Genomic DNA, 72,089 nt, shown 5'->3' with positions numbered 1-72,089 from the left:
ATTTATTGTGTAGCTACTGGTTTCGGAGACACTTCAACGCGCCATCTTCAGGCCTGTATGCATAAACAGCAATGATAGCATTATCAACTTATCAATCATGCAACACAAAGACAAATTAAAAAAGAATGGGAATCAAGGACAAGACTCTACAAGTGAATTTATAGTAAACATTCGATAGAATGAACAGATACATCCACTGTCACAAATCTAAAGTATACCATAACGAGTTTCCACTCTATACATTGTACCATTGTATTACTTATTAACAACTTCATTACATAACTATTCCATGATTTTTACTGGCCAGTCAGACTGAAAGACAAAATAACTGCAGAAGATGATAAATGCATGAAGGAGAAAATGCCACAGAAACAAGCAAAGCAAAGAAACATGGCCTATGTGCCATGTCAAAGTATTAAATGCTCAGCTGTAAAATGTATGACTACAACCACAGAAACAACTAAAATGTGAAGAAATGTCATCCATTTGTTGTGTCAAAGTATAAAATGCTGAGATGTACATGGCTGAGCGGCATACCTATATCATATACATAAAATCAATATCCAAGACGTGTCAGAGGACCAAATATAGGACCACCTCAGATCATAATATATGTAGAACATACGAAAAAAAAACCTACAAGAAACTGTTCATGATGAACAACATTCATGTCCAATTGCTTCCATATGAGTATATCATGTGTTAACATGAAACAATCACACACAAGGTCTTTAATTAGCCCACAAGGATGCAGTGCACCATAAAAGATGGCTCAACAATAAATATTTATGAAATATCAGAAAATCTTTCTTACTAGCAAATCACTTAAGAAAGTACTCATATTATTAAATGTAAGTGAACACAAAGAAATAAAATGAAATCTAAAATAACATATACGAGGGTTGCCCAGTAAATAATGCCCCATATTTTTTTCTCCAGAAGTATTTATTCCACAACAATCAAATTTACATATGTGAAAGACTGATGTTTTGTCTACTTGCTTTATTTTTCCACATAATCTCCTTCAAGTTCGACGGCCTTTTTCCAGCGAGACACAAGAGCGTGTATTCCCTGCCGGTAAAAATCTTTACTCTGCCTACGGAGCCAGGTTGTCACTTCGTGAATCACCTCTTCGTCATCGGCAAAACGTCTTCCACGAATGAAATTCTTCATTGGCCCAAACAAGTGAAAGTCTGAAGGAGCCAAATCGGGGCTGTAGGGTGGATGGGGTAACACTATCCAACCCAGTTTCGCGATGTGTTCACAAGTCCTCAAACTTGTGTGAGGACGAGCGTTATCATGCTGAATCAAAACATCCTGTGGGTTAACATGACGCCCAAGGCGCCGGAAGCGCTGCTTAAGTTTGTCTAATGTTTTGACATAAGCCTCTGAATTAATGGTACTGCCTTTTGGCATCACATCAATGAGAATTACGCCCTCGCAATCCCAAAACACAGTCATCATGACTTTTCCGGCTGAAGGAACTGTTTTGAATTTTTTCTTCTGTGGAGAATAAGCATGACGCCATTCCATCGATTGTCTTTTTGTTTCGGGCTCAAAATGATGCACCCAAGTTTCATCACCTGTCACAATCCGTGACAAAAAGGTCTCCCCGTCAACGTGAAAGCGTCGCAACAAATCGAAAGAAATGTCTTTTCTTTGGGATTTGTGATCGACAGTAAGACACCGAGGAACCCAACTTGCACACACTTTTGAGTATCCAAGCTGATTGATAATCACATCCACACTTCCTTTGCTTACTGACAACTCCAGTGCCAATTGTCGAGTCGTAATGCGTCGATCCCGTCGAATGAGAACATCAGCCCGCTGCAACATGTCAGGCGTGACAGCCGTGGGAGGCCTTCCCGACCGCGGCAAATCTCGGAGCTCCGCAGCACCGCCCTCTGATGCTTTCACCCTCTGTGCCCAGCGACCAACAGTACTCCTATCGACTGCAGATGTTCCGTAGACGTTGCACAAGCGTTTATGAATATTGCCCACGGTTTCTTCCTCTGCTACGAGAAATTCAATCACTGCACGTTGTTTCTGACGGATGTCACTTGCAGACGCCATTTTAGAACATTCCTACACCACCGCTCTCTGTCGGAGGAAATTTAAAGTTTGCGTACACACGCGGGAAACTTCAAATAACTCGCACCTAAAGTGTCACATTTCTAATATTTTTTATTTTGGAGAAAAAAAAAATGGGGCATTATTTACTGGGCAACCCTCGTATGTAGTTATGAATAAATATACTGTAACCAGTACACACCTAGGTCTTTTGATGATATTAAAAACAAAAGCCATTACATCCATGCAATTAAAATTTCAAAGGAAAATACCAGCCATACATATCATGTAAAAGGCAAGCGAGTGAGGATATATGTCTATTAAATGTAAGACTGCGAATGCATGGCAATACATACACTATTATAACAAAAACACTGGTAATGCCACAAGTCATATCTAGCAGAACTTAAGCCAGGGTAATGTAAATCCAGGTAAAATTGAAGACAGGTACATAACCACTAAGTGTGTCACATATGACTAAAAAAACAGAAGGAGACATTCAAAGTTATTTAGTTATAAGTCTTGGACTAACATACACAGTTCGACCACCAAGCATCTAATTAGAGGCCAATCGAAGCAATGTTCACATCAACTAGCTTCCTGACCAGCAACCCACTCAAAAAATAGTAATATGTGTTACACACAAGTGAACACACAAAAAGCACAAAGAAATTTAAATTTCATATACTTATGAGTAAATGCACTGTAAACAGTACACATCTTGGTCTTTGAACCATATCGAAACTAAAAACCATTACATCCATGCAATCAAGTTTCAGAAGACCCATACTGGCCATACATATCGTCCAACAGACAAACCAAATTATCACTTGACAGTGAGGAGGCCCCACACATTCAAATAATTAAATCGTAGGTAAATCCTTTACTTGTGTTTGATGTAGGACTATGAAAATGTCACAGCTCTCTGCAAATTGAAAATACATCCACTATTACAACAAAAACCCTGGCAATGCCACAAGTCCTGTCCAGCAGAACCTGAGTGATGGTAAATGCACACTTTTTATTTGTAGTCCACTGTTGCTATTTGGGTCTACATATTGTCATTTTGTCATTTGGAGACAGTGAGTTAAGCTGTGGATGCTAGGAAATGGAGTGTCAAGTGGAGAAATCTGAATATTTCTGACAAGTTCTTCTGTTCGAGTTCAGTGGAAGAGTGACAGCAGCAGAGGCAGCCAGAAACATTTTCTCCGTATGTGGGGATAATGATTTTCTCATTTTAAGAAGAACTGTTTCGACAATAGTGACTCTCCACGTTCAGAAGGACCTCCAGAGTTTGATGAAGGTCGTTTAAACACGTTAATTAACAATAATCCACGTCATTGTACTCGAGAACTGGAAAATGTGATGAAATGCAATCATTTCACAATCTTGCAACACTTACATGCAATGAGGAAGGTTCAAGAATTGGGTATACGAATGCCACATGCTCTATGCCAAAATCACAAAAATCAGTGGTTGACCTTATTTGCATCTTTGCTTGTTTGTCATAAATTGACTCATGAGCAAGTTTAATTCCTTAGTACCATGGGTAGTGACAATCATTATGAGGGTCAAGCCACTGACACCCATCTCATTTCATAATTTTAATCTACCTTGTTACATGTTCTTTATTTCATGAGTTGCATGTCCTCGAAGAAGAAATGGATGAGCCATAGAACAGGCAATCTAGAAAGACAGCTGAAAGTGGATTGCATGTACCTAGGGATGTAATTGTTATTATCATGAACAATGTTAATGATTGCAAGGATTAAGCCAGTGACAACCATCTCACTTAATAATTTGAATCTAACTATCAAGTTACATGTTTCCTTATTTCAAGTGTAGCATGTCTCACAATGAGAACTGGATGAGCCACAAAACAGGCAGCCTGGAAATCCATTAACTGGTGGGACGCATGTACCTAGGAGCCTGTTTGTTAGTATCGTGGGTAATATTACTCTACCTATCTAATTACATGTTTCTTTACTTACTGAGCTGCATGTCTCAGCAGAAGATATGGATGAACCACAGAATAGGTAAGGTAAGACATTTGCATGTGGTATGGATGTACCTTGGGATCTGTTCGTTAGTATCATGGGTAATGATAATGACTAGAGGACCAAGCTACTGACACCCATTTCATTTCATAATTTAAATATGTCTAGTTACATGTTTTTGTTTATTTGAAGCATTGCGTGTCTCTAAAGAATAAATGGATTTGAGATAGAACAGGCAGTCAAGAAAGCCATTTTCTGGTGAAATGCATGTACCTTGTGATTGATTTGTAAGTATCATGGGTAATGACAGTGACTGAGAGGAGCAACCAATAACACTCATTTCACTTCATAGTTTTAATCTAACTACTAGTTACATGTTCCCTTATTTAATGCACTGAATGTATCTGAAGAAGAAAAGGATAGGCCACAGAACAGGCAGTCTGGAAGGTCGCTTTCAGGTGGCAGACATATACCTAGCAATAGGGTGTCTTCCAAAGGGAAGTTTACCGAAGTAGTTGATATGTGGTACCAGCTCCAGCCAAGATAATGATCTTATCTGAATGTCTGTGATACGGCTTCAAATGTAATGTTAAGTAACACACTTGAGGTACTCATATTCATAGTCACTCCCCCCATCGAATTACCGGAAATAGTGGGAGATACATTCAAGTTCACCTAGGGTAACCCTCACTGTACCCTCATACCTAGGGCAATTGTACGTGGTATATTCAAGGTCAAAACTTAGCTCGATACTGGTCACATGGTCGTCACACATTTGTTTGAGTTACAATTGGTGAGAAACCCCTATCTTTCTCAGCCAAATGTGGATGCCGTAAAATGTCAGGAAACTCTTGCCTTCCCCTTACCCAACAGGAATCAAGCTCACCCTCCCATCCTCATCCTTTGTAACTAGTTCAACTGCGTAGGTGCAATCTTTCGAGTTTTGTGGAACATAGGGAGGGCTTCAGGTTTGTTTGAGGTAGGGTGCTGGGTATTTGTTGTAAATAATTATAAATTAAATATATTATTATTAGAATTTTATGAGTTTCTTCAGTTTAGATCATGTATCCATAGGCAGAAGACCTGGGTGTGGTCATTTGTTCTAAATAATAACAAATTTCTTTTATTGTTATTCGAAATACCTCATGTGAATACGCCATTCGAAGTATGAGCTCTGTAGGGAGAGAAGTAGTGCGTGGATAACTGTTATAAATAACAAATTTATTATTATTATTCCAATTACCAAAATTTCGTCATTCAAGGCGCCAGCAGAATTCAGCCACCACCTCCACGCAGAATAAGACGTGTAAGTAATTTCATAATTCACTGCTATTTTGAAATAATTTGTTGCCGATTTTTTCGAAACACGGATCTCTCTGTCTTAGATGCGATGTTAACAAATTATGGCAGCGCATAGGTTAAAAACAAAAACGCTTTTCTGAAGTCTTCAAATGTTAAACTACTACCACAGCGCGATATATAAACAAATATTCTCCTGCTAAGTCCTCCCTACATTACTAGTGTGAGAATGACATCACACAGTAGGCCTACGTATTAAAACGAATGTGTTCTCTTGTTGATAGAAATAATAACGTCACGGCATGTTCCGGTAAATGTTAACAAAATGCATGACGCAAGACACAAGTGTGTGATGTCATAGCAAAATTCTGTAAGCACTACCGTTTTACAGATTTCCAAGCTCATCGCCCTAAGAGACACATAAATACGGTATGCATAAGAATTAGCACAGTGCTACACATACGCACAGGAGCTGCCAGAGATAGCTTTCCATGCTACTAGCCTGTTTGACAACAGAAAAGGCACTGCTACTAAATCAGGGATCAGGCATCGCCAGCGGAAATCTGTGGACAGCTTTTCAGATAAGTGTTGCTAACAGTTTAAGCGGCTAGCACTCCCCTCCCCTCATCCCTATCTCTCTGGACCAACAGGGTACAATCTCTCCCTCCTCCCCCAAGCACACCACTTTTAATACTACAGCTTATGTGGGTGCGACGTTATTTTTGGTCTGCTAGAGCTCCTAGGCGGAATAAAAAGACAAGTAATTACAATTATTGTGCCACAAAAATATATTTCAACAAATAAACTTTCGATACGTATCAAATCAATTTCATTCTTACAAATAACAATAATAATAATAATTATTATTATTATTAATGCTTGATGACGTAGCATGTGTTAAAAACGGCAAATACTATAATTTGACGTTGTCACAATGTTTTCTGTACACACTTCAAACGCTCCAAAACACATTTGAGAAACTTGAATGTTTAATATATTACGTAATGCAGTATTTAATAACAAATACTCATTTACTAAATACCGAGCTTACATTATCTCTGTACTGTGTCGTAGTCCTAAAAAACACAATAGCATAATTCATACATTATGCAAACACGTATCGCTATTTAAATTGTTTTGAAAAATTATCTCCCACTTTTTTTTTCAAGAAAATGCCTGTAAATAGTTGGTTGAACGAGAAACACACTCTGCAGTAAATAAAACAAATGTTATTCACGAAACCCCTGTACTACTACGACAATCTCGCCCCATTAGCTGCTGCTGTTTCGTGCACTGCCCCCTGCTCTCTGTCACAGTGACACACGTGTGTTTTAGAATTACGTACATAAATACCTTCGGCTGCTGACGGACGTTGATGTACCGGTATATCAACGGGGACAGGTGAAAATGTGTGCCCCGACCGGGACTCGAAACCGGGATATCCTTCTTACATGGCAGACGCTCTATCCATGTTTTTTTTTTTTTTTTTTGGAATATCATTTTGCATTTTGTTCGTTACATTTCGTTGCAAATGTTCGTGGCGGACGTCCCCTGACGCCCGTTGAAGTTCGTTATTGATCCACTCACTCCGCTTGTTTTCTTACAGAGGGCAGCTCACCCTCTGACAGAACACGCTGAACTACCGTGACGGCTGTCCATCTGAGACACCGAGGGCACAGAGGATAATGCCACTGCAAGGACTATCTCGCGCACGCCTCCCGCGAGACCCTCATTCCCACCTTGTATGTCCCACACACTACAGTCCTAGTGTCCCACCCCAACACACTCATTATTCGTGGAAGACATTCTTACCAAGTCCGGCAAGAGCTCGGGGAATATGTGGGAATATGTGTGCATCCGCACAGAAGAAGCTCATGGCCGGTATTGCCAGAACGATATTGATATGGTGTCTGTTCTTTCGGAAGCAGTGCCCTCGGTGGCTCAGATGGATAGAGCGTCTCCCATGTAAGTAGGAGATCCGTGGTTCGAGTCCCGGTCGGGGCACACATTTTCACCTGTCCCCGATTATATATACCAACGCCCGTTAGCAGCTGAAGGTATTTATAAAATTCTAATTTCGTTCTAGACGGCTGCAGGTCATCAATGGTATCTGTTCTTTCCGACATGTGCGAACGAACAGATACTATATCCATAACGTGTGTATGTTCATAGCAGAGGTTGGGTAGCGGTGGCGGTGAGAGAGAGAGAGAGAGAAGAGAACCTCCGTTGCCTCAACGCATATACGCAGTGGTCGCCTGATGCAGAATCACTGCAGCCGCTACAGCAAACGGCCCATTATTCTTTTTTCCGTGAGCTGCTGGATTTGCCTATACAGTCTTATTATCAGGAATACGTAGATGTCCTGTGTTTAAAAAATGCGATATTTAGTAACAAATACATACTACACGTCCTCCGCCACGCGGTCTGCGCCGCCTTGCCACGGTTCGTTCGGCTCTCCCCGTCGTCGAAGTTCGAGTCCTCCCTCGGGCATGGGTGTGCGTGTTGTCCTTAGCGTAAGTTAGTTTAAGTGGGATTAGGCACCGATGACCTCAGTGGTTTAGTCCCATAGGAACTTACCACAAATTTCCAAATTTTCCATGTACTCGATACAATAAAATAAGAGTCAGGTTCAGTGCCTGGCGCTAGCAAGAGGAGAAGTCTGTATATACGATATACACTACATATTTTTTGTTCTCTTGTTAGGTGGCAAATGTAGCTGTGCGTTTGGAAGGTGTTCGTTATCCTCGCAGGTTATAGCATCCTCTTACACCTCGAACTCTTCTGCATAATTTTTTTAGGGAACGTATGTCTAAGAGAGATAGTGCGATAATTGAATACCTGCCGGCAAAAACGTTGTAACCCTCACTTTTCTAAGAAACCGGTTTGTCACGTATAAACATTGCATGTGCCAAGAGTAAGGCGTGTATGAAGTTATGTTGGCAAAAATGTACATTAAGCGCCATTTTTCGTTTGTTTCCTATTTGTCGTGAGGCGCTCAGATGCAGAAACGTTGTAAACATGGAGCAGGAACGTTGTGTGACGTTAAGTCAGAGCATGTGCGAAGATATAAATAGGGGCCGGAAACGGAAAATTAAGTATAGTGAATGGAAGAGGAATGCGAAGAAACACAAACGGAATTCGGAACCTGTTGCATAGGTAATGGTTTTTCGCGCCTCCTGTACAATTTGTATTCTGAGGTTTTCAACGTTTTTGCCAGCAGGTATTCAATTGTGTAACATATATAATAATCCAACCTGCCCAGAGTCTAAATCTGACGAGTTAACCCTGTAGCCTGAAGTATTTTTAGGTAACACTCAGTGACTAGTGCACTATCAAATAGGAAAAATTTCCCGATAGGTGGTATGTAAGTGGTAAATAATTATGGATTAGACCGATCATAGAGGGTAATCATGGGTATTTTACTTCATCATATTGATGTTAGCACAGTGCGATGAAGCTGTGAAACACTTCCTGATATATTGTTATCTTTTGTAGTTTGGAGAAACTCCTAACACAATCCGAAAATATCACGAACCAACCAGTCATGTTAAGCTACTTTTATCTTTAGTGTCAATACATACTGTAACTTTTTTTTTTTTCAGGAGCTATGACCGGTAGTGGCATCATAATGTTGCGTTGTAGTGTTAGAGATATCGCAGTATGCACGAGTCTGTAATCTTACAATTCAGTCTCCATCGCGTCTTTAAAACTTCTTGAACTTTGCTCTCCATATGGATTTTTCCACCGTAAGGTGAGAATCAGAAAACTCTTCACTTCCTCTCTTGAGATTAATTATGCGTTTGGTTGGTGAATGCTTATATGTCGCATGTACTTAGTCAAAGCACCTGAAAATCCAAACCAGTTCCCGACACGTAGTAGGCAAGTGATAAATAATTATTGATTAGGTCCATACAGGCGTGGTAAACATCGGGTGTTGCATCACTTCTAGATAGCACTGGATACTGTTATGTGTAGAGACCGGATTATATGCATTTAAATGTTGCATGTGTATTTGCATGTTGCATATGAATTTGCATATTTGGCTCCTTTTCACCGGTTATTGCGTATTTTAACTAAAAACTAATGACGATGCATATTTTCGCTCTATGTTTGCAATATTTTAAAAATTCAGACGAGCGGTCTCTAGCTGATCCAGTTTTGATATCTTACAGATTGACCGCGACCTAGAACTGCGTGCAATTGCTAACCGAGAGGCCACTAACTAGCGAAATCACTACAAAAGAGGAACACTAACAGGCAGACTGAGTCAAAACTCCTGCGCCCGCTCACGCCGTTACTCTACTCCCCTCCGCTGTCACACCGCACGCGTCGGCAACAATTGAACTAAACTACGCAGGCTTTTAGTCGCAGGTCCATTGTTTCAGTTTAGCTCTCTGTTTACTTGTACACAGTTGAACGTGTTTACGACGTGTACTGTGTAACGTGTTGTGCGCCATGCTGCCGGAAAAAAGAAACGTCGTTCCGTGGATAGCTGACCACCCTGGAACATTTACACGTAACGGAATAGTTTTATATTGTCGAGTTTGCGAGAAAAACGTTTCGTCCAAAAAAAAAAGTTTGAAATAGACCAGCATGTCAAGACAAGTCTTCACGTCGCCGGAATGGAGAAGAGAGCACCACGACAACAACTTCTGACAACAGCAAGTTGCAGTAGCAGGAATTTGTCCCGAGGTAACCAAAAACGTCGGTTTAACCTGCATCTTTGTGAAGCATTCATTGCAAGCAATATTCCTCTACACAAACTTACAAGCTCTATCCTCAACGGCTTCCTGCGCAAAATGTTGCTTAAATCAAAATATACCAGATGCATCAACATTGCATAAAAATTACATACCGACAACTTACGTAAATGTTCTCGAAGAAATACGCAATGAACTCAAGGGCAGCATTATCTGGATTTTAGCTGACGAAACTAAAAAGACTTGTGACCGTTACATTGCAAATTTAATTGTGATTCTTCAATTTCTCCAGGCGAATTTTATGGCGAAGTAAATCTCGGGTGAACAGCCTGGTATGAGTGTGTATAGGACACAATATTTCGGCAATCGACCACGTTGCCATCATCAGGTGCGCTTATGTACTGACCAGCGGTGAGCCCTTTTCCTTCCTATGTAGCGGCCTGCAAATAACTTGAAAAAGTAAATCATTCTACGAGCGCCAGATTTTTTATGAGGGTATTAGAGAAATATTACCATAATCTTCTGTGGCTGGAAGGATGTTTATGTTTATTTCAGATGCTGCTCCCTATATAATCAAAGCAGGAAAAGCTCTCCAAGTATTTTATCCCAATTCGATTCATCTGACGTGCTTTGTTCATGGAGTATATCGCCTTGCTAGATAAGTACGTTCCACAGTCGTGAATGTAAATAAACTGATTTCATCCACAAATAAAGTGTTTCTAAAGGCTTCTGCTCGCATCAAGACCTAGAAAGCAAAACTACCAGATGTGCCTTTACCTCAAGGACCACTGGTAACTCGTTGGGGTACGTGGGTCGTGGCTGTGTTGTTTTACAGTGAACATTTCGAGGTCATTAGAGGGACAGAGAACGACTTCGATAGTGCAGAGGCTTCGGCAGTTTGGCAGTGCAAGGAAGCTTTTAATGATTCCTGTATTAAAAAAGACATTGCTGTGGTCAGTACTCATTTTTCTCATATACCTGCAAGTATTAAAAAGCTTGAAACTCAAGATTTGACGTTGAATGAATCTATTCAGTTATTGAAGAAAATTATTCTAGTGAACTCCCCATTGCTGGAGGTATTCCCAAGAAAAATTAAAGAAAAGTTTGAAAACATTTTAAACAATAACCCGGCTTTAATAGTTTTATTAATGGGATGGATGAACCTTTACCAGATACAACAACTGCCAACATATCACCAAAAATCAAATAGTCCCTAGTTACCTTAGTTGATGTAGAACAGTGCTTTTCTGCTTATAAAAATGTTTTGAGTTATCGAAGACACAATCTTAATATCGAACATTTGGAACAATAGTTGGTCGTTTATGTTTACAATAATAGAAAAATATAAAATAATTTGTAAATGATGCTTTGGTCCAATAGGATTAATTAAAAGTTAATGCTGTTCAAAAAAATTCGTGATTGTATGTTGTTTCTTAAATAAAATATTACGAAGTTTTTGAGCGTGCGCCTCCGCGTGAGATGTATCTCGAAGTTAGTTCCGTACATATCAATTGTTTCGCTGCGACTCACTCGCATCGCACCCGGTTGTTACCGACAATAACAGCAAATAAAGAACAATTCTTTAAATACGGTATGCGTCCCCATTTTGCAAATTTTTAGAAAATCGTCCCAGAACGGCCCCCTTCCTAAGCTCTACCAGAAAGTGTTCACAAAATCATATCAGCGTTCTAAATGTACCGATTTTTCGCGTGGCCGGCGCTCACTGATATGCACAGGTTCGACTTTGAGATATAATGCACACAGTAACTACCATTTTTTTCAATTATTTGATCTTGCATATTTCGACACTTTTCATGCATTTTAAACATTTTCATGCATATTTGCATGAATATTTTAAGGTTTTTATGATGCATATAATCCGGTCTCTAGTTTTGTGTATCACACAGGTAGTATGTAACTGTGGCTGACTGTTTTGATACGTAACCGTGCATGTAACATTCCACATCCTTCCATTTACTACACTAAAATCATCAGATTTTACCATGAATCATTCTTCCATCTTTCTCGTGTTTTCATGTTTGTATTGGCAGGGCAGTAGGCAAGCAGCATCTAATATACGAATCAAAAACACCATGAACCAGCCAGTCACACTACACGATTTTTTTTTCTGCAGGGTCAATGCATATTTAAATTCCTTAGGAGTCATCTCTGGAGGTGACGTCATGATGCAGAACTATGTATATACGATGTATTAAGTAATAGTTTAATTCTGCTCGACAGAGTAGTTCCTTTAGATATTAGGAAGATCAAATTCTTTCTGTCTGCCATCAAGACAGTCACGCCTCTCCGTTGTTACAGAGATGTGTAGCTGTTCTTCTCATTCTCAGATTTACGTGCCTGGAATTAACGACTGTCACTAAATTTTTCCATAATCTTAACTCTAGCAAAATCCCCTGAGAAGGTGAAGCTTTCCCACACATAGTCGCTAGTGCATAACCGCAAATACTGAGAAAGTTTCTCAATGCCATCATTTTACCCAATCTTGTTTCAGTAGCAAGAATCCGACGCCAGGAACTTAGCAGATGAATCGATTTCCTAGTAGGCTGACAGTCAGTCATCCACTGTCTGCCGCCATTAACAAATGTTCCTTAAACTAACAGCCTTGTAATGTGTACGCATTCCATACTAATTCTGAAACGTAATTTGCTTATGACGAACAGACGGTCATTTAAATGCACATCATAGATTTCCCCCAGATATAGTCTACAGTAGAACTGTTCGCATCACTGTTTGGTAGTCTGTGTAACTGATGTCCACATTAGACATACGGAGCAAATTTTTCATAAGCTATTATCGGTCCTGACAGACTGGAATGTGTGTACTTCCACACAAGTCGGCCACCAACGTGTGTGTATTTAACTCCAGAAGGTGTTTCAAATCACATGTCAGTCAGTGTTAGTATTTGTACATGTGTATGACATACCCTGTAATGCATTTTTTGGAAATAATTTTACATATTCACCAGATCAATGTTACAGCCTTCAAAATAAATGGTTCAAATGGCTCTGAGCACTATGGGACTTAACTTCTGTGGTCATCAGTCCCCTAGAACTTAGAACTACTTAAACCTAACTAACCTAAGGACATCACACACACCCATGCCCGGGGCAGGATTCGAACCTGCGACCGTAGCGGTCGCGCTGTTCCAGACTATAGCGCCTAGAACCTCTCGGCCACACCGGCAGGCCCTTCAAAATAGTCCCGTTTCATGTCACACACTTAAGCTTGAGCTCCTTCCAATCCCAGAAACAGTTCTGGAACTCGGCCTTTGCAATAGTTTTTAGCTCTCCAGGGATGCATTTTTAATCTCATCTATGCTATCAAAACAACGAACATTTAAGATTTTCTTTATTTTTAGGAACAGAAAAGTCACATGGCACCATATCTGGCGAATATGGAGGATGGGGCATGATTTTAGTATTGTTTATGGCAAGCAATGAAGAATGAGCAGGTGTATTATCGTAATAGAAGAACTGTGAAGTCTTCCGCCACAGAACTGGGCATTTCTATTTTCTTTCTGATTACTGCATACCAACAGTATTGAACTTGTAGTCCGCAGCTCGTGGTCGTGCGGTAGCGTTCTCGCTTCTCACGCCCGGGTTCGATTCCCGGCGGGGTCAGGGATTTTCTCTGTCTCGTGATGACTGGGTTTTGTCTGCTGTCCTTAGGTTAGTTAGGTTTAAGTAGTTCTAAGTTCTAGGGAACTGATGACCATAGATGTTAAGTCCCATAGTGCTCAGAGCCATTTGAACCATTTATTTTTTTTTTTTTTGAACTTGTAAATAACGTGAGGTATTTTTTTAAGCTCCGATCGATCGCGACATTTAAACCATAGTGAAAATCCGATGAACGCAGATGTGTCGCACAATATCTCTAGTAAGACCGTCGATCGTGTCACGTCGCACTTTTCAATTGTGAGCGGGCAGTGAGCGCGCTGAGATGGTTAGAATGATAGTCTCCAGCTAATTGTGAAGTGCTTGCTGAGGGGTTCCGCCTGATTTCAAGTAGCGGAAAAAAAAGAACGGAATAACAATACCGTGGGCGGAGCTTGTGTAGTACGCATTTCTGCCTCAGGCATGTACAGCGCAACTCACTGCCAGTTCAGTGCCGCCAGTGTTGGCGACCTGGCTCTTGTCTTGTTCATTTGTAATGATTGTTTTCTCTAGCCCTGTTTTATTCTTGCTTGGTTTTTTTATGATGACAAGTTTAAGTGAACAACGCGCAGTTGTGAAATTTTGTTTTCTAATCGGTAAAAATTTGCTGAAACTGTTTTAATGTTGAAAACAGCTTATCAAGATGAAGCTATAAGAAAAACTCAAGACGTTTGCCCGATTTAAAAATGGCGATATATCTATTGATGACAAACCTCGTTCTGGAGGCCACCAACTGCCCGAATAGACGAAAATATTGAAATAATTCGAGAGATTGTGCTCACAGACCGTCGATAGGCAATTGATCAACTGTCAGATATTAGTGGGTTATCTTGGATATGTGGCAGACAGGAGACTGGTTGTTCTACCACGACAACTCATCTGCACACACAGCCATCTCTGTTACTTTTTGGCAAAAAAATGGCATGGTTCCACTGCCCCAAGCACCTTACTCGCCTGGCCTGACTCCGTGCAACTTTTTCTTATTTCCACGCATCGAAAGGGGCATGAAAGGACACTAATTTGACAACATTGCAGAAGTCAAGGAAAAAAGCGAGGGAGGAGCTGTCAGCTATTTTTAAAGATGACTACAAAAAATGTGTCGAACCGTGGAAGCACCCGTGGGACAAATGTGTTAGTTTTAATGGAAGGTATTTTGAGGGGGATAAGGTTGTTTCGTAAACAATTCGCAAATATACAGCTTTCAACAAATAATTCCGGTTTTTTTAGTAACTCCTCGTAACTGTCATGCGTTTCCTTCTCCATTACAATGCTCGGCCGCACACTGCATGTGCAACAACAGCGCTCCAGCAGCGTTTCCGACGGGGAATTGTTTAATCGCCCACCATACAGTCGAGACTTCGGTCCCTCTGATTTTCACCTATTTGTCCACATGTACCGCTGGCTATGAGGACAGCATTTTGGTACAGACAACGAATTGCAGTCCAGTGAAGGGAACTGGTGAAAAATAAAGTCCATTTATGACGAGAGTATTGGTAAGTTGGTTCAAATGGCTCTGAGCACTATGTGACTTAACTTCTGAGGTAATCAGTCCCCTAGAATTTAGAACTACTTAAACCTAACTAACCTAACGACATCACACACATCCATGCTCGAAGCAGGATTCGAACCTGCGACCGTAGCGGTCGCGCGGTTCCAGACTGTAGCGCCTAGAACCGCTCGGCCACAACGCCCGGCGGCAAGTTGGTACCACGCTACGACATACGTCGAAGTCGGAAGGGCTACTACGTAGAGAAGCAGCTGGAAGAGTATCTAATTGTTGCAAATAAAACATTTTTAATTTACACAGTGATTTCCATGTTGCGGCCAATCAGCGCTTGAAGAAAACGAGCTCTCGAAGTACTCCTTATTGATCATTCAACTTTGTGGCAAGAACACATGGTACATCAAGCCGTTAAAATTGAAGAACATAGACTTCAAATTTGACCGTACTTGTTGGCCTGTTTTCGATTTTGCCTACCCACAGTGTTTCCACTGGGATGACTGTTTAGCTGTTTAGTATCCAACAGTGATTCACGTTCCCCGCCGAACCCGGGCATCAAGTAGGCAAGGTCAGTGGCATAGAAGTGCTTGTAAACACCGCGGCTTCGCACTTGTGCTGCATTTCTTGCTATTCTCTGAAGCCTTTGATAAGCACCCTTGATAGTAGAGTGATTACCTTGCCTGTGTTTACGGATCGCTCTGTGGACTGTTTGGACACGCTGACGATGACTTTCGCTACACTCTGGCATTTACTTCCAGTTAGCCAATCACTTTGTGAATTCCATCGTCATCAGCGACAAGAACCCTCTGTATGTCCCGCCAGTCTCTGTATCATCTGCAATGCGCTCGATCATAAACTGAGTTCTACTTAGGCAGAGCAGGATTGAAAAAATTGAGCCTGAGATTCAACGTTCATATCTCTAAACCCATGTTTCATCACCTGTTATAAGACGTTTCGGTAGTTTTGCATCGTTGTTGAATTCATGTAGCGACCATTGGACAACTTGCATTCGTCGCTGTTCTTACTTGGAATTAAACAATTTTTGAGCAAATTTTCCCTTAACACGTTTCGTGCCCAAAACTACGAAAATATTCATGGCATGAGCCGGTCAATATGTTAACATAATGAGCGACTTCTCTGACTGTGATCCAGCGATCGTTCATGACCATTTCTTTCACTTTTTCCATGATTTCATCAGCTGATGATGTACTGCGACGTCCAATGCTTTCGTCATCCTCAGCACCTTTATACTACTCGTTTATATTGCTCGTAAATCTTTGTTTGACTCAAAGCAGACTTATCGAAAGCAATATTTAACGTTTCTAAAGCTTTACTACGCTTTAAGCTGATATTACAGCAAAATGTAATACAAATTCCCTGATTCATCTTTATGCAATTATTTATAATCGCCAATACTACGAAAAACATATAATCTTATTCATGGGTGGCAACAGGCTAACATAATACAGACAGTTTTTAGACATTTTTACCAACATAGCAACGAAGAAATCGCTCGAATTTGATTAATCCATTATGGACAATTACAAAATTACAGTTAAATTTCTAACGCACTTCGCATTCACCACATTTGTCAGGAAAGCAAGAAGCGGTACATAATGTAATTTAGATGGTGTCCCAGAGCTATTTCTGAACGAAATCTCATTATGAAATATTTTTAAAAATGTAGTTTATTGTTACTCGTGGTGCTTTACCTTTTACTGGTGTCTTCTTGATCCGTGAGTCCCATCATTTCTTTAGCCCATTGAGGGACCGTCGAAATCTCTTCATCTGATGAACTCTCCTCGTCATAGTCCAGCCCTGAAGGAATCGTCTAGCTCGAGCGTGCCTGCGACACCACAAACACTTCAATTTATATTCGATATATAAAAGATTCTCTTTCTGAGACATTCCTTTCTTCTCTGGCTGCTCAATATCTGTGACTCAACAATCTCCTATTATCTATATTTCTTTCTTCGTTCTAGCCAGGTCTAGAGGAACGGAAACCATTGTGAAACTATGCAATCACCGAAAACCGAAGCTAACGCTAGTCTTAATCTGTAGATGATATACTACTTAAAGAAATTCTTTTTCTCTTCCAGATAAACGTACCAGTACGCTAGTATCTAATTGTTAGGTCTCACTGCGCGATCGTAACGGCAGAAAGACTGGGACAGAATATCCACTTGGTGTAAAGGATGGTAGCTCTCTTTATACATGGATAACTGATAAACAAAAAAAGAGAAAGAAACTCGATAGTATCCGATTTTATGATTAGTGTCGAACATTTGCAGCATCTCACACAGTTTATATATTTACTAATAATACTAAGAAGTGATATGATGTGGGATGAGTTCAAAGTCTGCTTGTGGGAAGAATTATGGAGAAGTATAGTGGACCTATAAAGGAAACCACATGCAAGATGCTAGTACGATCAGTTCTGGAGTAATATTCAACCATTAAGATTCCTTATCAAATAAACATGACAACAGACATCGACTTAATTCTAAGGCGCGCTGCTAGCAACGTAAAAAGTCACAATGATACTCGGCGAACTTAAATGGGACTCTTTCGAAAAAGGCAACATATTCCCACATATCCTTCAGTGCCAAATTTAGATTACTTGTATTGGAGTGTCAGGCATTCTTCTCCCACACCGAATAGGTCGCTTAGGCATTACGAGAGAGAGATTAGGGCATATACAGGGGCACATAAGAAGCCCGTTTTACCTCTCTGGGTAGACGAGTGGAATAGGACAAAAATCGCCATTATCTGTACGAAGCGCTCTCCTTACGCTCTGAATATTAGCTTGCAGAATACGTAATATGAGAACGGGAACATTAAAACGGGGTGACGTTGATGCTGTTACCCAAGTCACTATTCTCTTCTCTCCAGACTTTCAATACGGTGAGTGCCCTCAGATCTGTTATTATACCCTGAAGGTAATGGCAACATTGACGCAATAATACTTGTTCCCCTCCACTATTTTGCCGAAACTGAAGATGGCAGACAAAGTACAAGAGTTCTCACATCGGTAATGGTGCGCGAAAGTTCCCAGATTTTAATCCCAGAGAGTTCATAAAGTTTCGTTATTTTGAAGTAATTATTTTTTACGTGGCCGAGGTGGTGGGTAAAATAGTTGAAATGTCGTCACGACTTCCATTGTGCCCTGATGATTCTGAGTTCGAATATTAGAGAGCGTATATCCTTTGCATGAAACTGAGATTCGTTTTCGGCGAGGATGGTGGGATAGCTCAAGTGTTTTCATATCCAAGTTACCGTCCTGAAGATTCTGAATTGGAGTAACAGAGGGGGTAATTTTTATATTATCTTTGTTTATTAGAAACCTCTTCAACAAGCTATAATATGATGTATGTGTATGAGAACTATAGCTCAGAGTTAGGCCATGTACTCAGTTAATAATAATAATAATAATAATAATAATAATAATAATAATTGTGGTAGTAGTAATAGTAGTATCAGATCCCTTCACCATATGAGCTATAATTACCACATCTTTTCTCCAATAAGTGAGTACAGCGAAGGTGATGGATGATAGAGTCTGCATAAGTTTTTTCTTTACTAAATAAGAGCAAGGAAATATGATAACGAGAACAATTGTATTATTTCTAAAAACAAACGCTTCAGATTTCATATATGAACAGTCCGTGATTATATATATATATATATATATATATATATATATATATATATATATATATATATATTCACCCTGCGCTGGAGGTCGGAACCGTGACATCCAGCGTTCGAGCCATGCAGTTTACTTTCATATATATATATATATATATATATATATATATATATATATATATATATATATATATATATATATAATAACAAGTTACTTATATTCATAATAATTTTGTTGTTCAGGAAGCACAGTCAGCATTAATATGTATTTTATACAAAAAAGATTCAGAATTTAACACAGCATTTTCTTCTCATTTGGCATTTGAGGAAAGAGTTATATAAGTACATTAAATGAAACAAGCGTCCCTCTCTCCTATGTGTCGATCGAGTAGCAGGAAATTCATAAATGAAAAGAATTATTCACCAACAAAACTCTCATAAAAAAAAAGTTTCATCCTTCCTTTATTTTCAATACTACCAGAACTTAAACCAATGTGTCATTCTATGACATAATTTTCATATTATCTGTAGCATCCACACACCAAGTACAAGTTAGAGATAGAACAGGCTGCGCCGTCAAATGTACAGTGATCCTCGTTCCATTTTACGATCAAGAGGACAGCTCCATTCTAACTAGACCAGGTGCACTCCACAGAGTCGTAAGAAGCATTTTATTTGATACTTTGGCAGATTCTTGCGTTATGTAGCTGTAGCCAGCCCAAATTAATACAGCTCATCAAGTCTTACGCGAGGCCCAGTGTCGACCAAACACATAGATTTGTTTCCCAGCACAAACAAAATGATTTTTAAAGCGGAATTTTACATACCCATTCGATAGATTGGTCGGAAATTAGTCTAGTGCTATATTCCTTATCTCAGTCTGTATTAGCAGGGACACTGAAACACGAGGAATAACTAGTAATCCAACAGCGACTGAGCTGTGCTGCTGCATGGCGGTTGCAGCCACCGCGGGCTAGGATGGTGCTGTCGCTGCTGGAGTACTGGTTTTTTTTAGGATCCCTCCGAATGGGCACGTAAAATGCCGTTTAAAACCATTTTATCATAACAGGAAACAAATCGACGTGTTTCCGTTGACACTGGGCGCCACATGAAAGATATGACGTGCAGTATTTGTTTGGGCTGATTCCAGTGAAGCATCGCAAAAATGAAATTTCAGATATCTGTCGAAACACAAGAGAAAATACGCCTGATAACTTTTAGCAGTGATAATCTGTGCAAAAGAGTTACAGAGTCACTTTTTTGAAACACTGTTATTCCCCCCCCCCCCTCCCCCCAATTACGACACAGAAGCGTGAAATATGCCACAAAGATGCCTACAACCTTCCTCTGTAACGGAGGAGAAGCATGGCGCCCTGCGGAGCTATCCACGGGCACGACGAAACTTCGAACACAAAGGTGACAAGACATGAGGAAAACGGGTAGGCGTCAGACGTTCCCATGAAAAGTAAGGTGCGTTAACGATATTACATTGGCACCAAATTTCACTCTGCGCTGGAGGTCGGAACCGTGACATCCAGCGTTCGAGCCATGCAGTTTACTTATTGGTGACTAAGAAAAACGTTTCAGACACACTACCGTTCAGAAGAGACAAGAAAAGACCTCAGGAGGTGGCATAAAGGGCGCCAATGAAACCAGCCTTTCCCTTGGGGCGTTCATTTACACACATTCCGCTGTGGAAAATGACAGTTCGCAGTGAGATTAGCAACGACGTTCTTGGCAACCTTTGCCACTGGCTACACCTTCCAGACGATTCAACGGTTCTCTAAGGATATTGTGGGGCTGGAACCTCACTGAATGTGGTCCGACTCGTTGGAGTATAGTGCGACCGCAATTTTAACTGGGTTGTACAGAGTGGAACCACTACTACGAAAATTGAAAGGATGTTTACACTATATCAGTCCTTATGTTTCGCGCCCTCCTGTGGCGTTGATCTCAGGGGGTGCAATATTCACGCAAGTGTGAATAAAACGACCGTGGGTCCGTCTAAGACACTCTTAGTGGCACCTGCTCAGATTTCTGGAGCACTTTAAGAACGTACCTATACACAGACAACCCATGACCAACTCACAGGTGCCTACAAGGGGGCAGCCCCTTCAAACCTTTATGCTGAATGGCACTACACTGCTGCTCTAGTAACTGCTTACAGGCATCTGAAGGTCGTCAAAGGGCTGTCTTCACACAGGCGCTTAGGAATCGGTTAAGGGTTGTCTCTGTACAGATACAGTTTTGAAGTGGTCAACAAAGGTGTGGAAATGGTACTGAGGATGTTGCTGATCTGAGGGATGTTAGAGGGATCCTTTACCATTTTATTTACGTATGTATCCAGCCATGTAGCACCCCCCCCCCCCCCCCCAACCACCAATGATCACGCCACAAGTGGGCGTGAAACAGGGGAGCTGGAAAAGTATAAAGCCCCGTTGCTGCTTTTGATATCATTCGTACTTCGTCGAATGGTTTGAACGGTACCTAGTGTTTCCACCCTGTACTCTAAAGCAAAAATTGCAGTCACACTACAATCCAAAATAGTTAGATCACCAACAATGGGACTGCATCCCAGTGATGTCGTTTGCAGGGTATCAGCAGTGGCAAAGGTTGTCAAGAACGTCGTTCTGTTACACATCACACTGCAAACTGTCATTTTCGACTGCGAAATGTGTGCGAACGAATCTCCATAGGGAAGGGGTGATTTCATTGACAGCCTTTATGCCACCTTTTGTGGCCTTGTCGTGTCGATCCTGACGAGAAGTGTGTCTGAAATGTTGTCCTCTGCCACCCACAAAAAAATTGCATGATTTTAACGCTCAACCTCGCGGTTTCGACCTCAATTGCGAAAGTGTCAAGACAGTGGGCAAAGTCCATGGTGTCCGCAGCTCTTGGTCGTGCGGTAGCGTTCTCGCTTCCCACGCCCGGGTTCCCAGATTCGATTCCCGGCGGGGTCAGGGATTTTCTCTACCTCGTGATGACTGGGTGTTGTGTGATGTCCTTAGGTTAGTTAGGTTTAGGTAGTTCTAAGTTCTAGGGGACTGATGACCATAGATATTAAGTCCCATAGTGCTCAGAGCCAAAGTCCATGTTGGTGCTGGGCAGAACTGTGGTGGAATTTGGTACCAACGTGACATCATTATCCCGCCTTACACCTTTCGTGGACTTATGACCCCTGGCGCAATTTTTTTTCCCACATGTGTCGATACCCTGCTGTTTAAAGAATCACCGAGCCAGAGAGTGACGTTCAAATGGTTCAAATGGCTCTGAGCACTATGGGACTTAACATCTATGGTCATCAAGTCCCCTAGAACTTAGAACTACTTAAACCTAACTAACCTAAGGACATCACACAACAGCCAGTCATCACGAGGCAGAGAAAATCCCTGACCCCGCTGGGAATCGAACGCCCGCATCTCGTGGTCGTGCGGTAGCGTTCTCGCTTCCCACGCCCAGGTTCCCGGGTTCGATTCCCGGCGGGGTCAGGGATTTTCTCTGCCTCGTGATGGCTGGGTGTTGTGTGCTGTCCTTAGGTTAGTTAGGTTTAAGTAGTTCTAAGTTCTAGGGGACTTATGACCACAGCAGTTGAGTCCCATAGTGCTCAGAGCCATTTGAACCATTTTTTTGGGAATCGAACCCGGGAACCCGGGCGTGGGACGCGAGAACGCTACCGCAGGACCACGAGCTGCGGACAAGAGTGACGTCGTAGGGCGCCAAACTTATGCACCATTACAGTGGAAGGTTGTAGGCACCTGATCAAATTTGAAACTTCTACATCGCATTGGGGAAATGACGGGGTTTCAAAGAAACGACCCTTTAATTCTTTTGCGCAGTGCATCCTATGGGGCCAAACTGCTGAGGTCATCGGTTCCTAGGCTTACACACTACTTAATCTGACTTAAACTAACTTACGCTAAGAACAACATACGCGCCCATGCCCGAGGGAGAAGTCGAACAACCTCCGACGGGGGGAGCCGTGCGAACAGTGGCAACGCGCCTTAAACCGCGCAGTGTATAATCAATGCCCACATACGTAAAACACACACACACACACATTATTTACATAGTAAAAGAGCTGTAGCAAAATAAATATATACACTATATACTACACTACGTGCCATTAAAATTGCTACACCAAGAAGAAATGCAGATGATAACCGGGTATTCATTGGCCAAATATATTATACTAGAACTGACATGTGATTACATTTTCACGCAGTTTGGGTGCATAGATCCTGAGAAATCAGTACCCAGAACAACCACCTCTGGCCGTAATAACGGCCTTGATACGCCTGGTCATTGGGTGAAACAGAGCTTGGATGGCGTGTACAGGTACAGCTGCCCATGCAGCTTCAACACGATACCAGAGTTCATCAAGAGTAGTGACTGGCGTATTGTGACGAGCCAGTTGCTCGGTCACCATTGACTAGACGTTTTCAATTGGTGAGAGATCTGGAGAATGTGCTGGCAAGGGCAGCAGTCGAACTTTTTCTGTATACAGAAAGACCCGTACAGGACCTGAAACAGGCGGTCGTGCATTATCCTGCTGAAATGTAGGGTTTCGCAGGGATCGAATGAAGGGTAGAGCCACGGGTCGTAACACATCTGAAATGTAACGTCCACTGTTCAAAGTGACGTCAATGCGAACAAGAGGTGACCGAGACGTGTAACCAATGGCACCCCATACCATCACGCCGGGTGATACGCCAGTATGGCGATGACGAATACACGCTTCCAATATGCGTTGACCGCGATGTCGCCAAACACGGATGCGACCATCATGATGCTGTAAGCAGAACCTGGATTCATCCGAAAAAATGTCGTTTTGGCATTCGTGCACCCAGGTTCGTCGATGAGTACACCATCACAGGCGCTCCTGTCTGTGACGCAGCGTCAAGGGTAACCGCAGCCATGGTCTCCGAGCTGATAGTTCATGCTGCTGCAAACGTCGTCGAACTGTTCGTGCAGACCGGCTACAGCCATGTAGATAAGATACCTGTCATCTCGACTGCTAGTAATACGAGACCGTTGTGATCTAGCACGGCGTTCCGTGTTACCCTCCTGAACCCACCGATTCCATATTCTGCTAACAGTCATTGGATCTCTACCAACGCGAGCAGCAATGTCGTGATACGATAAACCGCAATCGCAATAGGCTACAATCCGAACTTTATCAAAGTCGGAAACGTGATGGTACGCATTTATCCTCCTTACGCGAGGCACCACAACAACGTTTCACCAGGTAACGCCGGTGAACTGCTGTTTGTGTATGAGAAATCGGTTGAAAACTTTCCTCATGTCAGCACGTTGTAGGTGTCGCCACCGGCGCCAACCTTGTGTGAATGCTCTGAAAACCTAATCATTTGCATATCACAGCATCGTCTTACTGTCGGTTAAATGTCGCATCTGTAGCACGTCATCTTCGTTGTGTAGCAATTTTAATGGTCAGTAGTGTATACATACACAACGTTGTCCTATTTATTTAATGTCTTTTTACTAGTCTTTACTTTTTATTGCGAATATGAAATGTTATGGGGGTATATGGATGGTATGCTGCACCAAAGAATGGAGTTCTGGGTGAACGTAAAATTGTTTAGTGTTTCCCCGGCAAGCACAGAGCCGAGCGAAGACAGCCCTGAATGCATTGTCTCTACTGGAATCTAATCCAGGAAGGAAACCCAATGCTGCAAACAGCGAGGTACACCACTGGGGCATTGCCATACAGCACTCAGCTGGAGAGCCCGGAGTATGACTGCAACAGAGTTATCTCGTTACAACGTCACTCTGACAGTGCTGCAAGGTGAAGTAAGACAAGGTAACGCAAATACGAGAGCGCCTCCAATGTATCCAGACGTTGCACAAAGTGCCAAGCTGAAGATCCGAAAGCAACATCTCAGGCACGGTGGTGGGATATAGAGCGCTGACAAGCCTAGAAAACGGGGCCAAATTAGCTCATTGTCACTGCTTGGTATCGTCATAGGCATCAGTTAATCAGTATAAGTACTTGGATTTATGAAGCACAGGATCAATCGGTATGACAGTCTTGATAAGTTACAGTGAATTCCCACCGAGGTTTCCTCTAATTTTCGGATTTCACTTCCTTGAAAAACGTCACGCTAAAATCGATGTTTTGCAGTATACAGTTGAACTTGGTGGAATTTTGTTCTGCTGGGACCAACTGCAAGTAAGGCAATGCCACAATGTGCACCGATCATGAAGGTGTTACCAACTGAATTGCGAACACGTTCGCTAAAGATTAGTACGCGTTAAAACATACCATCAGATTAGGTTGGGTTACTGTAGGTATCGATTTACCACAAGAAGTATTGCATGTTGTAGAACAACTTGAGGATGCTGAAGAATTGGATAAAATGCGTTGTTTCGCGCGCAGCAGCATACTGCGAGGTAGAAAGATACAGGGTGATTCTTACTAACATTTAACAACCTCCAAAGAGACGTAGATTACGCTGAAATACGTAAGTTAACATACGAGACATGGGGCTGCATATGTCAGGAAATACCCCAAAAGTGGATGAGAAATGCTGAACATGTGACGTCATCAGATGACGTATCTCGCTACACGTGCAGTGGTTGGGCTTGGGCGTGAAGGGATGATTAAATGATGCAATACTTCCATTAGAGCAAACGGCGCAAATTTTGAACATCTTTTGAAAATATAATCTATTGTAAACGTTGATGCTACGAAATTACTATCCTCTCTATAACCAAGGAAAAGCTGTTCGTATTTTGTGTTTTGTTCCTTTTGCCCCCGCTTTTTTTTTTTTTTTATTCAGTAAGGAAAATGTGGGTCATTTATTGGGAACATCGCAATTCTGAACCTTATACTCATATATGGTACTTGTGACGCAATACAATAGGTTTTTGTCGTACTGTACTTTGCAATAAACCATAATGAATCTTACCTCAATGTAAGACATAACTTTCTAATTCACTGATAAAAAAATATTGCCTGCCAGGTAAAACTCGATTCCTGAGCCCCATGTGTTGAAATTGCACACGTAGGTCGGAGCCACACCGATGTCAATAAATGACTGATGTTGGAATGATCAGGTGTTACAGACCGATAGGCTCAACTGCTGCATGTGCGACTGCGACGAGGCACGTCATCTGGTGACGTAATATGTTCATTTCTCATCCACTTTTCGGGTATTTCGCGACGCTACGGCTCCATGCGTCTTACATTAAATTATTTGTCACAGTGACATCTACGTTGCCTCAGATGTTTTTAAACGTTAATAAGTTTCAGCCTGTGTACGGTGAGGAGTTTGTGGTTCCTGTTAGCCTGGATAGTTTTGGCATGGACGAGGTTAGTCTGCCAAATGGTTTAATGATTGCCACTTAAGATGTTTTGGACGAGGAAGATAATGAGAGGTGATGTGATGATCAGTGCCCCAAACAAACGTTTCTTCGTAATCTTTCCTTCGTGGAGGACCACAGTCATGTAGAATTTTTTGAAACAAAGAATCCACCATTTGACCATTGATTGTTCATTTATTTTACACAATCATGATTCGAGCTTTATAGACATTCTCAAGTTCATGTTGAAAGTTTAAAGTATGTCTGACATGTCGATGACCTGTCATCATTGATGAAACACATTTCTGGTCTTACTGACCACTTGTCGTGTTACAGGATATTAGTACATATCGAAGAAAATATGGCTGACATCGGGCACAGTGAAAAACCATATTTAACAGCCAGTATATTCCTGTGATTTACATTTGTCATTTTTGTTTATCAACCGACATTAACGCATCTTAACATATGCTATGTCTGCAACAATTAGTGGAGGAATTAACTGATCAGTAGCTAGCGGAGGGAATAACAGAACATAGTGATAGTCCATGGGGTGCAGCGGGGTCATCATCCTCATAAATCACCAAATGATATTAAAAAATATACATTCTGTTGCAACTACCAAACTGTCACTGATGCATATCCTACCCCGAAAATTACTGAGACGTTGGGAACATAGGCCAATGCAAGTACTTTTCAACGATGGACCTGAGGAGTGGATTTCACCAGCTACAAGTAGTTCCAGAAGACTGATCAAAATCTACGTCCACAACACCATGGGGTCATTATCAGTACTGCAGAATGCCACTTGGACTCAAAAATGGATTTGCTATGTTTCAGAGAATTTAACTCACAATGGGAACTTTGTCGTAAGAAATATAATCTTGGGCCAGACAAGAATTGGAACCCATGTCGCCCACATATTGCAAGCTGTCACTTCTGCTATTCAGGCCATCTATGCAAGCTATCAATTCTCCCAAGGGAGTTTTGGGAATAACACCACTGCAGGAAGAGTACTGATACAGGATTATTGTTCACCCCACCACAGGGATATATGTAACTAGGATGGAACACAGTGAAATGAATCGAAGCGTTCGGGATGAATTCAATGAGTAGCAATGATATGAAGTCATGTAAGAAACTTTCTATGCAGTGAAATGGCGTGAAAAATGAAAATTTCTGTTACATATTAATCGTTCTCATTGGGATCTCCTACGAGACACAAGAAGTCGCCTTAAACGTTTAACATATCCGAACAAATCCCCCAAACTTTTCATGTCACTGAAGTTTCTTCCTACGACTTCTGGATGTCGGTTCGAATCCTTGTCCGGCCTTCCATATTTAGATTTTACCTGATTTCCCTAACTCTCTTAATGCAAATGCCAGGGTAGTTTCTGTGAAAAACGTCTATCCGCATCATTCACTAATCCGTGCACTTGTGCTGTGTCTCTAATGACCTCGTTGTCGATGGGACGTCAGACGCTATTCTTACTTCCCTTTATAACTTCCGGTCACTGCATCCTGAGATTCGCTTGTGAACAGAATGGTCCCTTCGCGAAATCCTTATCCCGCGGGAAGACCTTTGCTTAAGTGCTGGGAAATAATAAAAACCAGACAAAAGTCTGTGACGAAGAAAATTCGAAGCTGTCGCGTAGGCATGCTCGAATGACCCAAGTGGTTAAAGTGACTGCTCGTGATAATCAAAGGATCTGTTTTCGAATCCTGGACAGTTTACAGTTTTCATTTCTCACGACAATCTTATTAAATTGTAGATCCATCAGCATTTATAAATGAACTTCTCTTCTATCATTTCAGAACATTGTATTTCATTGATATCATACTCAGTGATTCCAGTCATGTCCTTTCAGTACCTTTCATTCGGCTGATATGAATTAGATTCATACCACTTTGGAAACCAGTGATCCTTAGTCGCCTGTTTGGTAAACATAACAGAAGGAATCAAAAAATATTATAAGTTCATTCTGTGAATACTAAAAATTCAGAAATTTGTTTATATAAATATTTTCAGCACTGAAACACCCAAGGCGAACAGAATCGAAGAGTGTCTATGCTCGTGTAACTTATTGAAATACTCTTAATAAACACAAAAAACTAACAAAAACGCATCTTTTCTTGTGCAGACTGAGAAATAACTTACCCTTTTTCCGTTTGTTTCACGTCGTATTCATCCGACTGTCCTTCAGAAGTGTCGCGCAACCTCGACGTGGCTGTTGAAGCGGTTGCTTTTGATGATATCGATGTTCCTTCCGCTGTACCTCTTCCTTCGGCAATCCTAGAAGCATGAACTAGACTGAGACGACCTAGCCGTGAGAGTGCGATACAGATAGTCACTATTTGTATTTAAATAGATGACTATGTTGCAGAGCAATGAACTGTGTAATGTTCTAGACTTTCTTAAACCTAGTAGCAGTTTAAATGAAATGTGTTGGCAGTTGCGAATATGGACAACCATCAGGTGTATAATGGAATGACGAAAATGACAAATTGACAGGACTGGCACTCAAACCGGATTTCCCGTTTATCGCGAGCGGTTACCTTACCATTTGGCTATCCGCGCACGACTGAAGGCCAAACCCAAACTTCCATATGTCGTCAACCATGTGTGTACAACCTGTGTTCGTATATCTGTTATGAATTTTCTCGTACAGGGGAGACATTTTACTTTAAAGTCGCTTGCCCGGTGTCGGCGGATAAATACGATATTGCAGTGCCTGTGTCATTATAAATTACGGTACAATGAAGGAACATTGCATCGTAATTCGGAATGACACAGGCACTGTAATATCGTATTTATGCGTCGACACCGGCCGAACGACTTTCAAGTAAAATATTTCCCCTGTAAGGGAAAATTCATAATAGATGTACGACCACAGGTTGTACACACATGGTTGACGACAAATGAAAGTTAGGATCTGGCTTTGAGTCGTGCGCGGATAGCCAAATGGTAAGGTGACCGCTCGCGGTAAGCGATAAATCCGGGTTCCAATCCCGGTCCGGCACAAATTGTCATTGGCCGTCCGGGGTGGCAGAGCGGTTCTAGGCGCTACAGTCTGGAACCGCGCGACCGCTACGGTCGCAGGTTCAAATCCTGCCATGGGCATGGATGTGTGTGATGTCCTTAGGTTACTTAGGTTTAAGTAGTTCTGAGTTCTAGGGGACTGATGACCTTAGAAGTTAAGTCCCATAGTGCTCAGAGCCAACTGAACCATTTGAACAAATTGTCTTTGTCGTCATTCCATTATGCGGCAGATGGTTGTCCATATTTGCAACTGTGAATAAATTTCTTGTATTTGGTTTAAAAGGTCTCCGCTATATGAGAATATACATAAAGGATGTACGAGTACAGGTTGTGGACACATGGTTGACAACATATGGAAGTTTGCCATAAGTTGTGCTCAGATAGCCAAATGGTAAGGCGACCGCTCTCGATAAGCTCGAAATCCGAGTTCGCGTCCCGGTCCGACATAAATTTTCCCATTACACTGCTTTTTGTTGTCCATATTCGAAACTGCGAATACATTTAATGTATTTCATAACGGTTGTATGCACCGCAGTGCCTATTCCTTTGTACGTGCACCCATGTCCGAAAGATAATTGCGTTGTCATTCGGAGTAACACAGACACTGCAGTATTGGAGTTACAGTTTGGTTAATCTTTTTATTAGTTTGTCTTTTAGTGTTAGTGTCAACACCGAGTAGGGTGATGCCCATGTTCCAACTTTCTAAAGGTTTAGTTCCTATCCCGCTATCATCTCCAATCAACAGCAATAACAAAAAAATTTAAAATTATACCTCAATACAGGTACAGCAGCCGCGCGGTTTAAGGCGTCATGTCACTGACTGCGAGGCCCCTCCCGCCGGAGGTTCGAGTCCTCCCTCGGGCATCGGCGTGTGTGTTGTTATTAGCATAAGTTAGTTTAAGTAGTGTGTAAGTTTAGGGACCGATGACCTAGGCAGTTTAGTCCCTTCGCAGTTCACACACACTTGAACATAGGTACAGGAAGACGACTTCTAACGACCATGGAGCTAAGATATTTTGACCCGTAAGGTCATTTGTACAGGCAAATTTTCTTAGAGTTATTTCTTTTCCAACAATTTGCAGACATCAGTAACGGAAATGAATGCGAGTTTTCACTAATCAAATTTGTATTGATGTTTATTGCCGGTAGTTTGTAATTACCTGTTGCTAAGTTAATACGAAAACTTGTAGAATGTCTTCCATATGAATTCAGTTATAGACTTTTTCATTAATATTAGCGGATAAATCTAACTTCAACGTTATTATTAATATTACTTAAAATTTTATTTTATTGTTTCTGCATTTTTACAATGTAATGTGCTTTGTTCTGCCAATACGACGATATTTTACTTGGATGCCATTGTAATAAATTTTACAGAACAATTTGAATTGGTTATTTGGAGGGACTTAAGTAACGTATTCTTCCTAAACTTGTAAAATAGTAGTAGCTTCTACCGGTAGAATCACATTTTAAGTCAAATCATCGGAAAAAAGTCACCCTCGAACCTCCACGTTTCAAAAGGTATTCTTCTACAATCTAAGAGTCGTGACTCTTACAAAAAGGTAATTCCCAACATTTCTGAGTCAAGAAAACTCCGTTTTGCGACAGAAACCAGAATTCCTACAGGAATGTCCATAAATTATTCAAGTTCTGTGATGATCAGGTAGATTTTACTAGGAGTGCATATGAGGAAAAATTTAAAGAAAAGGTCTTTTTGTAGTAATAATGGACGGTCTCTTTGACAGATGTCATCCAGATTCATCGATAGGTGGAAAATTAAGAGGATAAGAACATTCTAATGCAACAACGTCAAAAAGGACGACTGGGCTCCATGATCGGCGTAATCAAAAACCATAAAGCAATGATGAAAGAGTTGTTAATCGCACTGCAATGGAAAATGCTAGGAGAAAATGAATTTATGAAGAAATGGAACAATGTTTGGTCACACACCAAAATGAACGACTTTGGTGACGACCGCGAGAAGTATGTATCATCAAAGATCAGCAACAGCATTAACCGCACCAGCAGCTGCAGCAGCAACAGTTCCAGCAACTGCAGGTACTCTTTCTGTCCCCGTATGTCTGGAGTTTATGTTAGGCGCTGCATCAGTGATAAAGGAGATGTATACATAACAATGATTGCCGAAATAGCTTGCGGACGTTATACTGCAAACCTGTTGATAACCCGATTTTCTTTTCAACGCCTCGGAAAACGAGTTATGGAAGGTCACGCTGCAATAAGACACAAATTTAGCGTTATGAACTGCCACGAAGTTGAGGGTCATTGGAATGGAAAGATGCTTTCAGCTCTCATAGGTGCTGAAAATGTTTATAAAATGTCAACTATAGCAAGTTCAAGACAAGGAGTAATTACTGCGGGTCTCTAAAATCCGAACGGTTTCACGAGAAGGTTATCAAGCAGTGAAGAAGTGATATATAAACGACAAAATTCAGACAGATTGTTGTGATACGACAGGAAGCAATTACATTGACTGTATGGTGCCTATAGAGCAGACCTATTGTAACTTCTTTACCATCACCACATTTTTGAGGAGTTGTTCGATTTATTAATGGGTGCAACTTCCAGTTCAGACAAAAAGCTTTTCAAATGATATAAAGAAAACTGTACGAAGCTCAATAAGAAGGTTATATAATCGGTAGCATATTATCGAGATTTCCTATTCATGCGTCAACTAGTAAATTTCCAATCATCTCTGTTTCCTAGTTCCTGGAACTGTGGGTCTAGCTTTACATGATGAAAGGAACTTTGTAATGCGGGCAGCAACAGCCGTTAAACTTCATAATGGAGGGAACTAAAATGAGCCGCAAGACAGCTGTAATTGATGATCCCATGTAATACATATGATAAAAATACTATAAGAATCTTTTAAAAAGTTTCTTAATGAGATTTAAATTGTTTGATAATTTTATTTATTTCTACGCGTATTACTTTTTTCGTCAGTATAGTTACCTTTCCTTGAATGAGTAATTGTTATCTTTCACTATTTTTTATCATTCTATTTTTGGATACATTATTTCACTGTTGGACGCTACCCAACATTCCGTATTCAAAAATCCTCCCGAGTTCACCTTATGTCGCTCACTAGCGCCTCCGACCGTGTGTCAGCTTTCCGTGTTAGTACACATCTGACCAACTTCAGTGCTGTAGCCTTGCAACCACCATAGTGTATATATAGATTCTCGTTTTATGTTACTTAAAGCTATTTTAGTACTTTGCTATCTTAGTGTCTTCAGTTTCTGTCGTTGCGTAATTTGTGTCCTTTCTCTTGATATGGTCTGCCTTACAAAAAGTTTTTATGTGTCAGTAACTATGACAGTATGTTACGGTTTTAATTTACTGTCTTCCATTTCGTGGATTAAACATGGATACGCTTATCGGCTTGTTGCTCAGGCAGCCTTACGGTCTTGATATTTGTTCATTATTGTGGGTGTGAGTGAAAGGGGGAGAATGTGAGAAAGCTAGGGGGAGGGGGCTGGGGGGTTGGTTATTGATCATTCCTTATTTATGTCTTCCGTTTTCACTCAGTGCACCTTTCCCCCCTGAGGTCCTGTTTCATTTATCGTGACGACTTCCCCTCCTCAGGGGTTTCATGATGTTTGGTTTTTGGAGCGCTCAACTAAGTGGTCATCAGCGCCCGTACAGAGTCCCAATTTTTTCGCAGTCCAATTTTTTTTACACAGTCCGATCTAGCCACTGTCACGAATGATGATGATGGTGATGGTGATGAAATGATTAGGACAACACAAGCACCCAGTCCCTGGGAAGAGAAAAATCCCCAACCCGGGTGGGAATCGAACCCGGCACCCCGTGATCCAGAAGCAGAAACGCAAGCCACTAGACCACGAGCTGCGGGTAGGTTTGATATTTTTGACTACGAACGTTCGAAGCGTCTTGGTGCGCTAATGTGACATTGTTGTACGTTTTAATTTTGATTTTTTTCTGCCTGATTAAATATTTTAAAAGATTCTTGTAGAATTTTCATCTTATGTATTACAGAGGATCCTTTCCTTCTTATGTAGTTCACCTGAGGGTACTGTTTTAGTGCAATGAAACAGGTTTTGACAGTAAATAAATCACTAATTACAGCTGTCTTGCTGTTCATTTTACATCCATTCATTACACTATGATCATATGCCAACAGCAATTGAGGCTAAAATGGCGCAAGTTATTGTGTAAAGTAGACAAATTTGAAGAAGAGGAGGAAGAGAAAATTAATCATAAAGATATGTTGTGCGTCATTGTTTCACCTTTACAAATTTCGAGAATCGTCATTCGTAAATCCTGAGACAAAAACATACGTCATAATATTTGCTAAAAATGTCAACCTCCCCTACAAAGTCGCTTCAGCGTGGAAGAATGATATAAAAGACAGTTATTGTGAACGATGTTTACAAAATAGGTATTAAAATCATTCACGATTATAGCAGCACTATCATTAAAAGATGAAACTGGAAACAATTTACACTACTGGCCATTAAAATTGCTACACCAATAAGAAATGTAGATGATAAACGGGTATTCATTGGACAAATATATTATACTAGAAATGACATGTGATTACATTTTCACGAAATTTGGATGCATATACACTCCTGGAAATGGAAAAAAGAACACATTGACACCGGTGTGTCAGACCCACCATACTTGCTCCGGACACTGCGAGAGGGCTGTACAAGCAATGATCACACGCACGGCACAGCGGACACACCAGGAACCGCGGTGTTGGCCATCGAATGGCGCTAGCTGCGCAGCATTTGTGCACCGCCGCCGTCAGTGGCAGCCAGTTTGCCGTGGCATACGGAGCTCCATCGCAGTCTTTAACACTGGTAGCATGCCGCGACAGCGTGCACGTGAACCGTATGTGCAGTTGACGGACTTTGAGCGAGGGCGTATAGTGGGCATGCGGGAGGCCGGGTGGGCGTACCGCCGAATTGCTCAACACGTGGAGCGTGAGGTCTCCACAGTACATCGATGTTGTCGCCAGTGGTCGGCGGAAGGTGCACGTGCCCGTCGACCTGGGACCGGACCGCAGCGACGCACGGATGCACGCCAAGACCGTAGGATCCTACGCAGTGCCGTAGGGTACCGCACCGCCACTTCCCAGCAAATTAGGGACACTGTTGCTCCTGGGGTATCGGCGAGGACCATTCGCAACCGTCTCCATGAAGCTGGGCTACGGTCCCGCACACCGTTAGGCCGTCTTCCGCTCACGCCCCAACATCGTGCAGCCCGCCTCCAGTGGTGTCGCGACAGGCGTGAATGGAGGGACGAATGGAGACGTGTCGTCTTCAGCGATGAGAGTCGCTTCTGCCTTGGTGCCAATGATGGTCGTATGCGTGTTAGGCGCCGTGCAGGTGAGCGCCACAATCAGGACTGCATACGACCGAGGCACACAGGGCCAACACCCAGCATCATGGTGTGGGGAGTGATCTCCTACACTGGCCGTACACCACTGGTGATCGTCGAGGGGACACTGAATAGTGCACGGTACATCCAAACCGTCATCGAACCCATCGTTCTACCATTCCTAGACCGGCTAGGGAACTCGCTGTTCCAACAGGACAATGCACGTCCGCATGTATCCCGTGCCACCCAACGTGCTCTAGAAGGTGTAAGTCAACTACCCTGGCCAGCAAGATCTCCGGATCTGTCCCCCATTGAGCATGTTTGGGACTGGATGAAGTGTCGTCTCACGCGGTCTGCACGTCCAGCACGAACGCTGGTCCAACTGAGGCGCCAGGTGGAAATGGCATGGCTAGCCGTTCCACAGGACTACATCCAGCATCTCTACGATCGTCTCCATGGGAGAATAGCAGCCTGCATTGCTGCGAAAGGTGGATATACACTGTACTAGTGCCGACATTGTGCATGCTCTGTTGCCTGTGTCTATGTGCCTGTGGTTCTGTCAGTGTGATCATGTGATGTATCTGACCCCAGGAATGTGTCAATAAAGTTTCCCCTTCCTGGGACAATGAATTCACGGTGTTCTTATTTCAATTTCCAGGAGTGTATTTTGAGAACAACCACCACTGGCCGTAATAACGGCCTTGATACGTCTAGGCATTGAATCAAACAGAGCTTGGATGGCGTGCACAGGCACAGCTGCCCATGCAGCATCAACACGATACCACAATTCATCAAGAGTAGTGACTGTCGTATTGCGACGAGCCAGTTGCTCGGCCACCATTGACCAAACGTTTTCAATTGATAAGAGATGTGGAGAATGTGCTGGCCAGGGCAGAAGTCGAACATTTTCTGTATCCAGAAAGGCACGTACAGGACCTGCAACATGCGGCCGTGCAATATCCTGCTGAAAAGTAGGGTTTCGCAGGGATCGAATGAAGGGTAGTGGCGATGACGAATACACGTTTCCAATGTGCGTTCATCGCGATATCGCCAAACACGGATGCGACCATTGTGATGCTGTAAACAGAACCTGGATTCATCCGAAAAAATGACGTTTTGCCATTCGTGCACCCAGTTTCGTCGTTGAGTACACCATCGCAGGCGCTCCTGTCTGTGATGCAGCGTCAAGGATAACCGCATCCATGGTCTCCGAGCTGATAGTCCATGCTGCTGCAAACGTCGTCGAACTGTTCGTGCAGATGGTTGTTGTCAGCAAACGTCCCCATCTGTTGACTCAGAGATCGAGACGTGGCTGCACGATCCGTTACAGCCATGCGGATAAGATGCCCGTCATCTCGACCGCTAGTGGTACGAGGCCGTTGGGATCCAGCACAGCATTCCTATTACTCTCCTGAACCAACCGATTCCATATTCTGCTAACAGTCATTGGATCTCGACCAATGCGAACAACAATGTCGCGATACGATAAACCGCAATCGCGATAGGCTACAATCCGACCTTTACCAAAGTCGGAAACGTGATGGTACGCATTTCTCCTCCTTACACGAGGCATCACAACAACGTTTCACCAGGCAACGCCGATCAACTGCTGTTTGTGTATGAGAAATCGGTTGGAAACTTTCCTCATATCAGCACGTTGTAGGTGTCGCCACCGGCGCCAACTTTGTGTGAATGATCTGAAAAGCTAATCATTTGCGTATCACAGCATCTTCTTCCTGTAGCTTAAATTTCGCGTCTGTAGCACGTCATCTTCGTGGCGTAGCAATTTTAGTGGCCAGTAGTGTAAATTAGAAGACGCTGCTGGAGAGCGAAATAATACGGAAATAATACGGAATAAATTCTTTGGAAAATACTGTGTTCATCGTCTGTGGCACTCATTAGGTTTCGATTCTACAGAAGGAGTAGGGGAGAGAAAAGGAATTTTGACGGGATTAATCGGCTCGTATTTTGCAATCATTTTTCAAAGCAACTGGGAGTCGCATAGCATTATCAGGCTGAGTGTAAGGTTTCTATACCTTGTTTTCTGCTGACAGGAGCAAAATTCGACAGAACGAGCTAAAAATTTGTACCTCTTGGTAAGTTACCTATAGCTACAGTACTTGCCTGTAATACATACTGGCTTTCTTTCATTACCTCACTAAGCTACGTCGTTTGGCGTCTCACAGATCAAGACCTTTAACCTGGCGCGATATATGCAAGCAAAGTGATGTAGCGGGTTCGAACTAACTGTTCCCACAATATGAGTGCATTTAACTCATGTAGAGGTGTAGTCAAAATAATATGCGGGAACCCGTATGACCATCTCACTTACAGAGCTTACTTCCAGACTTCTTGTTGTGGTCTTCAGGCCAGAGACAGGTTTTGATGCAGCTCTCCATGCTACTCTATTCTGTGCAAGCTTCTTCATCTCCGAGTAACTACTTCAACCTACATCCTTCTGAATCTGCTTAGTGTATTCATGCTTTGGTCTCCCTCTACGATTTTTACCCTCCGCGCTTCCGTCCAACATTGAAATGATGATCCCCTGATACCTCAGAACGTGTCCTACCAACCGATCAGTTCTTCTAGCCAAGTCGTGCCATAAATTCCTCAGCTCTGAAATGCTTTTCGGTACCTCCTCATTAGATGCTTGATCTACCCATCTAATCTTCAGTATTCTTCTGTAGCACGACGTTTCAAAAGTTTCTATTCTCTTCTTGCCTAAACTGTTTATAGCCCATGTTTTACTACCATACGTTGCATACAAATACTTTCAGAAAGGACTTCCTGACACTTAAATCTATACTCGATGTTAACAAATTTCTCTTCTTGAGGAACACTTTCCTTGCCTTTGCCAGTCTACATTTTACATCCTCTCTACTTCGACCATCATCATTTATTTTGCTGCCCAAATAGCAAAACGCATCTACTACATTAAGTGTCTCATTTCCTGATCTAATGTCCCCAGCATCACCTGAGTTAATTCGACTACATTCCATTATCCTCGTTTTGCTTTTGTTGATGTACATCTTATATCCTCCTTTCAGGACACTATCCGTTCCGTTGAGCCGCTCTTCCAAGTCCTTTGCAGTCTATGACAGAATTACAATGTATCGGCGAACCTCAACATTTTTATTTCTTCTGCATGGACTTTAATACCTACTCCGAATTTTTCTTTTGTTTCCTTTGCTGCTTGCTCAATATACAGATTGAATAACATCGGGGAGAGGCTACAACCCTGTCTATCTCCCTTCTCAATCACTGCTTCCATTTTGTGCCACTCGACTCTTACAATTGCCATTTGGTTCCTGTACAAGTTGTAAATAGCTTTTCAGGCTTTTCGCTCCCTGAATTTGATCCCTACCACCTTGAGCATTTGGGAGACAGTATTCCAGTAACATTGTCGAAAGTTTTCTCTATGTCTACAAGTGCTAGAAATGTAGGTTTGCCTTTCCTTAATCTATCTTCCAAGGTAAGTCTTAGAGGTCAGCTTCTACCAGTTTTTCCATTCGTCTGTAAAAAATTCGTGTTAGTATTTTGCAGCCATGACTTATTAAACTGTTCAGCAATTTTCAAACCTGTCACCACCTGCTTTCTTTGGGATTGGAATTACAATATTCTTCTCGAAGTCTCACTCACCAGATGGTAGAGTTTTGTCATGGCTGGCTCTCCTACGGCTATCAGTAGTTTTAACTGAATGTTGTGTACTCCCAGGGCCTTGTTTCGAGTTAGATGTTTCTGTGCTCTGTCAAATTCTTCACGTAATATCATGTCTACCATTTAATTTTCATCTACGTCCTCTTCCATTTCAGTAATATTGCCCTCAAGTACATGGCCCTATTATAGACTCTCTATATACTCCTTCAACCTTTCGGCTTTCCCTTCTTTGCTTAGAACTGGTTTCCAATCTGAGCTCTTGATATTCATACAGGTGGTTGCCTTTTCTCCAACGGTCTCTCTAATTTTCCTGTAGGCAGTATCTATCTTACCCCTAGTGATATATGTCTCTACAACCTTAGATTTGTTCTCTAGCCATCCCCGCTTAGCCATTTTGCACTTCCTGTCGATCTCATTTTTGAGACGTTTGAATTTCTTTTCACCTGCTTGGTTTACTGCATTTTTATATTTTCTCCTTCCAGACTTACGTGCAATATAATGATATAATCCCTGTTCTCCACGTAGCATAAAATCTGTCGTCATGTTCTGGGTCACCATTGCCTCTGCATTTTTTTTCCTTTTTGTGAAGCTCTACCTTCATTTTAGACATGAAGCTCGATCGAGGCCAGATTTTCTGTGCACATTACGTTGATGAACCGGTCTGCAGGGATATCTTGAACCCTACATCAAGACGGTAACATATTGAGGAATTCGTAAGAACACCCAAAAAAATTGCGATGTCGCAAATATCGTCCCATTTCCGTCACAGAGTACCAAAGAGTGCTCACATGTCCGCAGCTCGTGGTCGTGCAGTAGCGTTCTCGCTTCTCACGCCCGGGTTCCCGGGTTCGATTCCCGGCGGGGTCAGGGATTTTCTCTGCCTCGTGATGACTGGGTGTTGTGTGATGTCCTTAGGTTAGTTAGGTTTAAGTAGTTCTAAGTTCTACGGGACTGATTACCATAGATATTAAGTCCCATAGTGCTCAGAGCCACTTGAACCATTTTTGAGTGCTCACATGCCACGAGTGTTAGAGAAGTAAGAAGGCCTCTCAATTCAGTTCGCAAGTAGCAGGGTTCAGAACCAGTAAGGCATGTCACTTACTAAAGGTTAAATCTGCAATGATAAGAAAGTATGAAATGCAGTGAAACACAACGATCTTAGACACACACACACAAACACACACACACACAGAGGGAGAGTGAGAGAGAGGGGGGGGGGGCGAGGGAGGGGGACAACTGTACAGAGTGAAAGAGGAATTTTCACCGTTATGATAACAACTTTTAGGATTGGAGGAGAATCATAGAGATCTGAGTCCATGGAAATCAGTATTTAAGACGCAGAGGACACAACTAAGTTTGCGAAGTTCGGAAATGCGATTTATCTTCTCAGCGTGGACAAGAGGCATAGACACAGGCAGCAACAGTAGCCGAAGGACACCGTCGGCGCCAGTATGATTGTGACTTGAGCTCCAGTGTTGCGCTGATCACCGAAGGTTGTCTGGCTGAGCTGAAACGCTCGCTAGGACTTAAAACCTGTTTTGGGTTCGAATACGCATGGTCGATTGCTATTTCCATAAGGATTAAATTAGTGTTTCTTACTGATCTTCACTAAACACTAAGATCCTGATTTATGTATAAAACTCTTCATGAGCTATCTAGCAATCTAATACATAACAATTTCATCAAAGACAGCTGAACATTCTCGAGCTTTAATTTACCGAAGCATTTTCCCTCCAATTTTCAGATTTTACTAACAACTAGAATTCAAATGAAAGCCTGATGATGCTGTCATCTACCGACAGTAGTCGGATGGCAGCGAGCATACGAGCTAGCTCAGAAAATCCAAGGTCATAACTTTCAGTTGTCAGCATTCCAGGAACTGCACTTCTGCTATCAGATTACAGCTCAAGCAGTTGTTCCTATAATATTCAAGGTGTCTGACCTCCTCTAACCTCCCCCTCCCCTCTCCCTCCCCCTCACTTTCCCTCTCCTCCCCCTCCTTCACCTTCTTCTCCCCTCCTCACCCCCACGTCACTCGAGCCCAAATACGTTATGTGAAAATCATCGTATAGGTAGGAAACAATGAGTACTATACTTTCAAGGTCACTCTTCCCATTCTCTCCAGGTCTCCCTATCCAAAATACACACATGTAGATCATCATAACTAGGAAACTTTTTAGGATTTTTTGGAATTTAGATAATAAGAAACCAAATAATTTTGAACAAAGACGTTTATCAATTTTTGCATATACACTTTAACAGTTAGTTCTGACCTTTCATGCAATTATTCTAGGTAAGATCATTTTTCTCTTATCCCCAGCATAACACTTCACATCTTCCTGGGTGTACGTTGGCAAGTATTCTGCTCCATATTCTTGGAAAATTTCCATAGAGAACTTTAACTTTACGATTTTTGCAAACGAATGAGTGTTAAGTGTTGTTTCTGTTGGTTTTAAACTCTGCAAACGATTGTTCTGTTGCTAGGTGGACAACATCCAATGCAGCACATTTAGATACAATGTAACCACACTTTTTAAGCCGTTCAGACAAGTATGGAGGTTGCAAAACAGAATTTTCGTGCTTCCTTTAATGTAGCAAACGTTCTCGATTCCGACATTTATGGCCCTTATTCCAGTGTATAGCCACTTACCATTGCTATTTACAGTAAATGCCGATATCCTATATTCACCAGAGGAATATATTATGTTTAAAGTAATATGTAAACTTTGCCTGTTCATCTCCAAAGGCCTTTTGTTTTCGCAGTAGCAGTTTATACACCTTTTTGTCGTAGTTGTTCTCGCCATATACTCCAGTTTTCGCTTTTTGCTTCAATCTCTTCGATTTCCAGTCTTCCTTTAGTATACATAACACATTAACTGCATATAAAGAGTATTTTCTTAATAGGGAATGGTTTAACACTCTTCGATGCACTGGTTATTTTTCGTAATACCTGTGGAATAACATTATTCATGCGAACCATTTCCCATACAGAAATGTCTGTATCTGATAGTATTGCGGTGAACGACGTCCTGGATTGAGAAAAATATATTTCTCCCGCGTTAATATAGCACTTATTTATAGCTTATATCTTTTTTGTTGGAGTCAGTGTTACGAGTCTTCCTGTAGTTTACAGAGAAGAAGTTAAAACTATAGTAACAAAGCATAGTTTATAATCTTATATTGGTCTTGATTATCAGTAATCTTGACCTACATACCAGTCAGTTACCAGGTATTCTTATTAACCCTAGTTTAAAAAAGCTGTAGCACACAGTAAACACCACACAATAACTGTTCTGTAAGTTATTCATTAGTGGACACCGCGTGGAAATGATTGGGACAGAGTAAAGTTGGACACATTGTAAATACTGACTGCTTTGAAAACACTTATACAGTCTTGCACGGGGTCAACACACCCAACCATTCAGTATTGCAGCCACCAGTCTAGTAATACCATGTTCTTTAGCCAAGGATGATGTAAGAGTTTCTCACAGACACATATCTGCAAACTATATAAAATCGATAAGGTGGTTACCGATGTCTTTGTTCATTCGTGCGCTTCTGATTTGAATTTTTTTTGGTGTATCTTTACAACTGGAGATCATCCAAGTTAAACAATCTGTTCTAGCTGTCTTATCGTTACTTACATTCACTTTGTTGCTTCTCTGGTGGTCTTCTTGCATACAGAAGTCGTGGTTTGATATCGGGTAGTCACACATCTTCATCTTATTATAAATCCCAGCATAATCTTCAGTTATATCCAGATTCATAAGGTAATAATCATCTACACGAAGCTGCTACGGTATCCTAGACAGCTCTTCCAATAGAACATCTATTTTAACGTCAGCCAGTTCCAATTTATATTGTATAGTCACTGAACTTTTATATTTCCTCGAAATGGTTTCCAGTGCTTCTTTGCCAATATTTTTCTAATATTCCTTTTGCTGACACATCGCCACGCAAGTAGAAAGGGTAGCTTTGCCTTGACACCATGTCTCCCAGAGCAGTTACTGTAAACAGGAATGGTAAGTGCTCGAATGTTGGAGTACTGGCCGAAAATGTCGGAATCGAGAACGTTTAGTACATTACAGAACACACAAAATATCTTTTTACAATCTTCTTTCCCACATGGATCTGCTTGAAAAGGGTGGTTACGTCGTATCTAAGTGTGCTGTATTAGGCATTGTGGACCTAGCAACAGAACAATTATTTGCATGGCTTAAAACCAAAGGACTAACTACACTTAACATTGAGTCATACCCAAAAATTGTAAACTTAAGGTTCTATATGGATATTCAGGAAGGATAAGGAGCAGAAGAGGTGCCAAAATACATCCAGCAAGATGTGGAGTGTTTGAACAGTAGTGTTATACTAGAGATAACAGGCAAAATTAAAATCCCCAAATGCTCTTGCCAGGAATAATTTCAGGAAGGAGGAGTGCTAACTGTTAAAGCCATAAAAGAGATATTTTGCAATTAAAATTATATTTATTTATTAGAATTTGACAAAATACCTCCTTGCTACTTGTCATATCACAGGTTGGGGAAAGAAATAGATGATTCAGATGTAGATTTAAACTATAAGGTAAAAATTAGACTGAATCTTATTAAAACTACACCACACGAAAATTAAGAAACCGTTGTTTTGTGTCTATAAGTGTATATGCAAAAATTAATAAGCGTTTTTGTACAACATTATTTGGTTTCTTATTCTTTATCCTCCCAAAAATTCTAAGAGGTTTCCAATTTATTATGATCTACATGTGTATCTTTTGGACAGGGAGAGGTGGAGAAGGGTAACCTTGAAAAGTAGTTGAAACTAGATACCTGATAGCATATTACCGCTCATTTCTTACATAACTGAGTACCTCAAAGTTAATTTCAATTAATAACACACACCAGCAATGAAAAAACTTTTTTCCTGAAATATCTTATTCTTATGTTTTTTAGGGTGGGAAATCCAAATATGATAATTAAAAAACTGTATCACCCACCATTTGTTCACATTTTACAGTTAAATTTATTAAATGAAGCCATTTTTAAAGAATTTAACAGCTATTTTTATATAGTTAACATAATTTAAAAAGGAGATGAAATGAATATAGATGACGTTGGTAGCACTGCTAAAAAACATTTGCTGGCAAAAAAAGGTCGATTCTATTTTTGTTTTAACAGATGGTGTTTTGTTTACTGTCAATCTAGTCTCACTTTCCCGTTTCCTGTACATGTGTTCAGTACAATGTCTAATTGTGGTTGCAAAAACTCTGCTGACAGTCTTTGTTATATTTCTGGTAAATGTGCGATTTAAAAACACCAAAGAAACGTTACAGATTGTGAAAAAGATTTACCTATCATGCTTTGGGTCTAAACTTCGTGATCAAGATAAATCTTGGGCGCTGCATAAGGTATGATATGCGTGTGTTGAAGATCTGAGAAAATGGTCCAAAAAAGGAGGAAAAAACCTTTAGATTTGCTGTTCCTATGAAATGGAGGGAGCCTATAAATCATTCCGATGATTGCTACTTTTGCAGTGTTGATATTCCTGGTCATAATTCGAAAAACAAGAAAGGTAATAAGCCACTCTAACCTTGCGTCCGCCATCCGACCAGTAGGGCATGGTGTAGATTTGCTGGTTCCTGAACCACCAGTTGTTTTAAATTCTATTCCAACAGAAGTATTTTCTGATGTACAGTCTGATTTAAGTGAACCAGATGATAGATTCCATTGTAATACAGAAAGTGTAGAGCCCAAATTGTTTACTAAGACCGAGCTTAACGAAATGGTTAGGGAGGTGGGCTTAACGAAAGAAAAACCTGAATTGCTGATTACAAGAAAAGAACTTATTGGCAGTTGGAACTAGCATATACATGTATAGAAAGAGAGAGCAGTAATTTTCGAAGTTTCTTCAACAAGAAGGTGATTTAGTGTACTGCAACAGACATTCCAGTAGTGATGAATGAGTTTGATATTGAATACAAAAAGGAAGACTGGAAGCTGTTTATTGATTCATCCAAAACTACTTTAAAGGCTGTTTTATGGTAACATGTATGCATCTATACCTGTTGGACGGCCTGGACATACGAAAGAAAGCCATGAAACATAGAAATAGTGCTAAATAAAATAGGATATTCTACTTATGGTTGGATATGTGGTGATCTAAAAGTAACATGCATACTCCTTGGTCAGCACGGTGGCTTTACCAAATTTTCATGTTTCTTGTGTGGATTGGACTGTAGGGCTAGGGATCAATACTGGTGTAGAAAGAAATGGCCTGTGAGGGAGTCCTTAAAACCTGATGAGAAGAACATGCTACGCATAAACCTTGTAGATCCAACAAACGTACTCCTACCACCTCTACATATAAAGTTAGGCCTAATGAAACAGTCTGTAAGAACTTAGCCTAAAGATGGACCATGTTTTAAGTACCTCTGCCAAAAGTTTCTACACCTTTCAGAAGCTAAACTAAAAGAAGGCGTCTTTGTCGGACCTGACACTGGAAAATTAATGTTTGATGTTAACTTTGAATCCACAATGACCTTAAATGGGAAAGAAGCATGGGTATCGTTCAAGCAAGTCGTTACAAAGTTCTTAGGACATAAAAAAGACCCGGAATATGTTTCTATTATAGGTACAATGTTACAGAGGTTTAAAACTTTAGGATGCTTAATGAGCCTGAAATTTCACTTTCTGAACAGTCACCTTGATTACTTCCAGGACAATATGGGAGATGTTAGTGAGGAGCAAGGAGAGCGTTTTCACCAGGACATTAAAGTGATGGAAAAACGCTACTAAGGCCGCTGGAACACCAACATGATAGGGGACTACTGTTGGTCACTTCACCGAGAAGTTCTGCAAGCGACTCATCATAGAAAAAGCTACACAAGAAGCTTGAATTAAAAAGGAGAAAGAAAATACAAACCAATTCTAGCTGAGAAGTGAAACCTCTATTAACACATATCATTGTTTCACGTAGCTTACTGTAAGTACAAACCATGGTTATGTTGTAACAAAGCTTTTCATTAATTTCTCCATTTACCGTATAGCATAGTACTCGAAAACTATGGGTGATAAAGAAACTAAGGCTAGATTTGGATTCAGCTCATAAAAATCTATAAAGAACAGCTATCAAAGCAAAAAAAGTTTTTCAAAAAAAATTTTCGTTGGCCTGTGTAATTAACACAAAGGTGTAATACTGATGAACACCACATATGGGATTCACGAAAGTACACTACAAACCTACATTAACGGAATTGAAGACGAGTTGAGAAGTTCTCTATCAAGCAAATGGATTGAAAAATATCTTACAAGTAACTACGTGCTTGAAAGAAATTTCACCACGAAACTCAAACAATGTGTCTCTTCTGTTTATGCTCTAATCTAGCGGGTTCTATGTCGATGATAGTCTGTATCTGCTCCACTATTTAAAATCTAAACTCCCTTCCACATCGACAACATCAACAGCTTTCTGTTGTGAACAAGCAAATTTTGTTAATTGAAATTAGTACAGACACAAACTTTTTAAAAATCTGGTGGTGCAGTAGGTACTCGTCGATATTAATTATCTACGTAAGTTAAAAAACATATTACATAGAGTTAGTAATTAGTAAGAACTGGGTGTTGCTATTGATTCAAATACCTACAATGAACTATTTTTTAAGATCGCCCAACTACCCACTTCCCTTATCGAATAGTTCCTTATCTACTGTGATCTACATGTGTGCATCTTCTGGATGAAGGGAGAGGGTTATTGTGTGACCTCGATAAGTAGTTGGAACTAGGTAGTTGAAAGTATCTCGATCACATTTCTTACTTAAATTATTATTACATGAGGAGCAGTGGAAACTAGATAGTCTAAAGTATAGCGATCATATTTCATCATACAGGTAATAAGTAGGGGTCACTATACTATTAATTACCTAGTTTCAACTACTTTGCAATGTCACACACCGACCCATCCTCCTCAACCAGATCATCGTAAATAACATACTTTTGGATGAGGCAAGTGGGTAGCTGGATGACCTAGAAAAGAAGATGAAATATCTACATCTATATCTTACGGTGTGCGGCGGAGGCTACTTTGTGTACAGCTGTCACTTCCCCTTTTCCCTTTCCACTTCCGTATGGTTGTCAGGAAGAACGATCGTTAGTAAGCCTTCACGGGGGCCCGAATCTCTCTGATTTTATCTTAATGGTCTTTTCACGAGATATACGCAAGGAGAAGCAATATAGTGGTTGACTCTTCAAGGAACGTATGCTCTTAGAACTTTAACAGTAGACCATATCGTGATGCAAAACGCATCTCTTGTAGCGTCTGCCACTAGATTTGGCTGGGGATCTCCGTGTGCTTTCGCGCTTAGTAAATTAACGTGCTGCTCTTCTTTGGATCTTTTCAGTTTCCTCTATCAGTCGTATGTGATACGAGTCCCATACTGACGAGCAATATTAACGTATTTGTCAAATGAGTGTTCTGTAAGCTATTTGCTTTGTTGATGGACTACATTTCCTGAGGATTCTTCCAGTGAATCTCAGTTCCGCATCGATCTCACTCGTAATTGATTTTGATGGTTCATTCACTTCAAATCGATTCGTACACATTCTCCAAGACTTTTATGGAAGTTTGCGCTTCCAGTGATTGCTCATAAATTTTCTAATCATTAAATAATGGCCTTTTTGTCTTTGTGTTCACAGTACGTTAAATCTGTTTGAGTTGGAGGTCAATTTCCACTCCCTGCACCAAACGTCGATACTCTGCTGGTCTTCCTGCACTTCGTTACAATTTTCAGGCGTTGCGACTTCTCTGTATACAGCAGCGTCATCCCCGAAAAGCCTCATGAAATTTAGGACGTTTTCTACTAGGTCATTTACTTATATGTATTGTGAAACATAATGGTCCTTTAACACTCCCTTGGTGCTCGCCTCCAAAGTTGTTTTTCCGTCTGAAGACTTCTCTCCATTCAGAACGATATGCTGTTCCAGGGGTTGCTCCTGTATAGGTTTGCATGTTTTCAATACCTCAGGGATAATTTTCTTATGCTGAGTTTGCTTTTTGAGATTTATATACAATTGAAGAAGTACAGGGCGATGTTGTTATTGTTGTGGTATTAGGTCCAAAGACTCGTTTGATGCAGCTCTCCATGCTACTCTATCCTGTGCAAGCCTCTTCATCCCCGAGTAACTAATGCAACCTACATCCTTCTGAATCTGTTTACGGCAGTGTATTCATCTCTTCGTCTCGCTCTACGATTTTTACCCTCCACGCTTCCCTCCAATACTAAAATGGTGATCCTTTGATGCCTCAGAACATGTCCTACCAACCAATCCCTTCTCCTAGTCCAGTTATGCTACAAATTCCTCATCTCCCCAATTCTCTTCAGTACCTCCACATTAGTTACGTGATCTACCCATCTAACCTTCAGCATTCTTCTGTAGCACAACATTTCAAAAGTTTCTATTCTCTTCTTGCCTAAACTGTTTATCGCCCAAGTTTCACTTCCATATGTGCCCATACTCCATACAAAAACTTTCACAAAGGACTTGCTGACACTTAAATCTATACTCAATGTTTACAAATTTCTCTTCTTCATAAACTCTTCCCTTTCCATCGCCAGTCTACATTTTATATCCTCTCTGCTTCTACCATCATCATTTATTTTGCTGCCCAAATAGCAGCACTCGTCTACTACGCTAAGTGTCTCATTTCCTAATCTAATTCCCTCAGCATCTCCTTTTGTTTATGTTCATCTTATATCCTCCTTTCAAGACACTGTGCATTCCATTCAACTCATCTACCAAGTCCTTTGCTGTCTCTGACAGAATTACAGTGTCATCGGCAAACCTCCAAGTTTTTATTTCTTCTGCCTGATCTTTAATTCCGACTCCTAATTTTTCTTTTGTTTGCTTTACTGCTTGCTCAATATACATATAGAATAACATCACGGATAGGCTACAGCCCTGCCCCACTCCCTTCTCAACCACTGCTTCTCTACAAATTCTCTACAAATTGTAAACTACAAACTTCTCTACAAACTGTTAATAGCCTTTCGCTTCCTGTATTTTACCCCTACCACCTTTAGAATTTGAAAGAGAATATTCCAATCAACATTGTCAAAAGCTTTCTCTAAGTCTACAAATGCTAAAAACGTAGGTTTGCCTTTACTTAACCTATCTTCTAAGATAAGTCATAGGGTCAGTATTGCCTTGCATGTTTCTAAATCTCTACAGAATCCTAATTGATCTTTCCCGAGGTCAGTTTCTACGAGTTTTTTCATTCGTCTGTAAAGAATTCGCGTTAGTATTTTCAGCCATGACTTATTAAATTGATAGTTCGGTAATTTTCACAACTGTCAACACCTGCTTTCTTTGCAATTGGAATTATTATATTCTACTTGAAGTCTGAGGGTATTTCACCTGTCTCGTGCATCTTGCTCACGAGATGGAAGAGTTTAGTCGTGGCTGGGTCTCTGAAGGCTATCAGTAGCTCTAATGGAATGTTGTCGAGTGCCAGGGCCTTGTTTTTACTTAGGTCTTTCAGTGCTCTGTCGAATTCATCATGCAGTATCATGTCTCCAACTCATCTTCATCTACGTCCTCTTCCATTTCTATAATATTGCCCTCAAGCCCATCGCCCTTGAAATGAAATGGCTCTGAGCACTATGGGACTTAACATCTGAGGTCATCATTCCCCTAGAACTTAGAATTACTTAAACCTAACTAACCTAAGGACATAACACACGTCCATGCCCGAGGCAGGATTCGAACCTGTGACCGTAGGGGTCGCACGGTTCCAGACTAAAGCGCCTAGAGCCGCTCGGCCATACCAGCCGGCCTATCATCCTTGAACTCCTTCCACCTTTCTGCTTTCCCTTCTTTGCGCGCCATGTATCTCTTTTGAAATTTCTGGGCCATGAGCGCTGAACACAGTCGAGTGGGACGAAAACGTGCCGACGACGACCTGGGTTGCACGGCGCTTGCAGACGCGGACCTTGTTGTCGTATACGGTCCTTTAGTGTCAGCCCGGATGGGGGGGGGGGGAAGGAGGAGGAGGGGGGGCAACTGGGATATCTGAGGGTAGAAATTTCTGGGGGCGTACATGGGGTACGTGATGTCTCGGCCAGGGGAATCCCCGTCGCATCTACAAATAAAAATCTTTCCCGCAGACAAAAGTGGATGGGGCTATATGAGCTGAGCCGAATACACCTGAACGGGTGAATGCTATTTGTATATATGGTTGACTGGGTGTGCGAATGATCAGCGTTGTTATAATTATTAGAGGAATCCACAGATTCTGAATACCAGAGTGAAAATCAACGACTAACAGGAATAATAAGTAAGAAAGATTACATATTATCTTCTCGTTCTATCCAAGAAAATGAAACTTTGTCAGAAAATTTTTACCAGATCGCTACACTATTAAGGGCCTGTAGCACACTTCCCAGTTAGCAGCCATTGAAGTTCTGTTCTCAGAATAGCACAGAAAACTTGTACGAAAACCAGAGAAATGGTTCAAATGGCTCTGAGCACTATGGGACTTAACTCCTGAGGTCATCAGTCCCCTAGAACTTAGGACTACTTAAACCTAACTAACCTAAGGACATCACACACATCCATGCCCGAGGCAGGATTCGAACGTGCGACCGTAGCGGTCGGGCGGTTCCAGACTGTAGCGTCTAGAACCGTTCGGCCACCCAGGCCGGCAAAACCAGAGAATAAACGCGGGATAACTAAACTGGTGATTCTAGCAAGGTTAGCGAAGTTAACTGCAGAATAAGTTTTGACAATGGTACGAATAGTTACAGAATTAGTAATGACAAGATTGTTTGTTAGACTGAGGAAGGAGAAGAAATTGGGACATCACGCAAATTATATGGAAGAATATGACGATGGCAACTTTATACAAAGATTTCATACTACTGCTTTTCGATCTCATGCTTGAGAAGCTGGAGCATATGAATGAAATGTGAAACTATTTCCTAACATAAAACTTTTTGCTTGCAGTAGGCGTAATAGGCATTTGATATTGATACTTCGTGAACCATATTCTGTCGCGTTATTTATGTAAATGATGTAGATAAAAATGACCATTTGTACCAAAACAGTGTCGCTTACTTGGCGTGTGTTACAACAGCTGAAATATTAGAAACGCGTACTTCGTTTTATCTAGCGACTAAAGGAGTAGTTCGCGCCTGCAGTCTGCGACTCTATGGCGACTGCGCTTTGCAGTCAGGTAGCATCCAAAGGTGGCAACACTAGCAGCTCTGATGAGGTTTTTGGCGGTTTCCATTGATAGTAAGGCGCTCTTTCCGAAGATATCCGGAACTATCAGATCTCCGAATTAAGCGGGATTTTCGCGTCTCCTGGCTATTTCCCGTGTAGCTGTGAGCATCTGTTTCCTTTGCTTTCTGCCCGTTACTTTACCATGTGCTACAGACAATTTTGACGCAATAAGGGAACACGTGAAATAATGAATCAGGTAATGTCCTTGCTATATGAACCCATCAACATAATGCAAGTTTGAAGAACAACTATAAATGGGAAGGCTACGTACGCCGACTCCTGTTTTAACAATTCTGCAGACATTTGTAAAGAAAAGTTGTCAGTTCAATAGAAAATTTAACTCCATACTGTACAGCAAACATGTGCGGCTGTGTGGTTGTGATTTGGAAAACGCCATATTTTGATCTCCTTGTTTATTGCTTGGAAGACGGCTTTCATGAACTAAACAAGGAGTCTGTGACATTCCACACCTCCATGACAAAATTAGGAAAAACAAACTTTCTAGGTCCATGTGAATAATGCTTTGACTCTGGCAAGTCTAGGCCATGTAAATATAGCTACCCACTGGACTGTGTGTAGAGAGGACCTGTGTCATTACACAACCAAATCGTTACCGATAATATGTACATACTAAATCTAATATTATTAACTGTGTTCGATTTTGTGGTGCTTTGGAATTTGCCATCAGATGAAATATGAAACAGAATAATTTTACAATCCTGGCATTTTTCGTGCCTTTATAAATTTTGACGCAAAATTACATTTAGCATCGGTATTTAAATTGCATTTAGTAAAAGGCTCCCCTAAAACTATCCATAATGAAGACTTCCAATGCGTGCTTCAATGCTGCCAAGAGGATATCAGAAAAGAAATTAAGAGTGCGGAGTTTCTGTCTGTAATAGCTGACGAAAACAATGATGTAGCCTTCGTTTTGCAGATGACTGTAGTATATACGTACATCATTAATGGAAAATCAGTTGAAAGATTTTAGGACATCATAGCTCCAGAAATGCATGATGCCCAGACTTTGGCATCATACTCGTATAACGGATAAATCACCACGTGGAAAATTCACCACACAAATAAATAACAGAAACGTGTTATGCTGCCGCAGTCATGAGTGATTAGTCACACGGGATGCAGGCTCTTGTCAAAGAAAAGTTTTGCAGTCCACCATACATTCATTGTTATGCCCATCAGGTGAATCTGATAACACCCGGAGTGATTGATAAAACTGTGCGAATATTTTTCACCAAAGTTCAGGAACTATCTTGCTCCTTTTCAGCAACTCCACCAAGAGCAATAGTTTTCGAAGAAACAGTATGAAAACACGATCGTTGTTTTCGGATCTTATGTTGGTTTCTACAAAGGAGATTTTCGGTCACCAGAAATGTCATAATACTTGAGTATAAAACACGTTCCCAAATTGTACAACAGACCGTCGACAAAGATACAGGCCTATTGTTTTGTGCGTCTTCTTGAGAATGCTAATGCTCTGATATTTTTTTCCGCTCATTAGGAACTCTACGCTCCTCTAGGGACCTACGGTAGATGAAAGTGTAGCGAGCCCCATTTCTCAACTGTATGAAGACTTTATTTCTTCTCGTTCATGATGATGGTATAACAATTTCTTCAATTATCCACTAAGAACATCTGTCGAGTGAGCTTAGTGTCTGCAGTTGCCGACAACATTGAAATAATACCATCAATTAAGTTATCTGTAACACTGTTTGTTGTGTGAAAAGTTGAAGTCTAAAACTACATCAGTAACAGAAATGATGAAAATCGGAAGACGTCTAAGCTGCTCTCCATTCATAATTAACACTAAGATCTAATTATTGAATAACACCACACGTAGGATTTACATACTTCGTCACCTCTAGAAGCCACACTATAAACTGCATGAACGGATTTTAAGACGTGTTGAGAAACTCTTTAGGAAGCAAACAGATCCAGATATATCTTGTTAATGACTACCTACTTGGAATAAGTTTCATCCCAACACTCATACACTGTGTTCAATAGTTAGAATGTTCCATTTACACTCTAATCAAGCAGATTCTATATCGACAATAATTTGTATCTCTGATCCGCCGTTTAAAATCTAAACTCGCTTGTACATTAACGGCATCGACAGTTTCCCGTCGACAATAAGCAGTTTTTATTAACTGAAATTAGTACAGATGTAAATATTTTAAAAATCATTTTAAACGCAAATATTTATCTACATTCGTAACAAATACACTGAAGCCTCAAAGAAACTGGTGTAGGCATGCATATTCAAATACAGAGAAATGTAAACAGGCAGAATACGGCGTTGTGGTCGGCAACGCCAATATAAGACAACAAGTATCTGGCGCTGTTGTTAGATCGGTTTCTGCTGCTACAATGGCAGGTTATCAAGATTTAAGTGAGTTTGAATGTGGTGTTATAATCCGCGCACGAGCGATGGGACACAGCATCTCAAAGGTAGCGATGAAGGGGGGATTTTCACATGAGAGCATTACACGAGCGTATCAAAAAAAATCAGGAATCCGGTAAACCATCAAATCTCCGACATCGCTGCGGCCGGAAAAAGACCCTGCAAGAATGGGACCAACAACGACTGAAGAGAATCGTTCAACGTGACAGAAGGGCAACACTTCCGCAAATTGCTGCAGATTTCAATGCTAGGCCAGCAACAAGTGCCAGCGTGTGAACTATTCAACGAAAATTCATCGATATGGGCTTTCGGAGCCGAAGGCCCACTCGCGTACCCTTGATAACTGCACGACACAAAGCTTTACGCCTCACCTGGGTCCGTCAGCACCGACATTCGGCTGTTCATGACTGGAAACATATTGCCTAATCGGACGAGTCTCGTTTCAAATTGTATCGAGCGGATGGACATTTACGGGTATGGAGACACCCTCATGAATCCATGGGCCTTGCATGTCAGCAGGGAACTGTTCAAGCTGGTGGAGGCTGTGTAATGGTGTGGGGCGTGTGTAGTTGGAGTGATATGGGACGCCTGATACGTCTAGATACGATTCTGACAGGTGACACGTACGTAAACATCCTGTCTCATCACCTGCATCCATTCCTGTCCGTTGTGCATTCCGATGGACTTGGGCAATTCCAGCAGGACACCCTTCTGAGTTTAAACTCTTCCGGTGGCCACCAAACTCCCCAGACATGAACATTATTGGGAGTTCTTGCAAAGTGCTGTTCAGACGTTTTCCGTACTCTTACGGGTTTATGGACAGCTTTGCAGGATTCATGGTGTCAATTCCCTCCAGCACTACTGCAGACATTAGTCGAGTCCTTTCCACGTCGTGCTGTGGCACTTCAGTGTGCTCGCGGGGGGCCTGCACGATATTAGGCAGGTGTACCAGTTTCTTTGCCTTTTCAGTGTAATATCGAGTATAGGCAGTAACTCCTCACTTCAAAATTATCAGCTCAACAAGGCAGCGCCAAGGATTCTCTCTCGTCTCCACAAAGTCTAATCTGCTTATTCGTTCAAAACTTCTATGCCATATGTCTTTGGTATTCAGACGATTGCTCATTTGATCGAAAATATTCTGAACTGCATCGCAGGACAGATACAGTAGGAGACGCGTTTGACTAGGCTTTACTACTGCTAGTGCAGAGTGTGTATGTGATCACACTGCAAGTTACTTGAGGTATCTGCTGACAGCTGTCTTTTAAAAGCCTAAAGCCAGCACATGGCGTATGTTGAGGCGTGACAGCTTAGAAACACAGCTGTCTGGAGACTGCGCTTCGTGGAAATCATGCAAACTCATTCTACCTACATCCATAAAATGACCACCTATTTGCGCTCATGGTTAACCGACAAGGTGCTACAAAGACCATTCATCTTTCTAAATATCATCGCTGAAATTGAATTCATAACGTCCACCTTCTATAAAGCCCTTTCCAATTTCGCTACTACAAAATCTATTGACATGGAGACCTGAAAAAACAATAAAGTCTATTATAACACTGGAAAACTCGCTTTTCTTCTCCGGTAAGATAAAACTGTATAAATATCCTTACGTTCAGTACAGTTCGCGCATCATTACACATCTTTTCATAGCTCTCATTACTTCGTATGAATGAGAATTCAGAAGAACGATATTTTCTGAATCCGTTCTGACTACGTGTCGTTTTCTTCGAGGTATTTCGTGGTGCTAGAACACAGTATATGTTCCGAAATTTCAGTTTAAATCGTTGTCAGTGATACAGGTACTAGTGTATGGGTGTGACCCAGACGATTCTCTCGCTTTTAGGTACATATTTTATGTTTAGTGAACGGCTGTACATGATTACTAAATATGAACGCATTTCATTACTATACGACGTAAACAAGTACTTCATTCACCATTCTGGTGTCAGCATGTGGAAAAATTATAATAATTACTTAAGTATTTCTTCTTAGATTTCGTTAATAAAAACGTACATATCCCTCTATACATGTTTACTGCATTCAAGCCTCGGTCCCATTCAATTACCAACTGTGCTTTCCAGAGTGTATTTTACACAGTGCAGTCACATTAATTTGACCACCTGTCAAACATCTGAATAACCATATTTTGGAGCGTGAGCCGCTGCGAGACTTGCAGGAAGAGATTCAGTGAGGTTCTGAAAGGTACCGACAGGAGTGTGGAGCCATGACGACTACATTTCCATGGACATGTGCGCTATGTTTCTCCATTGAGGATCCATGACGCGAACACCCCGATCGAGGTGGTCCCACAGGTTTTAGATTGGGTTTAAATCTGGGCAATTTGGTGCCCAGGAAGTACGGTAAATTCATCCTGGTGCTCTTCAAGCCACGCACGTACACATCAAGCTGTGTGACACGTTGCATTTTCCTGCTGGTAGATGTCATGGTGCCAAGATAAAACAAACTGCATGTAGGTGTGGACATCGTCCCCAAGTAGAGATGCATACTTGAGTTTATCCGTTGTACCTTCCAAAATGACGAGATCATCGAGGGAATACATCTAAAACATCCCATGGACCACAACGTTCCCTCTTGGTTACAGGATGTTTGCTTTCAGATGTTTCACGTCTTGAACGTCAACTGCTATCTGGCCAATGGGCATAAAACGCGATTCATCTGAAAAAACAACCTATCGCCATTTAGTGGAAGTCTAGCTGCAGAACTGGCATGCAAATTCCAGCCTTTGTCGCTTATGAGCAGCAGCCAACATGGGTGTATGAAAAAGGCTCCTATACGCAACAACGTCCGCTGAACGTTCGTTTGGGAGACACACTAATGGTAGCCCCTTGGCTCATCTGGGCGGTCAGTTGCCTCACAGTTGCTGATATATCCGCCCGTACACATCTCCACAGTTGTCTTTCACTACTATCATCTATGGCTTGCAGTGCACCACTGTCATCTCGGCACACAGTATACTTTAACCTCGGTAACACATAAACTTGTTACAAACGTAGGCATTCTGGAAATGCTTCCAGCCTTGTTTTGAAAGCCATTTATCTAGCCCTTTTGGACGTCAGATAAATCGCTACGTTTACGTGTTATGACAATTACTGCACTGTTTTCTGCATCCTACTGACCCACTTTATATACACTGTTTTGCAAAATTAAAGGAACAAACAGAAATTTTGCAAGATTGTTTTTATTTGGCCTCAAAACATTATAAACAGATGATAGTAAAGTAGAAAAATGAAAAAAATTCAGAACTTAAACAACTACACCATGCATAACGGTAGATAAAACTGTTCTTTGTTGTTTCTAACTGAACAGATTTGCACACGAATTTCGAAAAAATGGTTCAAATGGCTCTGAGCACTATGGGACTTAACTTCTGAGGTCATCAGTCCCCTAGAACTTAGAACTACTTAAACCTAACTAACTTAAGGACATCACACACATCCATGCCCGAGGCAGAATTCGAACCTGCGACCGTAGCGGTCGCTCGGCTTTAGACTGTAGCGCCTAGAACCGCACGGCCACTCCAGCCGGCGCCAGCATATGGCATTGAGATAAAAATTATAAGGAATCTCCATGTTGCGTTCGCCGCAAAGCGGGTGGCTCCGTATCATGGAGCTATTTCTCTAATGATTATAGGACGATATTTCCTTACCATTTTTATCTTAATGCCATATACTGGCGTTAAAGTATGTTGGCGCACCACATGGGGCATGCTGTGAATGATGTCATCAGTCTTATGTTGAGGCAACAATGCCCATTCTTCCTTCAGAGCTGCTCTCAATCTTTCATAGTGGTTGTTGGGTGCTGACGTGGTGCAAACCATCTCCCTAGTGCATATCAGACACGCTTTATGAGATTAAAATCGGGAGAGTGAGCAGGCCACGGCTAGGGGTGCAATAAGTTCCGTTTCCAAGAAAATATTTATATGGTCACGTATTATCGTCCATCTTTACGAAGTCAGGACTCACATCTCCTTTCAGCAACCACACATGATGTCCCAAGATCACGTCACGATACCTGACAGGAGTTAAACTTTGCCGATTCACCAGTTGAATTTAATGAATAGGGGTTCGAGTGGTAAACATAATCTCTGCTCACACCATTCGGGATCCTCCTAGATATCGGTCTCTTTCCGCAATGTTTGGGTCCCAAAATCGTGTTCCAAGTTCCCTCCAGATGCAAATCCATCGAGACTCACTCTCCAGACTAAATCAGGACTCATCTGTGAAAACAACATTGGCCCACCGCTCGACTGCCCAGGTGACATGTGATGACTCCACTCTAGACGTTCCCTTCTGAGAAGGTGTGTCAGACGTAGACATACAGTAGGTCTCCAACAATAAAGGCCACTCTGCCGAAGCCTTCTGCGCGCTGTTTGCCTCGATACTATACGTCCAGTGGACGTTGCGAGCTCACACGCCAGTTACCACGCAGTACTAAGGTGGTACTGTCGTGCCCTTACAGCCAAATGACGGTCTTCTCTTCTGAAGTCACACGTGGTCGGCCCTGCCCTGTTCTTCAGGACACAGTTTTCGACTCTATAAATAGTCACCACATCCGAGAAACAGTAGAACGATTCACAGTAAGCCATGGAGCCACCATGTTTGCGACTGTCCTGCTTCCTTTTTTTCTATGGCCCTCCACCGCAGAGAGCCTGGTAGGCATCTTCTCTGTGCCATACTGCACCGTCTGTGATTGTGTACACAGCGACTGTGGATGTGGGACTACCCAGCAAACACTACCTCGTTTCATTTGTGTCCTGGCGTCAGCGGTTGTCCGTTGACGGGAATGCCTTCTTCCATGACGAACAAGATCGTTGACAGTTTGTATGATTATATCGTGAATTAGACACAGGACAGGGAAATAACGGTCTGCTGCTTTAATTTTGGGCACCAGTGTACCTTCTGCTGCTAGTGCTGCCACCTGCCTTCTGTGAGTGCTTATTGAACGTTGACGTTGAAAACAGGCGGTGGTCACATCTATGTAACTAGATTGCGTAGTTGCAAAATTGTGGAGGAAAATATCACAGACTGCATTTTTCATGAATAATATCCAACAAATATGTAGATTCAGTCTTCCTAGATTTCTGAGTGTTTACACAGAGGAATTTCATATTTCACCGTCTCGGCAAGTCCTGACAAGTTGGAGCTTGCAAAAGTACTTAGTCAGCAAGTACATACTTTTGCGATCGCCCATACATCACCGACTCAGCAGAAATATGTGTATGCTCTTCTCAGGTCAGGCTGAGGTTTGCAAAAATGTTTAGTTCAGGCTTGCTGCTAATGAACAAGTGTGTTACATTAGGCCAAACGGATACTCTACAGAGTCATAGTATGAACCTTTAACATACGGACAAAAGCGAATGACTCTGTCTGTCGTGGTCGTTAACACATTGTATAGATCATGAATATTCACTGTAACCAAGTGTTTAATGTAAATGAGCACAGAAGGATGAATGGAGAAAGTGCAGGAACTCAGGGGACATGTTTCCTCGTAGCAATGGTTTATTTGTTGCACACTCTTGTACTAAGAGCATGTATTTGTGCAAGACAACAACTGCAGTTGTAGCAAGTCACAGAGAATGCCCAATACTTTGCTACTAAAAGGCAGCCATTAATTGCATCTACATTAACTAGCATATTTAGACGGGATAGCAACCTGTCACTCACACACTGCTCACCTACAGGAGTGGATGGACCAACATTTTTTCCATCCTTTTTAAGAATTTACCATGACATCATTAAATTGTACACGCACTGTAATATCAAAGTTTCTTACAATAATATTTATCATTAATACTTATCCACATTTTGCAGAACATGCTGCAATGAAATTAATTAATGCTGTCAAAGCGCCTTACCTCATCAATTATGGTAATACTTTATATAGGATAACCCTACTTCTGACGGTCTTCGCACTACGGCGTGCAGATTTCGAATAAAATTACGCCTGATCGTTTCACTACAGGACACAGACCTTGAATGGAGAGCAAATTTCCTGAGAGCAGAGGGGTCTGCAGTCATTGGCGGAGAGCAACAGTCCTTTATGACATCGACATTATGCAGTTGGCCTAGAGCAAAACACAGATGTAAAGCAGGAAGGGGATGGGTAGTCATTGACCTTGAGTTCAAGTAGAACAACAGTATTCCGATACCAGAAGTGCAATTCCTGACATCAGAAAGTGATGATGTTGCATTTTTTGAGCTCATATGCTCACCACCATCTTACTGATGATGAATAGACATTTATCTATCCTAAAGCTACGTATCATCATATGAAAATAAGCCGACAAAAGTAGATATTCTAGGACAGTTCTGACTGAAAGTGTGTCACCACTGACATCTCCACTTACATCCTAATTTAAACAGACACCAGTGAGGGAAAGAGAAGAGCTCTCGTCCCCAACACAAACTTCACACCGCCCCCATGCTACCTGAACCACTGCTGCCTCTGGCAGCACTTCTTCTGCAGTGCTCCAACACCCCAACCGTCCGCAAGTAACCGCACCGCTCCACATCACACTTGGCCCGCTTCCCCAAATCCATTTGTGCTATGCTTCAACAGCCTCCACTCCTTTTTCTGGCACCATATTTTAAACAATTCATCCCTCCATATCTTCTACTATAAGTTCAAAATGTTGAAAAATTCCACTTCCCCGAAGTTTAAAACGACAGGAAGTCTACTGACTGTCACAACTGTAGAGAACTAGACCTATCTTTAAAACTAATTAACCAAGTGATGAGGCCAGTGTAGTTACCACTGTCGTATTAGAAGAAGAATTAATGACTTGCATCTTTTTTCAAACAAACACCACACTGTGGATAGTCTCTTCCACTAAGCTCACCACTTGTAAACAGTGCACTACTATCTGAAAACATGCATGGGGACTGCAACACCCACGTGCTGCACTGAGAGCAGGTCATGTGAGGTACACTGCTACACCTGCTGCTGTTACCATCAGGTTCCTCACCACATTATGTGACATTACACAGCTATTGCGAAACTGTTGACAACTTATCGCACCACAATGCTGCAAAGCGCACAATGCAGGGCTGTGGTGTGAGCTGCTTTCACCTACAAGAATGGAGAACCAGGTGCCGTATCATAAAGTAATGAATGCAATAGAGAATCTCTCGCCTTTCGTCCAATACAAAGTGGGTGCCCCGCCACAGTTGGCGCAACAGGTGGACATAGTTTTCAGATGTACTCCTAAAACTACACGATTTTACACCTAAACATATCCTATTTTAGAACACTGTGTTAGAGGAAGGTGATGTAATGGTTCTGACGTTATGAAGCAGGCATAGCCTACATGACCTTGCAGTCTGCTCATTCAGAGTCCACTGCATTCCGCATGATGTCACATGGTTCCACATAAGTAACAAACCACGTTGCTGCGACCATTTCTGGCCATGAGTGTCCGCTTTGTCCTGCACAATGAGGATCCGAACTGCCCAGCTCTATGACATACAGCCGTGTACCCCGCCATCTTCAGTGCACTGTATAGAAGGAGGATATCCATTTCCAGCACCAGACGTACATTCACCTAGCAAGTTTCTTTCTTACAGAGCTCGGAAACACAATGATCGCAGACTGTAAGAGAATGAAGCTAATACTTTGTACACAGAATACAACATAGATTCAGTCTGGCACAAACCATATACAGGTTTCTGGAGGTGTATAAGATTAACTGCTTACGAAATTCACATCCGATTACGGTTGGGAAATTACGTTATGTTCACACCCTTCCTATACCGGGTGAAAATACTTTCTTGTAAACGAAATACAACATTGTTTCTGATTGACCAAACCATCCATAGGTTCCTCAAGGAGTATAGCAGGAACCGTTTGCGAAATTCACGTCTGATTACGGTTCTGACATTATGGTATATTCGCAACATCCCCTATAAAATAGTCAGCGTAAACGTAAGTAATGAAACAGCGATGTCTTACAAGGGTAATAGTCTGTCCCCTTCTTATCCATGACATTTCAACACGAAAAACGGGTACCAGTGTCAGATATCATACCACAGCACACCATTTATTTGACATTTACCATACGCAGCGGAATAGCAAAAGAGTTCGGCAAGCAGCGATATAATATGCACTGCCAATCAAAAATATATTGGAGCAAGGCAGCATCAAGTATTTATCACCACACACAACATACACAAAAAACAACAGTAGCTTTGTGTTCCAACACACAATTGACAACATAATCGACGAGCAGTTTAAGATACGTCCACCATAGATTGGGTCTCTCCATAGCGATGCATATTGAAGAGTACAAGTCACACAGATTCACCACACTCAAACGCATAAAGTTATTTGTCAGAGACATACCAGACACAGTCTCCCACTGGTCCATGCGCAGGTGGAATAGCAAAAGAGATCGACTAGTAGTGATATACGATATTTTCCACAACGTGTGTAGGGTCTCTCCATGGTGGTCCACATCACAGCGTACGAGTCGTGCAAGTTCACACTTACAGTTCCCCCATTGTTCCATATTCAGGTGGAATAGCAAAAGGGGCCTATCAACAGTGATATAAGATTTATAGGGAGGATGGTTAGGTTTTAACGTTTACTCTACCTTAGTATCAGTTTTCCACCACATCAAAGCATGTCTACAGCGAAACTCGGTGTTAAATACGAAGTTACAGTGCCACCCAGCATAAGCGACTGGTGGACACTGTGGTAGGCTGAGAATCCTACAGCTAGTTGGGAAACTACAGGAATCTGAATTCGCTCTGGAACCCACTCTTTGAATTTATTGAATCTGCTACTAATACTACTAGTGAAACTCGAGACATTCGAACAATCCTTTCATTCTTAACTCTGGGAAACTATGATCACAGCCATAGGTGGATGCGTAAGAGGCCGAAGACACTGCTAGCTACGGCTTAACCACCTATGGCGAGCTAACATACACTCACAGGTGACAACTTCGGCAAGCCCCTGCACATCAGCAACACAGACTGGATACGCCAGCTGCTATCACAGCCGACCAACACGCTACAGCAGGAATGCCGACAAGCTCGTACACTAGCGCAAAAAAAAAAAAAAAAAAAAAAAAAAAAAAAAAAAAAAAAAAAAAAAAAAAAACGCGAACACTAACCTACACTGTGAATCTGATATATCACCTATCGGGCACTAACTGATGATGAACCAAACTGTTACAAGTATGCTGATGCTGACCGAGAAGCCAACATCGGTACCCATTTGCAGCCGCCGAGTAACAATGCTCCACAGTGTCAAAGGTATCCGCCTGCGCTATAACCAATACTAACAAAACCTACCGTTGCATGGCCTATTGCAGGCAGGAAAAAAACCGCTACTGTTCTTACAGCCCGACCCAACTATCGCAGAGCCTTTTTTCTCTTGGCGACCCACGCATCTGTATGAACTGTCATAGCGCATTCTCCTCTCCAGACATCCTTACATTTCAATACAAATGAGACATGTGTGTTGTGTGTCGTGTTAATGATTTTGATGCTGCTTCAGCTAAGCCTCTAACCATAGAAAGGCGACTATGTCTACCTGTCTTCAGGAAGCCTGCATACAACACAATGTGCAGAATATCTTATATCACTGGTAGTACTCCCCTTTGCTATTCCACCTGCATATATAGCAATGGGAGAAGGAATATGTATCACTGACAAATAACGTTAAGTGCTTGACTGTGGTGAACCTGTGCAACTTGTACTCTGCAATATGGATCGCTCTGGAGAGACTAAATCTGTGTTAGACATTTCTTAAAATACTCTTCGATTACGTTGTCAAGAATGTGTTGGAATATACAGGAGGTGTTTCTGAATTGTGAATTGTGGTCGATGTTATACACACTGTGTGCTTTGGTCTGGTATCTGACACGGATGACTGTTTCTCCAGTTGAAATGTCACGAATAAGAAGAGAACAAATTATTATCACCACAAGAAGTCGCTGTTTCGTCACATAGTTTGCCACCGCTGACGATCATTTTATAGGGGTGACGTGAACATACCATAATTTCTGAACCGTTATTGTACTTGAGTTTTGTAATCATTTGCTGTTATACACCTCTGGAAAAGTACAAATGGTTTGTGACAGATCGAATCGATGTTGTATTTGAACTACAATGTAGTAGCTTCATTCTTTTACAGTTTGCGACCATTGTATTTGGAGCTCTGTAAGAAAGAAACTTGCTAGATGAATGTACGTCAGGTGCTGGAAATGGATTTCCTCCTCCTACTGAGCACGGCTGTCGTGGTGGGCCACACGTCCTGTATATCATAGCCCCTGGCAGTTCAGACCTGCATTATTCAGGATAAAGTGGACGGTTATGGCTGGAGATGATAGCAGCTACATGGTTTGTTGCCGATGTGGAATCGTGTGATTTCATACGGAGTGCGTTAATCTCCATGCAAGCAGTCTGCTGGAGCATGTAGGTTATGCCTGCTATGTAATATCAGAAGCGTTACATCAACTTCCCACAACACAGTCTTCTAAAATTAGGTTATGTATGTATATAGGCTGCATCAGTGACCAATCAGCTTTAAGGATAGGTTGAGTGCTCTATGGTTTTGTCAGCCAGAAGAGCCCTATCATTTGAGACTTGGCATCAGTGGATTTTCTCAACATTTTGGGGTTATGATGGTTGGTATGGATGGGTGGTTTGTTTAAAATGTAATGTCAGAGGGGTTGTGGAGGTTGCTCAAGCATAGCACAAGCAGACTTGGGGGAAAGTGGGTCCAGCTTGTTGTGGAACAGCACAGACACTGGCAGATGCTGTGGGTGATAGGGCAACATGGTTGGTGAGTGCGGCGTGTGAGCGGTGGCTGTGCTGGTGGTGTTGGTGCACGCAGTTTGTGGTTAGTGCATGGGCAGAGCACGGGTGGAGAGCTCTTCCACTTCCCTCACCAGTGTTTGTTTCAATAAAGACAGAATTGAAGAGTTCCATAGCTAGAGCATGCAGTGACTATGCACCTGTGAGTGAATGGTGGCTTGAAGGAAAAAACCTGTCAAGCAGGCCGGCAGACAGGCCTGTACCTGCTCAAACATCCTTTGTTTCAGGTGTCATAGCGCCAGTGTTGCAGAACTATGATTCTGATGTCATAGGGCCCGTCCCAGTATATCAACCCTGGACCACTATGTCAGAATTCCACAGTGCCATAAATAGCCCAACAGCTCTGAGCTGCATTGTGATGTCAGAGCTAGGGCCAGTATTCCAGCTCTGGGGCAATATACAAGACGTCCACACTGTTATAAACAGCGTAACAGGTCTTACCTGGATTGCGATACCGTAGAGCCACAGCAAGCACTCCGGGCTAGCGAGTATGACAATGTGCCATCTTGGATTTCTGGCCAGCCCATATTTAGGACAACAACGCTACTTCCACAGCAGTGTGTGAAAACACACTAGCACAAACGGGTTATTTGCTTTAATTTCCTACCAGAATTTGAATTTCTCGCCAAAATTTGTATTATCTGCCATTTGATACGTATTGGCCTTCGCTAGATGGGAGAATGGTGGTGGTGGGAAAGTCCCATGACTCATTGATGACATCAATGAAGCCATCGGTGACACCATTGGTGACATACTTTGGGCCAGAACTGTCCTAGAATATTTACTGACAAAGAATGGAAGGAGTTTCTCATTCTCCTCTTTGCTTGTCTTAAGAACCAACGCAAAGTCCAAAAGTTATGGAATTGTTATATCACTATGTATATGGAACACTGTAACTGTGGTGAATAAGGGTTTTCAGAAATGACTGTAGCCAGTCGCCTTTCGTAATGGCAGACATTTTATTTTCCCATTATAAGTTTCATATCCAGTAAAGCACTTGGTTGTTGTTAACTATGGCAATGTGTATATAGTGTTGTGTTGATAAGATAACTGGACATCTTAAACAATGTTTCCCAAAGTGATGTGTGCCCCTATGAACAATCCTAAGTACTGAAACAACTCTGCATAGCTACCCTCACAGTGTTCTGAACTATCACTAAGGGCTGTACCATCTGATGACGAGTAGCTCGGCGACTTGAAACCAGTAATAATAAACTAAGAGTTCCATTAGCACCATGAACGACTGGGTGTACCCATTACTGAAAACCTGTTCAGGAATTATGTTTCTACAGTTAGTAAGATGAATACAAATTCTTATTGGCAAATCGTAAATTTTCTTAAAACTACTGTTTCACTGAACACTGACGAAAGTAAAATACTACCCCAACTATTGACATCAGTCAGCGGAAACAGTTTCGGTACTAATACCATAAAAGTGATTGCAGTCGTATTATGTCTGCGTTTCTCTGATTACATGAAAGCAGTCAGGGAAATTGAACTACAATTACAGCTGCTCTCTCTGGTTTTCTATAATGTCGTTAAAGGGCTTACCGTGCTGCAGCCTCCTCCAGCAATAATACAGTCTTGCCCACTGTACTACTTCTGATGATGGCATCATAATAGGATTCATCATTTTAACCAGCTGATTCTGTCGTATCCCTTCAGTCTCCGCCTGGAACACTAAAAGTGTAAAGTCGCATGAGGTGATCTGGTCATAATTTTGCAACAGTGTACAGATATGAATATTGTGTGTTTCGTCTTTTGCTATTTGTGTATGTTCTGAATCTACAGAAGTGTCCTGCACGTGTAATTTAAAATTTTGTGTAACTGAAGACATACAAATCTTAAATAGAGTAAAAAAAGTTCGGAAAATCTCTACTGCAACAACAAAGCACTTAGTGTGTTCTATAGATACCCCTAACTGAAGCAGCCGGCCGGTGCGGCCGTGCGGTTCTAGGCGCTTCAGTCTGGAACCATGTGACCGCTACGGTCGCAGGCTCGAATCCTGCCTCGGGCATGGATGTGTGTGATGTCCTTAGGCTACTTAGGTTTAAGTAGTTCTAAGTTCTAGGGGTCTGATGACCACAGGTGTTAAGTTCCATAGTGCTCAGAGCCATTTGAACCTTTTTTTTTTTTTTTTTTTTTGAACCTAACTGAAGCACAAATTTGGCGGTGACTTTGGATGTTCTCTCTGGGCTGACACTAGAGATTTATGGATAAAGAAACATATTCACTATGAAGACCTGTGCCGAAGTTGGAAAAGACATTCATGGTGGCCAACAGGTTTCTCGTTATGCGATTACATCAGTCTCCCTAGAAGTGAACTAAATCATTCATATCCGGAAATGCGACTTGTAAGTCCAGGTCGCGATTATCATTTACTGAGAAAAACTATAATACCAGAGAACCTCGTAGTGAACTGATATCATAAAATGAACAGTATGTTTTTTTAATATAAAATTACTGTGTGCATAAATTAGAACTTTTCCAAAATTATTTCATTTTCAATTAAGACAAAAGTCTGATATTATTTTGTAAGTAATATATGGATGAATAAACAACTAACTAATTAAAGAGAATCTGCTATAATTTATTTGTGAAGAGCACATTCTGAAAATCATTAGCCTAATGGTTCAACCTTGACGATGTGGGTTCCGCAGTAAACTGATCTCTCTCTACTCTGCCACAACCAAAACACACACTAGAGAAGGTCTAGAATTCATATAAATTACTGGTATCCTTCGATACACAACTAAATTCCTGAAGCAGCTGTTTTTTCTGCATGCAATTTTCTTGGTGACGTATCTGGATTTCGTCATGGTGGTAAGGCCAGATATCGGTGATGTTAAAGGCAGTTTACTCGTGGCCAACCTTGTTTGGGAGTCAGATGTGTTATACATGTCACTAGGAACTGCCACCAAAGCCGTAAATGGATCTACATGGAACACTGACACTCGCACAGAGATGAAATGTGCTGACATTTCTGCGGAATACAAGACACTTTAGATAGTATTTTCTTTCCCCGTTAGCTGACTTCGCTAACTCAAAACAAAACTGTCACACTATACCATAATCTAGACCCATCTGGTAAAGGCAAAATTAATTATCATAGACTTACTTTACTTTTTCGTGTCCAGAAACTACAATTTGTTCGCCCAATATTGGGCAATGTCCAATGCTTCTTCTTTAGCCAGCCATAGATCGCCGAGGGTTCATCTGTGCGGGCAGGCAGGGCATTGTAAGAGATGTTCCATCTCCTGTCGAGTGCCGCAGTCGCATTTGTCGTCATTTTCGTCCAACAAACCCCATTTGATCAGATTATATTTCACAGGAGCCACTCCAGTTCTGATGCGGTTAAGCATTCTCCAGGTTTTCCAATCACCAGAAACGCCGCTTGGTGGGTCCTCTCTTAGTGGATAGTAGATGGGTGGGGGGGGGGGGGGGGGCTCATCTAAGGCGCAACTTAGGAAACGGCGTCTGGATTTGAGTCTGCTGGGGCCACACTCTATGCCAAATATTGAGTGACGAGCATCAAAGTTTTGTTTTAGCTCTCGGTATGTTCGTGGGCTTTCCTACGTGAGTCAGGGTTTGTGAAACCTACGGCCCCGTAAAGATTTTCTATGGGGGTAGGTTTCATGCAGCCTGTCACTATCCTGCATGTTTCATTGAAGCTAATATCTACCTTTTTTGCGTGGGCGGATCTGCACCATACCGGGCAGGCATATTCGGCAGTTGAGAAGCACAAAGCTTGAGCTGAAGTTCTGACGACGGTAGGTTTGGCACCCCATTTGCTGTTGGACAGCTTTCTTTTTAGGGAATTTCGTACTTCTACATTTTGGCGTGTTTTTTCGCAATGATACTTGTATGTCGATGTTCTGTCCAGCACGACGCCAATCCCGTCTCCGGCCATCCAGATTTAGGTTTTCCGTGATTTCCCTAAATCGCTTCAGGCAAATGCCGGGATGGTTCCTTTGAAAGGGCATGGCCGATTTCCTTCCCCATCCTTCCCTCACCCGAGCTTGCGCTCCGTCTCTAATGACCTCGTTGTCGACGGGACGTTAAACACTAATCTCCTCCTCCCTCCTCCACGACGCCAAGGTAGGTGGGAGCATCTGTGTGTTCTAGTAATGTCCCATCCCAGGTAACACTGAGCCTGTACTTTGCCTGCCTCGAGTTCAGATGGAATGCACTCACTTGAGTTTTGGAGGGATTGGGTTTTAGAGAATTCTTTTTGTAGTAGGTTGACATTATAGAAAGGGCGGTTTCTAGTTTCTCCTCGATGGCTTCAAACCTGTTGCCTTGAACTGTTATTGCCAGGTCGTCTGCATATAGAAAAGTTTTGGTTTTGTCTGGAGTTGGTTGGTCATTTGTATATATGTTGAATAGAATTGGCGCCAACACGCTCCCTTGGGCGAACCCATTTTTCTGATTCCGCCATCGACTCTTTTTCCTCTCAAGCATTACGAAGAACTGTCTATTTTGGAGCATGGATTCGATTATCTTGACTAGGTGGTAGTCTTTCAGGGTCTCATAGATTTTATGCAGTAGTGTCCGGTGATCTACTGTATCATAGGCGGAACTTAGGTCTACTAGTGCCAGCCCGGTGATTAGTTTATTCTCAAACCCATCCTCGATATTTTCCGTCAATGCTAGAATTTGACTGGTACAGGACTTTCCAGGTCTAAAACCTGCTTGGTGTGGAATTAGCTTCGAGTCAACGATCTTCTCTATTCTGTTGAGGATCAATCTTTCATAGAGCTTAAACAGGTGGCAGAGAAGGGTTATGGGTCGATAGCTCTCGGAGACTCTGGGTCCTTCCTGGGTTTAAGGAGAGCCACCACTTTTGACTTCCTCCACAGTTTCGGGATTTGAAAGGTTTCACGGCACATGTTAAAAAGTCCAAGTATCCAGTCCCTGGCGCCAAGGCCGAAGTTTTTAATCTGTTCCACGCAAATATCATCAAACCCAGCGGCTTTCCCATTCTTCATGGTATTTATGCCATTGTTCAACTCTCTCATGCTAAATGGCTTGTGGAAGTTGGTGTTTCCCGTTGGCAGTAGGCGTGTGATTTTAGTTTTCTGACGTTTGGAATTGAACTTGCCGTTTAGAAGGAGTTGGTTGACCACCTGGTTTGGAGTTACGTTGGCCGGGGCCTTGCTTAGCCTTGGGTCACCATCCAGTTTCTTAATCAGGTTCCCGGCTATTTTGCTACTGTGGGACATATCCATTCTTTCTAGGGTTGCTATCCACTTCTTCTTGCGTGCCTCGCTGAGGGCTGACATTAAAGCTGTGCCACAGGTGATGGTTTCGTCACTGAATGGGTCTTCCGCGAACAATACTTGATACTTCTCCAGGATGTCCTTTGAGGCATTTGAGAGCCCTGGGATATAGTGTTGTCTGCAGCCCCTAGGAATATAGCGTCTAGATACCTTTCGCAAAGTCTCAACAAAGATAAGATAATTATTTGGTGCTGGGGTCAGACTGGCTAATTCCTCATCCAGCGCTTGGGAATATTCTGACCACCTAGCCTTTTTAAATTTGGATCTCCTACGGAAAGGTATTTTGATTGTTTTGATTGTTGAGTAGACTTGGATTCCAATAGGTCGATGTTGTGTCTTCGGGATTGCATCTTATACTCTTTTGCAGCAGGTGTCGTAGATGTTCCGGCTGACGAAGCAAATATCGGGATTGTAACCTCGCTTCCAAATTTTGCTGTTGAAGGAGCAGGGGAGCTTGGGGTCGTGGAGAAGTGAGAGGTTATTTGCCTCAGCCCATTGTTCTAGCAGCTGACCATTGGCGTCTATCTCATCGTAGCCCCAGGTGGTGCTGTGGCTGTTAAAGTCGCCCACAACGAAGTGTGTCCTTTGGTTGTTGAAGCTTTCTGGCGTTGAAGTGTGTAAGTTCTGGCCAGGGGGTTTATATACGGAGCATATTGTAAATGATCCACTCTCTATCGCTAACACTTCAATGTTGTTGGTGGTTGTCTTACTCGTGGAAGAGAGCAGCATCTCGGGTCTGGTAAACATTGCGCTCCCATACCTTCTGTGAGGTGCTTCTACTGCCAAGCGCATTCCTTTGATATTGGGTCTGTTTGCTGTTTCATCTCTATGCGTTTCCTGCAGGCACAGTACGTCCCACTTTTCTGACTGGCATAGTATTATCATAGAAAAATGACTGATCGCATTTTCTCAACCTTTCAATATATATTAAAACTGATTCATAGTAACACATGTCGTAGACTATATCCAGCTGTGCTAAACTGCTAGACAGGAAATCAACTGCTCGTGTGCCTGTATAGCACCAGCGAAAAGACGCTTACCTCAGACAGAGCCCCAGGCTCCGCAGAAATGGCTGTCTGGACAAATGTTGCAACCCCTTGAACGAAGTTGAGAGTTCTCCCTTTGCATTACCTTCATCTATGGGTTCGAAGTTTATAGTCTTCAAAACTGGGTTCAAGCGATGTCTTTCCAATATTGGGCCCTGAATTTCGCCTAGAGAGTACGCTCTATTGTGTGTAAAAGTCCAAACATGACAGAAAAATTTTGAGACCTCAGCACAACTTCTTGTTATCTACTAATCACGGCCCTATTCGCAATACGAAGTACGCCTCTCCTATGTTGCATTGTTCTGTTTTTGGAAATACCCCAGATTTTGGCCACAGCGGATCTAGTGCTATGACTTATTGTACATGTAATTTGATGTGTGGAAGTTACAAATCATCAACCCCAAGATGTAACAAACTTACTCATACTCCTAACATTGTTATTCAGATGTGTAGTGCATCATCGACATAGTTTCGCGTTAGGACTTTTCAGGATGTTAACAGCAACGCATACGTGGGTTCACCCTTAAGCAACGAGGTCTCCCCAGTACGATTCTAACATCAATTACGCAGACAATACGAGCTGTCCATCTTCCATATTTACAAACGCTGATATAGACGACAACTGGTCTGGATGTGGCCCTCATTTTTCAAGTCTGACCTTTTTTCTTTCTGAAAAATTGAATTGCGTGTAATTTGAGCTCGATAGGAAATGGGAAGCGGTGCCCCTACGCTCTCCAACACATGAGAAAATAATGAAAGATCATTAAGAAGTTTCATTTATTATTGTCTAAAAAAATATTCCACTGAAGTAGCAATTCATCCAATTACATTCAACTTAATTATTAAATTTATTGCTTAAGAGTTAATCATCCGATTTATATTACCACTAAGTACTATGTTTGTGGGGACAATAGTATGAGAAAATAATTTTTTTTGTAAATATTTCGATGAAGTCCCTTTTCTATACCCTGGAAACTCAGATACTCGAACACAGCCTGAAAAATATAATCCTTTAGTTTGTCGTCTTTTTTTAACTAATTTACTACACTCATCCATGAGCTTCACGCGTCTTTTTGCCGGATCACTTACAACTTCCAGTTTATCTGTTGATGAAATCTTCATTTTCATGCTGCTGCGAACGATCCATGTTAAAACTTATCACTCAAGTCAATCTGGTAAAAACAATTTTGTTTCATGAGCAACAAGTTTACAGTTTTGGTGATTTCTGGGATTTGATGGATTCCTATTCCAGCACTTTTCGTCTAGATATTCTGCCTCGTAAACTGAAGCATTGAGTATTTTTATTACTTTTCAATCATAAGATAAATTAGAATCAAAGAATGCAAAAGCTACATTTTTAAGATACAGGTACCATAAATGATTTTTCAGTTTATGTAAAGCGAACATGAGAGATATCACAGTCTGCAACGGGATATCTCTAGAGGTTAGAACAGAGTTCTTCAGTCCGTCTATGGCACTTTGGCTCTGTAAGGGATAGAGAACCGAGCTTCGACATGCACGTTGAGAAGGAAAATACTAATGTCACAAACTGTAATCTCTGCTAGTGATTATGATTCAGATTCATCATGGAACATAAACATTTTCAAGCGATAAATGGATTTCACCATTCCCCTTTCATGTTTCGATAGCCCCAGGAGAACAGAAACATATAAGGAAGGTAGTAAACACAAAAATTTTCCTCTCATTTTCTCTAGGTTTTTATTCTGTTAAAGTATATCCAAAATACAAAATTCGAGACAGATTGACTTCATCCAGCTGTTCGCTGACTGTTACATCCTGAATTCGCATTTTTTTAAATTTTTATGATCCGATCTATGCTTCTAAATCCCATCTTTTCCTCAAAGCCAATTCATATATGTGATGCCTGAAAGATATTTTATAAAATATTTTAAATCAAAACATGCGCAACTCTAAAAATATTTATGTTGTTGTTGT

Source organism: Schistocerca serialis, chromosome 3, assembly GCF_023864345.2.
Source record: "Schistocerca serialis cubense isolate TAMUIC-IGC-003099 chromosome 3, iqSchSeri2.2, whole genome shotgun sequence".
NCBI classification, from domain to species: domain Eukaryota; kingdom Metazoa; phylum Arthropoda; class Insecta; order Orthoptera; family Acrididae; genus Schistocerca; species Schistocerca serialis.
This window is presented reverse-complemented; position numbering follows the sequence as displayed.